At 46.0% G+C, this 71090-nt stretch overlaps 5 protein-coding genes and 1 long non-coding RNA gene across 7 annotated transcripts in view; 3 read left to right on the forward strand and 3 right to left on the reverse strand.

Moving 5' to 3' along the window:
- Positions 1 to 6913: 6913 nt before the first annotated feature.
- On the reverse strand, positions 6914 to 8720 carry acot13 (acyl-CoA thioesterase 13). Its single transcript, XM_083685171.1, has 3 exons — positions 8585 to 8720; positions 7797 to 7981; positions 6914 to 7474 (listed from the first exon to the last, which is right to left on the reverse strand). Exons 1-3 carry the CDS (start codon positions 8666 to 8668, stop codon positions 7318 to 7320), a joined length of 426 nt encoding a protein of 141 aa, XP_083541297.1. The 5' UTR covers positions 8669 to 8720; the 3' UTR covers positions 6914 to 7317.
- Positions 8721 to 8999: 279 nt separating this feature from the next.
- On the forward strand, positions 9000 to 14324 carry tdp2b (tyrosyl-DNA phosphodiesterase 2b). 2 transcript variants are annotated; one of them, XM_083685169.1, is made up of 8 exons: positions 9000 to 9221; positions 9480 to 9619; positions 9896 to 10114; positions 10698 to 10789; positions 11217 to 11335; positions 11604 to 11774; positions 13009 to 13321; positions 13406 to 14324. In XM_083685169.1, the coding sequence occupies exons 1-7, from the start codon at positions 9072 to 9074 to the stop codon at positions 13294 to 13296; spliced, it is 1179 nt and encodes a 392-aa protein (XP_083541295.1). In that variant the 5' UTR covers positions 9000 to 9071; the 3' UTR covers positions 13297 to 13321; positions 13406 to 14324. The 2 variants fall into 2 exon arrangements, with proteins under 2 accessions (XP_083541295.1, XP_083541294.1); XM_083685168.1 differs by having other exon boundaries at positions 13009 to 13309; positions 13394 to 14324.
- Positions 14325 to 14725: 401 nt separating this feature from the next.
- Positions 14726 to 18508, forward strand: LOC310815059. Its single transcript, XR_014554608.1, has 3 exons — positions 14726 to 15668; positions 16964 to 17227; positions 17910 to 18508. It is a non-coding gene; the product is annotated as an uncharacterized lncRNA (long non-coding RNA).
- Positions 18509 to 29831: 11323 nt separating this feature from the next.
- tmem64 (transmembrane protein 64) lies at positions 29832 to 42302 on the reverse strand. The gene is made up of 3 exons (XM_083684301.1): positions 41415 to 42302; positions 33099 to 33254; positions 29832 to 30802 (listed from the first exon to the last, which is right to left on the reverse strand). The coding sequence occupies exons 1-3, from the start codon at positions 42120 to 42122 to the stop codon at positions 30617 to 30619; spliced, it is 1050 nt and encodes a 349-aa protein (XP_083540427.1). The 5' UTR covers positions 42123 to 42302; the 3' UTR covers positions 29832 to 30616.
- A 24441-nt stretch (positions 42303 to 66743) lies between these two features.
- Positions 66744 to 71044, forward strand: LOC310815042 (proteasome subunit alpha type-2). Its single transcript, XM_083684652.1, has 8 exons — positions 66744 to 66818; positions 67212 to 67288; positions 67866 to 67998; positions 68420 to 68542; positions 69135 to 69216; positions 69810 to 69883; positions 70314 to 70371; positions 70633 to 71044. Exons 1-8 carry the CDS (start codon positions 66778 to 66780, stop codon positions 70747 to 70749), a joined length of 705 nt encoding a protein of 234 aa, XP_083540778.1. The 5' UTR covers positions 66744 to 66777; the 3' UTR covers positions 70750 to 71044.
- The window catches only part of ntaq1 (N-terminal glutamine amidase 1), a 2874-nt gene continuing 2625 nt past the window's right edge, over positions 70842 to 71090 (reverse strand). Inside the window, exon 6 of the mRNA XM_083684653.1 lies at positions 70842 to 71090. This exon is cut by the window's right edge and continues 329 nt beyond it. The gene's annotated coding sequence lies outside the window, so the exon portion shown is untranslated.

Here is a 71090-nt window from a genome sequence, read left to right on the forward strand (position 1 = left end):
AATGTGCTGACTCCGTCATGAGAACGGCTGTATGTGCAGACGGAGAGTGACCTCTAAAGGCTGAAGGAGGAATTGCAGGCTCAACTCCAGGGGGGTGATGGCCGCTCGTAGCGGATGCTATTATTATTCGCATAACTTCAACATCCATTTTCTTCTGCCAGTTCCTCAGCTGAAACAGGTTATACAAAAACATGTGTCTTTTTCACTGTAACTGCAATACAGTGGTGCAAGAGGACATGCTTACCTGGCTTTGAAGCTTTGACTTTGAATGCTTCTCCAGTGCTGCAATGAAAGCATGAAATGTTAATACAAAAAAAACAGATCTACCATTTACTGTATTCAACCAGGTAAGACCGGTGAGGTTTGAAGAAAAGGATACCCAGCTGAAAACATAAGCTGTTGACATGGACTTTGACAAGAACTAAATGATAATGGACGTCGAATAGAACAACTAGAAGAATAGCCATCTAGGAAGTATAGAGTGGGTGAAATGTTGAGGCCTGGGCCATAAACTACTGGATGACAGGAGAGGCTGGTGGAGGCAGAAATCGGAGGACGGGCTCATTGTCACGCATGGAACAGAATGCATGGAATGGAATCCACAGAATTCTAACTCCACCAGCCTCCACTGCCGGATGATGATGAAGTCACTGAATACTGCAATCATCCCCACACAGGTATGGAGTGCAGAGATTGGTCAAATCTCAAAAGTCTTTCCTTGATTCCTCGAGTCCTCTCCTCGCCTCCTTTGTAACATTGGAGGAGAAGGTCAGGAGTGAGGAACCTCAGACCTTCTGCCCCAATGAACATTGAGAAGGAAGCAAGGATAGAGGATGCAAGGAAGCAAGGATAGAGGACACAAGGAAGCAAGGATAGAGGACGCAAGGAAGCAAGGATAGAGGACGCAAGGAAGCAAGGATAGAGGACACAAGGAAGCAAGGATTGAGGACTCAAGGAAGCAAGGATAGAGGAAGCAAGGATAGAGGACACAAGGAAGCAAGGATAGAGGACGCAAGGAAGCAAGGATAGAGGACGCAAGGATAGAGGATGCAAGGAAGCAAGGATAGAGAATGCAAGGAAGCAAGGATAGAGGAAGCAAGAATAGAGGCCACAAAGAAGCAAGGATAGAGGACGCAAGGAAGCAAGGATAGAGGACGCAAGGAAGTAAGGATAGAGGATGCAAGGAAGCAAGGATAGAGGACGCAAGGAAGCAAGGAAAGACTTTTGAGATTTGGCCACACATGAGACAGCAAGTCAGAGAGACTTTCCCTTCAAACATGCCAAGTATATAGCATGTCATTAAGCGTCCAATCTACATAGTTATTACTGTCAATAAACATGTCCCAGGAATTCTTTGGATGTTTAATCAACGAGATCTTACATGTTAAGCGTTGAGAAGGGAGTTATTTCCACCAGAGGAGACACTAGTTTAACTCCACATTGACTCAGAGCAGCATGTACACATGGGCTGTATCACCAGTGGTTGAGGGTACATTCAGACAGCAGCACACCCACCAGCTCAACCACTCAGAGGTTGCAGTGCCAGTGAAACCCAGCTATTTCTGGAAAATGTGGAAAAACGCAGTCTCTCGGAAACCCTAACAATTTACAATTAAGGAGGAAAAAAAGAAGGCAAAAAAAGCTTTCCACTGCAGAAGCTTCCTCTTTCAGTTCTGTAAGTCGAGCTTGTACTCGAGTTGAGTTGGGAACCTCACTGCAGCGCAAACCAGGGGAGGCTAGTGGAGGTAGAAATCGGAGAGACGGGCTCATTCTAATGCATGGAATGGAATGACAATGAGCGGTCCTCCGATTTCTACCTCCGCCAGCCTCCCCTGGTGCAAACTCATGTTCAATTCTCCAGTGATGGCTTCCGGCGGACCATCACCTAGGTCGGTCAGGAGGGGGGGGGGGGCGGTCACTTGACTTACCTGTCAGGTATCTCTCCAGGTAGGGTGAGGAGCTGTGGGTCCGAGCGGTGCAGCAGAAAAACAAGGCCCAGACCAGGAGGGTGGCCGTCACCAGAACCAGGACCCAGAGGAACCGGGCCAGAGCTGGGTTGGAGAAGGCCCAGGCGATCAGGGCTTCCATGGCTGATGTCTCTCCCTCTCTCTCTCTCTCTCTCTCTCTCTCTCTCTCTCTCTCTCTCTCTCTCTCTCTCTCTCTCCCTCCCTCTGTATCCCTCTGTCTCTCTCTCTCTCTCTCTCTGTATCCCTCTGTCTGTGTGTATGTGTGTGTGCTGGTCTCTGGTCTCCAGCGGAGCTCCTGTAGCAGTTTCCTCAGTTCCTGTGGGCTGAGCCTGTCCGTCTGGGGAGGCGCTGGGTCTCCAGCAGTGACAGCAGCAGCAGCAGGAGCAGCAGCCACAGATGGGTAGCAGCTGTCTCAGACTGAGCCCTCCTCAGGCCCCAGCCCACGTCAGCTCTGCACACACGCACGTGAGTGTGCGTGACTGTGACTGTGACTGTGACTGTGTGTGTGTGTGTGTGTGTGTGTGTGTGTCAGTGGGCGATGACTCGTTGTACGAGAGAGTGTACATGAAGAAAACTGCACAGGGGAGTGGTGAGGAGAGAGAGAGAGAGAGAGAGAGAGAGAGAGAGAGAGAGGGAGAGAGAGAGAGAGAGGGAGAGAGAGAGGGAGAGGCTTCAGCCCTGCTTAGAATAATGCCACTCCCAAGGTGTACATTATAGCACGCGCGCACACACACACACACACACACACACATACATACACACACACACGCGTGTGCACACTCACACTCACACACACACACACACCCAAACCTGTTTGCTAATAGTAAGGGTTGACTCAGCAATGCACCCGGGGCCCTTTCCCCTCTTAGTACAGCTGTAAAAGAGGGGGGGATGCTCACTGACAGGTTACCTGGAGAAGAGTTACCTGGAGAAGAGTTACCTGGAGAAGAGTTACCTGGAGAAGAGTTACCTGGAGAAGAGTTACCTGGAGAAGGGTTACCTGGAGAAGAGTTACCTGGAGATGAGTTACCTGGAGAAGAGTTACCTGGAGAAGAGTTACTTGGAGAAGAGTTACCTGGAGAAGTGTTACCTGGAGAAGAGTTACCTGGAGATGAGTTACCTAGAGAAGAGTTACCTAGAGAAGAGTTACCTAGAGAAGAGTTACCTGGAGAAGAGTTACCTGGAGAAGTGTTACCTGGAGAAGAGTTACCTGGAGAAGAGTTACCTGGAGAAGAGTTACCTGGAGAAGAGTTACCTGGAGAAGAGTTACCTAGAGAAGAGTTACCTGGAGATGAGTTACCTAGAGAAGAGTTACCTGGAGAAGAGTTACCTGGAGAAGTGTTACCTGGAGAAGAGTTACCTGGAGAAGAGTTACCTGGAGAAGAGTTACCTGGAGAAGAGTTACCTAGAGAAGAGTTACCTAGAGATGAGTTACCTGGAGAAGAGTTACCTGGAGAAGAGTTACCTGGAGATGAGTTACCTGGAGAAGAGTTACCTGGAGAAGGGTTACCTGGAGAAGAGTTACCTGGAGATGAGTTACCTGGAGAAGAGTTACCTGGAGAAGGGTTACCTGGAGAAGAGTTACCTGGAGATGAGTTACCTGGAGAAGAGTTACCTGGAGAAATGTTACCTGGAGAAGAGTTACCTGGAGGAGGATTGAAGCTGCATCAGTCAGCTTTTTACCCTTCCCTGGGCTCAATCTCCCTTGATCCCCTTAATCTAAGTGATGGTATTTATGTTGTTATTATTAACTTATTTATTTATTAAAGTGATCGTTAAACGTATCCTAGGATGTTTCCCCGAGGTGTGTTTCTAATATGTAACTACTACTACTGACTCCTACTTTAAAGTTACACCGAAAGGTTTCTCCAGTGCTATTAACATAAATATTTACACAAAGGAACGGTAGGATCATGTATACAGAGCAGAACCAGGAACTGGGCGTGGTCCAAAATGCATCCAATACCACGTCAGTGAAAAAACAACAACTTTATAAATGTAAACAGGATGAAGTGAAAAGCAACCACTGGTCACTGAATGACTGGTTAAAGTGGATACATAGGTTTGCTTGCTCTTTGGTGTGGTTTAAAGTGAAGCATATCTGGGTCCTCCTCTCAAACACATGCAGCCTCTCTCTCTCTCTCTCTCTCTCTCTCTCTCTCTCTCTCTCTCTTTCTCTCTCTTTCTCTCTCTTTCTCTGTGTCACTTGTGAGTCACTGTCACAACAGCCAGAACTTTCCATCCCAGCTCGTTTCCATGACAACAGCAGCATGACATTTCCACTTTAGCCCCAAAATTAACGGATCCCGTCGGGCAGTCCAACTGCCAGCTCTTTCCCCAACTTTTTGAGTCTTCTATCGGTTTTAGGGTACGGTTTTCTACAGGTTTTAGGGTACGGTTTTCTACAGGTTTTAGGGTACGGTTTTCTACAGGTTTTAGGGTACGGTTTTCTACAGGTTTTACGGTTAGGTTTTCTACAGGTTTTAGGGTACGGTTTTCTACAGGTTTTACAGTTAGGTTTTCTACAGGTTTTAGGGTACGGTTTTCTACAGGTTTTACGGTTAGGTTTTCTACAGGTTTTACGGTTAGGTTTTCTACAGGTTTTAGGGTTAGGTTTTCTACAGGTTTTAGGGTACGGTTTTCTACAGGTTTTAGGGTACGGTTTTCTACAGGTTTTACGGTTAGGTTTTCTACATGTTTTAGGGTACGGTTTTCTACAGGTTTTAGGGTACGGTTTTCTACAGGTTTTACAGTTAGGTTTTCTACAGGTTTTACAGTTAGGTTTTCTACAGGTTTTAGGGTACGGTTTTCTACAGGTTTTACGGTACGGTTTTCTACAGGTTTTAGGGTACGGTTTTCTACAGGTTTTAGGGTACGGTTTTCTACAGGTTTTAGGGTACGGTTTTCTACAGGTTTTACGGTACGGTTTTCTACAGGTTTTAGGGTACGGTTTTCTACAGGTTTTAGGGTACGGTTTTCTACAGGTTTTACGGTACGGTTTTCTACAGGTTTTAGGGTACGGTTTTCTACAGGTTTTAGGGTACGGTTTTCTACAGGTTTTACGGTACGGTTTTCTACAGGTTTTAGGGTACGGTTTTCTACAGGTTTTAGGGTTAGGTTTTCTACAGGTTTTTGGACTAAAACCTGCACAATACTCCTCAACCTCAGAGTATTATTTTACAGCTTGCATTGTTGATCTTTCACTATGGTGGGCCTTTAAAGGGGCAATTTGGGATTGGTACCATGGGATCCATTTTTTTACTTTTGAATGAATGATAGCCATTGATTCCTGAAAAGTATAACTTATAAATGCCTCATGAGCTTAATTCAACTATCTTACCCCGTCCAAACCTAAAATATAAGCTTGTTTTACTCCATGTAATTGTAAACAAACACTGTATAGCTTCCAAACATGGATAAAACTATCATTTTGATCTCATTGATGGTCGTTTATATGGAGGTATACTGCCCTCTAGTGATCATAAATCGTAATGATCCCAGAGACCCCACTTCTAAAACATGTACAGTCTGGCTCTAATGTATACTACTGTACTGTATGAATGTGCCTCTCAATCATCCTCAGCCAATAATTAAAACCAGGTGACATGCTGTTTATTGTACGACAGGGTGTCCAAGCCCGCTGATGATATTAAACTAGCTGTAGTTTCTTAACTCAGCATTCCAAGAGTGCGTTAGTGTTTCATGTGGTGTTTACCTAGCAACAACACTTTCATTGGCTACAAAATGAAGCATCATCATTTATGGTGTATTTTTGGTGAATAAAGTCACGCCTTGGCACTCTGGAATGTTCAGCTCTTGGCCAACTCTTTGGGCACACACATAAATCCCCGTTCACACAAAACCTATTTACACAGAGTCATTTCCTGGTAATTTACCAGTATTTTACCGTTACTGTGTTGTCTGTGTAAACTGAGCTGGGACAGGGTATACCGCTAAACCTTGTACCTGTGGTATACCTAGTCATGCTACCGGTACTTTCCCGGTAAGGGGGCTGTGTCAATGGGGCAGAGGTAAAATGCAGGTAATACCCACCCCAACCACTTTACCTGCATTGCGCTGTTGTGTGTTAACAGTGCCTTACCTGCAAAAACCAGGTAAATCAAGGGCTGTCGGGGCCAGACGAGAAATGCAGGTGAAGATTTTGTAGAACTGTTTTTTATCGGCTTCTCTGTGTGAACCGAGTTACAGAGAAAAAGTAGCATTTCTAAACGGTAAACGCACATTTATAACAAACACAGCCCTTCTCTGCACTGTTGTCAACAATGATTTAACTATCTCTCTCTCTCTCACTATCTCTCTCTCTCTCTCTCACTATCTCTCTCTCTCTCTCTCTCTCTCTCTCTCTCTCTCTCTCACTATCACTATCTCTCTCTCTGACTCCAAAAACCAAGGCCACAGTTTTCAAGTTGTGCTGCCTCTGCCTGTTAACCTGCCCCAGGACCAGGGGGTCTGACCTGTTAACCTGCCCCAGGACCAGGGGGTCTGACCTGTTAACCTGCCCCAGGACCAGGGGGTGTGACCTGTTAACCTGCCCCAGGACCAGGGGGTCTGACCTGTTAACCTGCCCCAGGACCAGGGGGTCTGACCTGTTAACCTGCCCCAGGACCAGGGGGTCTGACCTGTTAACCTGCCCCAGGACCAGGGGGTGTGACCTGTTAACCTGCCCCAGGACCAGGGGGTCTGACCTGTTAACCTGCCCCAGGACCAGGGGGTCTGACCTGTTAACCTGCCCCAGGACCAGGGGGTCTGACCTGTTAAGAGACATTTGCTGTGGTGAAAATAAGGATCAGTACATTAGATTTGTCTCCTCGTGTATTTAATATGTTCAATTGAAGGGTTAATTCTGTGTGTATTCCTCGTTGTATAAATGAACCTGTAAAATCAACACTGCTGCAAACTTTGAAAGAATTCTCTTGGGTGTCCCTTTGTTTAGTAATGTATTTATTGTGTGTACATATTTACAGCTGAATTACAGGCACAAAGTTACATCCTCATCATCACCCCACAGATATGATAACAGTACTCTGACATGAACAAGTGGTCTCCCAGACCCAGAGTAAACGCCCAAGCCCCAACACTAAATCACATTTCCAATGTCTGTTGGAGAAGATACAATTTAGTCCAGGGTCAGTCTTAATATATGTCTAGGGTCTGGATTAATCTGGGTCTAGGGTATGGATTAATCTGGGTCTAGGGTCTGGATTAATCTGGGTCTAGGGTCTGGATTAATCTGGGTCCAGGGTCTAGATTAATCTGGGTCTGGATTAATCTGGGTCTGGGTGGGAAAATGCCCCTTGGTGATTTGCTGCCACAGCGCAGAGCAGACAGTCTAGCTGCCCAGGTGTTTGGTGTGTCTTCCTTGTGCAATGAGTTTCCCGGTGGCTTTGCTGGTGAGGTCTACAGTGGCGAACGCCAAGGTTCTCCCTTGCTTCAGGACCTGGGCAGTAATCAGCAGGTCCTCGCCAACCTTGGCAGCATTCATGTACCTGACAGTAGCAGAGAGAGATTTTCCATTAAGTGTTTTGACAGGTTACCGGTTTAATCTGTAACTGTTTCATCTGTAACTGTTTCATCTTCCACACAACTCCCTGTGGAATGAGCTATATGTAGCAGGGGAGGCTCTTGGAGGATGAAATAAGAGGACTGCAATGCCTCATTCCATTCCATGTATTACAATGAGCCCGTCCTCCGATTTCTACCTCCACCAGTCTCCACTGGTAGGCAGGATATAAGACAAGGTTAGCATAGTAGTAATCACATCAGAACCGAAATAATTCTGCCCATTCCACGCAGCGTTCGTTTACTGACGTGATGTTCATGTCGACACTGACTCCCGGCGCACCGCGCTCGCTGTACATGATGGCCGTGGTGGAGATGACGTCGACCAGCGTCGCCGTCAGGCCGCCGTGCAGCGTGCCTCCTCGGTTGGTGTGCTCCTCCTCCACCTTCATTTCACACACCACTTTCCCCGGAGAAGCTGACAAAACGTCCACCTGAGGAGCGATTCATAATTCAATGATGACTGATGGATAGATGATTCACTTACTTAAACAAATGTATTTGTTGTAAGTCTCTTTGGATAAAGGCGTCTGCTGAATGCCATGACTGTAAATGTGTGACAACTGTCCTGCCACTGAGAAGGTTCCCCGCGCTGCGCCTGCCTCCTGAGGCTGACTGTCACTGCTGCTTTATTTTGGTTAAAAAACAACAACAACAAAGTTTTGGCTAGTAATACATCTGAGTGGCATGTCCACCAGATAACCTTGGCTGGTAGACCAAAAAGTTAATTTCATGCCCTGCGTGTCATTGCTACCTGCAGGAGCAGCGGTGTGGGTGTGGGTGTGGGTGAGGGGAGCCGTGGGTGTGGGTGTAGGTGTGGGTGTGGGTGCGGGTGTGGGTGTGGGTGTGGGTGTGGGTGTAGGTGTGGGTGTGGGTGCGGGTGTGGGTGTGGGTGTGGGTGTGGGTGTAGGTGTGGGTGTGGGTCGGAGACACCTCGGTACTCAGGTTGACAGTCATGAGAAACACTCAGGGGTTGAGTGTCACAGGTAACAAGATCGAAAACTCGTGAAATACATACAAGTGTAGGGTAAACATACCTTACTCAAAACTCTGTCAAACCCCGGAGTATCCACTATTGCTCGCATAATTAGTTTTATTGAGTTTAAAGACAGAGAAACCATGATTAATGCTGTCTGTGGTCAATGTCAACGGCAACCGGAGTTTGGCACTAACCGGAAACTGGTCCGTTGGCTATGTCTACCGGATTAAGAAACTATTTACAAAGTTCAGCTGTTGTAGTGGAGTCCTCTGAATGGGATAGTTTGTTTCACATTACTTCAGCAAGTTATAATATAACATAATCATAATACATTTGAGTCATGTTTACAACGACGGGTTATGGTATTTGTTTTGAGATGATTTCTGCGAGTAGATTTATGTTTATATAATTGTGTTTCGACCCGGACTGTTTTTCGAGGTGCATCTCCACGTAACAGTCAGGGTTAGGGTTAACGAGCTGTTTAGCTTTTAAGATGTTGTGTTGACAGTCTAGCACATACTTAGCATATACAGTACATCTCAAACATGAGTAATAAGTCCGGGTCGGAAAAACAGTCCGTTTCGACTAGTTTGGAAGAAACGAGGACTCGTCTCTGTGAAGAGTTTGTGACAGTCACTGGCTCGGACAGCGCCGTAGCTCAATGCTACCTCGCTGAAAATGACTGGGAGATGGAGGTAGTTTACTAGCTCGCTAACCACAAGCCAGCTCGGTAGCTGGACCATAGACTAATTACGAGCTGGACAGACATATTCAATACATATTCAACTGAACTGCCTTCTGCCTGTGAAGAATTGTAGCGCAGATCTTTGCTATAATCTACTTGTTTTGATAGCGAGTCAAGCTAATAGGGTTGTCGAGGTGTTATTGTTACTGCTGGGAAAGACAGCCGGCAAACGTCTTCACAGATGAATCTTTTCCTCCCTCCGTTTTAGAGAGCCTTGGACTCGTTCTTCGATGCTGACCTGGAGGCTGTTTTCGAAGTAGAGGATTCTCCAGAGAGAGACAGCCCAGACAGCCCCAAAATGAAGAGACAGAAGTTGGACAAACCATCCAGCAAACCTAAGGCAGACTGGTAAAACACTATACTTATAATATAAATGCAACCCTAACATCACAATATGCTCCAAAATCACAATATTTAGATCATATCTTACATCGGCCCGACCCTACAACCGACTCCAATTGGATCAGCAGTCAGGATCAGAATCAGTCATCTCGTTGAAGACATTTTACATTTCAGTCGTGTGTGTGTGTGTGTGTGTGTGTGTGTGTGTGTGTGTGTGTGTGTGTGTGTGTGTGTGTGTGTGTGTGACTGTGACATACACTAATCTGCCCTTTGACCCCGCAGCATTGACCTGACTGAGGATGAGCCCGCCTGCTCCAGCAGCTCCAGCTCTGTGGAAGCCAAAGCCAAACACAAAGCCTCGGCTGAGGGCCAGCAGCGGCAGCAGCAGGAGGAGGAGGAGGAGGATGGCAGGAAGCTCTCACTGATCTCCTGGAACGTGGACGGGCTAGACACAGTCAACCTGGGAGAGCGTGCCAGAGGCCTGTGCTCTTACCTCGTCCTGTAAGTCAGGGTTTGTCAACTCCGTTAGAGGCTACGGGCTGCACATTGCTGTTCTAGCCCAGCGCTAACAGCTGATTCGGCTCATCACCGGCCTGTGCCACCCTGGGGTGTAATCAGCTTGCATTTACATTCATGGCATTTAGCAGACGCCTTTATCCAAAGAGACTTACAACAAATACATTTGTCTCTAAGTAAGTGAATCATCTATCCATCAGTCATCATAAGATACAGTAATCAAGGCTCCCACCAGGGGCCACTGGCAGTCACAATGCTAGAACGCTAGGAAAAATGATTATTATTATTATTTATTTATTTATTTTATTAACAGGAGAGAAACTTGTACAGGGGGGGTAGTGGGGATGAAGAGGTCTTTAGGGTGTAGCCTGAAGACATGGGTCTTCAATCTACGGCGGTTAGGACGGGCAGCTAGGACTGGAGATGAGACTCACACTGATATGGCCACTGCACAGTACAATACACTGTGTTACAATGCATTAGAAGAGATTCTGTCTGTTTTCCATTTAATTGGTCAGACGATTGGCTGGTGAAGTGCAGTATTTGAACAGCGATCTCTCCTCTGCAGATATACCCCAGACGTGGTGTTTCTACAGGAGCTCATCCCACAGTATGTTCAGTACCTGAAGAAACGGGCCGTCAGCTACACCATCATTGAGGGTGAATAGTCGTACTACGATCCCTAAATATTGGTTGTTCCAATACCCACACTAGCCTACCACAACACCCACACTAGCCTACCACAACACCCACACTAGCCTACCACAACACCCACACTAGCCTACCAGAGAGAATGAAGCTGTGTGTTGATTTGACTTGGCTATGCTTTTCTTAGTGTGTATAATTTGCGTGGACATTGAAAGAGAGGTTTCTTAGTTTCTTAGTTTCTTAGCTCCAGTACCTGGGGACCCACACCACAGGACAGCACATGGATGTTTTAGCCTGATGTTAATAATTAATTAATAATAATGTTAATAATGTAGGGGCATTTAAAGCAGGCCTTAAGACATATTTATATACTTACTCTCTCTCTCTCTCTCTCTCTCTCTGCCCTTATGACAACAACATTGTGTTTCCTTGATACCAGGAAGTGAGGATGGCTACTTCACTGGCATTATGCTGAAGAAGTCCAGAGTGAAGCTGGTGAAGAGTGAGATCGTCAGCTACCCAACCACCCAGATGATGAGGAATCTGCTTGTTGCTCAGGTTGGTCCACAGTCTCAATGAAGAGGTCAACGAGAGGAATTGGGTTATGAGGAATACTGACGGTTTCTCTTGATATAACATATAATGTTGTGGTTTTATATGATGTATTGATTTCTGTATTTTACTGTGTTGTGTTTTTTGTATTTATATTGTGGACAGGGTGCACCCGCAAAAGAGGCCTTGGTCTCAGTGTGCCTCTCCTGTATAAATAAAGGTTAGATGATCTAAATGTTCTCTCTCTCTCTCTCTCTCTCTCTCTCTGCCTCAGGTGAAGTTCAAGGGCCAGGAGCTGTGTCTGATGACATCACACTTTGAGAGCTGTAAAGGCCAATCAGAAGAGCGGATGAAGCAGCTGAAGGTGGTCCTGAAGAGGATGAGGGAGGCGCCTGACGATGTCACGGTGCTCTTCGCGGGGGACACCAACCTGAGAGACAGCGAGGTAAGCTGATGCTCCACCTCTGTCCCTCCTAAAGACCTCTTCACCCCCACTACCCCTCTGTACTAACCCTAACCCTAGAGACCTCTTCACCCCCACTACCCCTCTGTACTAACCCTAACCCTAGAGACCTCTTCACCCCTACTACCCCCTCTGTACTAACCCTAACCCTAACCCTAGAGACCTCTTCACTCCCACTACCCCTCTGTACTAACCCTAACCCTAGAGACCTCTTCACCCCCACTACCCCTCTGTACTAACCCTAACCCTAGAGACCTCTTCACCCCCACTACCCCCCTGTACTAACCCTAACCCTAGAGACCTCTTCACCCCCACTACCCCCCTGTACTAACCCTAACCCTAGAGACCTCTTCACCCCCACTACCCCCCTGTACTAACCCTAACCCTGGAGACGTCTTCACCCCCACTACCCCCCTGTACTAACCCTAACCCTAGAGACCTCTTCACCCCCACTACCCCACCTGTACTAATCCTAACCCTAACCCTAGAGACCTCTTCACCCCCACTACCCCCCTGTACTAACCCTAACCCTAACCCTAGAGACCTCTTCACCCCCACTACCCCCCCTGTACTAACCCTAACCCCAACCCTAGAGACCTCTTCACCCCCACTACCCCCCTGTACTAACCCTAACCCTAGAGACCTCTTCACCCCCACTACCCCCCTGTACTAACCCTAACCCTAGAGACCTCTTCACCCCCACTACCCCCCTGTACTAACCCTAACCCTAGAGACCTCTTCACCCCCACTACCCCCCTGTACTAACCCTAATCTCTAAATGCATCTGCTAAATGCCATAAATGTAAATGTAAAACTTTGGCTTCCTTTTGATGACTTGAGATGCACTTGATAAGCTTGGGAACCAAATGGATAAGGTCCCAAAAGAAGTCCAAGCTAAATCAAGCACACCCGAAGATGATGAATGAACACAGATGCCATTATGACTCATGCCTACATACTTGTTTTTCAAAAATTTGCATATTCTTGTAAACAAACTAAACATGAAATAGGTACCTAAAGGCCAGTGCTCGAACCTCGACACCAGATTTTAGAAAGCGCTTTGTTTGGACTAAAACCGCTCAACGGCGAACGTTCTTCATCATGTGATCTGGTTCCTCGTTCCCACGCATCTACCACGGCCGTTAAGCGCCATTTTAAAAGCTGAACCCCCCATCCTGGACCTTTTAACACTTGCTGTGTGTGTTGTGTGTTCCAGGTGACGAAGGTGGGCGGTCTGCCCGGCAGGGTGTGTGACGTGTGGGAGAGGCTGGGGAAGCAGGAGCACTGCAGGTACACCTGGGACACCAAGGCCAACAGCAACAAGAGCGTCCCGTACGTCAGCCGGTGCCGATTTGACCGCGTGTACCTCCGGCCGGCCGGGGGGGGCTCCGGCCCCCGTATGGCCCCAGACCACATGGCCTTGGTGGGCCTGGAGAAGCTGGACTGCGGCCGCTACACCAGCGACCACTGGGGCATCTACTGTAGCTTCACCACTGGGTCCTGAGGCCGAGGGTGAGGCCGAGGGTGAGGTCGAGAATGAGGCCGAGGGTGAGGTCGAGGGTGAGGTCGAGGGTGAGGTCGAGGGTGAGGGTGAGGCCGAGGGTGAGGCCGAGGAGCTGTCCAGAGACGAGCACTTGGCCCTACGCCCTAGACACAACTTGTTCCTGAGACCCATTATTACCACTGACTACTACCATCGGTAGATGCTAACCGGGATCCTTGGGACGGCCGGATTCTGACGCCACCGCATTGAAGTTGAGATTGAAACCGGTTAAGATGAGGGTCGGGTTAAGATGAGGGTCGGGTTAAGATGAGGGTCGAGTTAAGGGTTATGGTCAAGGTAAGGGTTAAGGGTAGGGTCGTCCCAAGGATCCCTTTTAGCATCTAGCCTTTACCATTGTGTCCCGAGACTGAGAATCGAATGCTTGTGTAATACTCCCAGGAAGAACATGGAAGCGGAGTGGCTTAACTTGTTAATGGAATGTTGTCACGGCTGTACAGGGTCATGTGGAGAACATTTTGAGTCCTCCCGAGAGTTCTGTTCTGTATAGGGAGCCATTGCACAGTCTGTGTGCTGACACTGACAGTATGTCTATGCTTTAAAGGGTTAAACCCTTGTTTCACTCTTCCTGTGCCCAGTGCCTTTAGCTCAGTATGTTCTGCTGTCATGGGTCAGGGGAGGTTTCTATGTGAGTATACAGAATTGTTTACAATGGTTCTTCAACCCCTTAAAGATGTGTCAAGTAAAGCATAAGCATCATAAGGAAGATGTATCTGTACCTTGTTGGAATTTGTGGTCTTGTTTGAGCAACAATGCTTTCTCTTTGAAAGCCAATGCAAAAGCCTTAAAATGAGGTATTGGCTGATGTCTTATTTTACAATGTGTGATTATAATTTACAAAACTACTGTATGTTTTGATTTTAGATTGGAAATGTGATCAGTGCTAAAGAAAGGAGAGGAGAGGATGGTTGTTTCACCAAAATTGTTTTTAAACTATCTTGAAAGCGCTTGAATAAAGTAGGAATGAATGATTTTCTGTGTTTTTCTTGAAAGTTTCAACACCTTTGTGGTCATCTGAATGTCATCCAATAGAAGACACATTCATACAGTGTAGTAGTATGTACACATACAGTTCCTGTTCCAGAAGTGGGGCCTATGGGATGTTTATCATTTCTATACCTGAATAAATCTTTAAAATGTTGACCTTTAAATCTGAGTTAAACAATAACAAATAGAGGTTTTGAGATCAGTTAGAGGATTTTAATTACTGACAATAAGACATAATGCATAAATGAAATAGAGAACACATGTTGACTATACTATTGCTATCGACTGAGGTCTTTGTGCATTGTTAGAAAATCAGATCTTAGACTTCTGTTAATAATAATACACTTTATTATAATACCTTTCAAAACGGTGTTACAAAGTGCTTTACAAATATGCAGGTGTGCAAATATGCAATTAAAAAACAAAATATCGTTCGTAAACACAACTCATTAAAAACAATAAGGGCAGCATCAGTTAAAGGCTTGTCTATAAATTCCTTTTTGGAAGAGATTTAAAAGAGAATCCTGATCTTGCTAGCCTGATATCCTCAGGCAGGTCGTTCCAGAGTCTAGGGGCCAGAATGGCAAAGGCACGGTCACCTTCTGTCCTCAGTCTGGACTCCGGAACGGCGTGCTCGTCTTCAAATTAGAGCAGTAACTTCATGAAAGGAAACGGGACGTACTCCAGATGGAATTGAAATCCATGAAAGAGAGAACAATTCAGCAACAAGAAAAAAAGTGACAGTACCACAGAGTAGTGCAACAATAAGTTTAAAAATAAATAGAATATAAGCAGCAGTATAAACAGCAGTGGAAGCAATGTACACAATGGAATGGAGAAAACACATAAAAGCTAAAAAACAAACTAAAAACAACGCACAGCCTCTGCGAAGCTCTCACAACGGCGGCGCCATTTTCCAACTTTATGTCCCACTGTTTCTCTGTCAGCCTGAGTCACGAGGATTCTCAAGTTCTCAAGACGGAAGTGAAAAGTTTTGTTCAGTGAAAAGTCCATCACACTCAACCAGCCTTTATAAAGACGACGGTGGATCTCTCACCTCACACACTCTGTAGCCTGTTCTGAGCAGCTCTGGAGGGAGAGAGGGCAGCTGAAGACTCAGACTTACGAAATGGACTGCAGATATGAAAGAGAAAACACAGAAGAATATGGGAGAGATCCAGAACTATATGAGAAGATAATGATGTTAACTGATAAAGAGTCTGAAGTCATGGAAGAAGAAGAAGGAGATGGAGAAGGAGATGGTGTAACCCAGCTGGAGGAGCTTGATGCAGAACAGGAGCCCACTAAGTCTAACCCTCCTTTAACTGGTAAGGAACTCTCTCAGACACAATATTGCATATGTGATATATTTTATTGCTATTCATCCATATGACTATACCTTAGAGAAGGACGACAAGCTAGCTGATATTGCTAAGGGTATACCTAAAATGCCAAGTACACCTTTAAGGACATTCAAAACGAGATAATTGAAACACTGGCAAACATGGTTATTGGAGAGGTCAGGAAACGGCATGCTAACGCTGACATTACAGGGTTGATTTGTTTCTCATTTAGAATAAATCCTCAATTACATACATTTACATTGAGCAGAAGTAGATGAGTTCCACTTTTGGAGCTCAGAGGATCTAATGTGTTGTCGACAACAAACTGAAAACATTCTGTTGCCGTTTGGGGCTTTTTAAAACTATTTTATCCCTAAAATACTAACGTACTAGTTAGTAACACCATCACTAACGTCGGGTATATTTTACCCGATATAATATACCCGATAAAAAATACTTCTCATCAAAATATATTAAAGTACAACAATACATGACAAATTGAAGTATTATTCTTTTAGTTCCCCCTATACAACGTCTCATGGGTGTTCATCATTCTGCCCTACCAACGCTATTGCGGCTGCAGCCTGAAAACTCCTCACTCTTGGTAGAGTCATTCCTCTAAATCCACAGTAGAGTCATCCCTCAGAGCAGCAGTTTTAAACACATCCCAGTTTGTTCTGTCAAAGCAGTCCTGCAACACCAGTTCAGTTTCCTCAGTCCACATTTGTACATGCAATACAGGGATCTAACTTAATTTAAACCAACAACACACTAGCAAGGTTGCACAGCATTTATTGTTTCTACGACTACATACTACTGCTGAGCTGAGGTTTTTTCGCCGTTTTCGCTGCTTGGATTATGCTTTGTTCCTCTCTCGCCTGTCCTCCTGCTACCTGCCGCTGGTCTCCGCCTCTCCAGTTCCCAGTATGCATTGGGGTTTAATCATCGCAGTACCCGCGCTGATGTTGTTTGTAGTTTAGTTGTAGTTCCCGTTTTGTAGAGCCCACTAGTTGAATGTTGAATCTCACGGCAAATGAGAATAAAGAAGGTTTATTATACCTACGCCCAGTTTGTTATACATTGAAGAACGAATATAACACGTCCGACATTTGTTTTGTCTTTGTACATACAATACAGAGATCTAAATTAATTTAAACCAACAACACACTAGCAAGGTTGCACAGCATTTATTGTTTCCATTAATTTGAGATGAATTGATCTTTTCTTTCAAATCAAATAGCATTGATAGAATAACCTAAAATCAACTTCATTCAAATCAGAGACATGCTGGGAAGGTTGGAACAATAAGAGGGGAGGTGTCCAGGAGACAGGCTCCCAGTCCCAACCTGACAGGCAGGAGAGCCGGGAGGGGTCGTCTGAGACGGGCGAAGGAGACACCCCTGTATTACATCCAGGTCTCATCCACAACTCTGACGATTTGGACGCCCACCATGACTGGAAAGAGAGAGAGAATCCACAGCATGGGGAAGGACCAATCAAGCGACAGCGAATAAGGAGCATGGATCCACCTGAAGACTTTAACAGTGAGTCAATAGTTAATAATGCACTCACAGAGCCCTGAGTAAGTAAAGGGGCAGTGAAGCATTTTTTTTTGTTCTTTTGGCTTTATACTCCAAAAGTATGGATTTGAAATCAAACAAGTCCTGAGGTTAAAGTAGAGATTCTCGCCTTTTATTTGATGATATTTGTATTTGGTATTTATATGAATCTGTCCCATTACTTTTGGTGCCCTCAAATAGGAGGATTATGTATACAAAGTGTTGTCATTTTTAAATAGTGAAACCAATATGTACACAATACCCTCAAATATAAGCTGAGAATCTCTAGTTTAACCACAGAGTAATTGTTTGATTTCAAATCCAAACTTTTGGAGTATAGAGCATTGGGGGAAAATGCTTCACTGTCCCATTACTTACGCAGGACACTATGTTCCAGTTAATGAGGTGTTTATGAGTTCACTGGATGAAGGTAAGTGGAACACTGGAGTTGAATATCATAATATCCTATTCTGCTCTGTTGTATTCTGAAGATGGACGTGTGTCTGGTAGTCACAGCTGTCCTTCTACATCCTCAGTGTTACAGGAGAGTCCTCGTCACCTTGTTTTGTATTTAGTATTAGAATCCAGAATTGTACCCACTTCAGTCTGTCACTGTTCTGATCATTATGTTCTTTCTTTCTCTCCTCCATGTCTCGTCCTCAACCAGCCGGCTGGCATCAGTCTCTCTGGGACACTGTTCATCATGTTGAACATATAGACTGTATGCTTTAAAGGGCTATTCATGAGGTGCTATATTACTATGGTATTTATAGTACTCACTGTAGTCCATTGCTGGTGAATGATGTCACACAATTGCCGTTTTGTGATGCCATAAGCTTGTTTCTCTCTGTTGTGGAATGATGAATGTCGTAATTTGTTGATTGTACTGTATGTATTTAAATATGTTATGACATCTGACCACGAGGGGGCAGTATAAGTGCGGGACCAGTGCTCTCCCAATTTACCATTATTCGTATCACCTGTGTGTTCTGTCCTGTGTTTGTTATATAGCCTGTGTGTTCTGTCCTGTGTTTGTTATATAGCCTGTGTATTCCCCATGTCTTTGTTGGAGATTCCCTCTGTCCGTCTGTGAGTACCCTGTCTGCATCCGGTTGTTACCCCGTTACCCTATACCGTTATTATTATTTCTTAGTCCACTTATTAAGTGTCTACCTTTGTTGATGGACCCTGGTTTTCTCCACCTTTATTTTACCTTTATTCCAGTGTATGTTTTTGTGTCTCATTAAAGACATTCTTAGTTTTCTACTGCGTCTTCCGTCTGAGTATTCATCCGCACCTGGGTTCACCTCACCACCAATCCTAGCAGAAGCTTTGAAAATCTAATTTAAGAAGCAACAGATAAGTACTTGTGTTGTTCTCAAGCCTGTGTTTCAACTAACACATGGTCTGAGCAGTACGTGTACCTTCTTCAACCTCTCCAGAGAGAGTTGGAAGCCGGATCAGCCCGTGTCTCTGTGCCCTCATCCCTCCATTCCCAAGACGGTAAACGTGTTCCCCCAAATGAGGCGAAAGTCGAAGAGTCAGGCTGCTCACGGTGGTGAAAGTTTGGTCATCATTTAAAACATAATTTGTCAAAGCTGTCTACAAAACCTGTGAACTGACAACTCAGCTCTTCAGCTGATTTTCTCTGGTCAAAAGTAAAATAAATAAATTACTTCAGCTGATTTAAAAAATCAGTTATCGGGAGTCGTGAAAGGGTAAGGGTACTTTTCCATTGGGTTAGTACTTCTCTCTTGGCACTAGTGATATATATATATATATATATATATATATATATATATATATATATTCTTTTTTTAAATATGTGGTCATCTGAATGTCATCCGATAGAAGACACGTTCATAGTAGTATATACACATACAGTTCCTGTTCCAGAAGTGCGGCCTCTGGGATGTTTATCATTTCTATACCTGAATAAATCTTTAAAATGTTGACCTTTAAATCTGAGTTAAACAATAACAAATAGAGGTTTTGAGATCAGTTAGAGGATTTTAATTACTGACAATAAGACATAATGCATAAATGAAATAGAACACATGTTGACTATACTATTGCTATCGACTATCGGTCTTTGTGCATTGTTAGAAAATCAGATCTTAGACTTCTGTTAATAATAATACACTTTATTATAATACCTTTCAAAACGGTGTTACAAAGTGCTTTACAAATATGCAGGTGTGCAAATATGCAATTAAAAAACAAAATATCGTTCGGAAAACACAACTCATTAAAAACAATAAGGGCAGCATCAGTTAAAGGCTTGTCTATAAATTCCTTTTTGGAAGAGATTTAAAAGAGAATCCTGATCTTGCTAGCCTGATATCCTCAGGCAGGTCGTTCCAGAGTCTAGGGGCCAGAATGGCAAAGGCACGGTCACCTTCTGTCCTCAGTCTGGACTCCGGAACGGCGTGCTCGTCTTCAAATTAGAGCAGTAACTTCATGAAAGGAAACGGGACGTACTCCAGATGGAATTGAAATCCATAAAAGAGAGAACAATTCACACGGCCACAGTCAAGGATTTGACATTAGTATATTCTGTCATTTTTTACCTGCCCCTATGGTCGAACGCAACCTGCACCGTCATCTGTTGACACGTTAAGGTTGAAGTCCATTACACTGGTGACGCATGTAACGATGAAATGAACCGCGCTGCGTTCTTGCATTCTTGCCACTATGAGTCGGTTCTGTAAGGATGCTTCACGTATTGTCATATTTCTGTTGTGATGCTCTTGATGGTAAGAATAGCAGGCCAAAGACAGGTACATAAAACACCCATAGCTTACAGTAGAGTTATAGCCCAACAGTCATTGGTTCGTCTCAACTCTGGGTGTCAAAGACCGTTATGACATCTGACCACTAGGGAGCAGTATTGGTGCACAAATTGCATATTGTCGCAGCTTGGTGAATATGTGAAGAAATGTCAGCGCTAAATGCATATTTCCATAGCAATATGCTCCCTGTTGGTCCCCAAATGAATAAGATATTACACTATTGGCCCTGAACGATGATTGTTATCACTGTTGAGAGCCGTGATAAAATCATAGCACAGCAATATTTTCTTTTTCTGCAAGATAGTCCCCAGAGGATTTGAAGGTTGACCTTACACTGACCTCAGTTCTCCCCCTTCGCAATGGAACTCAATAAAAACATTTCTCGGTCAAATTATCATAGTAACATAATATATAACTTTATCATCCACAGGCACTGGGAAGAGCGAACAGACACAAGCCAATTCATGTCTTATTCAAATAGTAGCCTAGTCCTCGCTAGCTGTTTACCTAGAGCAGTGGAAGTGTGAGATGGATCTGGATCTGTCTGTTGTTTGTATTATGAGTTTGCAGAGCTGTGCGATTCTTTCCTCCGAATCTAATATTAGACCTGTTTATGGTTGGTATATGAATTTGCTCCATGTGATTCTCTCCTGAAACCGCAATGCTGTAGAGACCCCTCAAGTGAAATGTATGGCTAAGCCCTCCGGCCTGGTTCTAGATGGTCTCTATCCATACTCTCTTAGCGATAAGCTACAGAAGGTTGATAACAGGCTGTACAAAGTCATTACGTCAGAGGAGAGACAGTATCTCATAGTTTGATCAAAGGCAACGCTACATAGTGACTCATCTCAGTAGTATATAGCTCATATATGTACAGTACCAGTCAAAAGTTTGGACACACCTTCTCATTCAATGGTTTTTCTTTATTTTTTATTATTTTCTACACTGTAGATTCATATTGAACACATCAAAACTATGAAGGAACACATATGGAATTATGTAGTAAGAAGTGCCTGCCACTTCTAAGCCCAGATGTCCTCTTGGTATAATGTTTTTTGTCTGTGGCATCCGTGCGAGAGGACCCCTGTTCGAACTCCGGCGCTTCCACAGGCCTTATTGTTTCTCCCCCTTCAACCTGCGCCCATTCCCTCCTGCTCTGTGGATCTGATAGGACAGGATAGGTGAAAGTAATACACGACTGCCAATGTCCCCTGGTGTCTAACCCCTAACTAACCCTAACCCTGGTGTGAGCATTGATTACTTTGTCTGATGATGACTGTTGGATAGATGACTCACTTACTTAAACAAATGTATTTGTTGTAAGTCGCTTTGGATAGAGGCGTCTGCTAAATGCCATAAATGTAAATAATGTAAATGTAGTACTTCCTCATTGGTTACTGCCCCAACCTTTCCCGTCCAATGAGATCCATGAGGAGGGGAGGCCGAATCCATCGGAAGGCCGAAGAGAAGAGAGACAGAGAGAAGAGAGAGGAGAGGAGAGAAGAGAAGAGAGTGACCTCCAGAGGAAGGACACAGCTGTGCCTTCCTCATCATCCCGCCCCCGCCCTCCTCGTCCCTGCCCCCCCCAGTTCTAGATTAAAGATAAGCAGAGAAGTTACCTAGGTGCCAAGGGTCGAGAGACGGGTCTCTAGATGGCCATGCTACAAAGGACACGGTGTGCTCCCAGCCGATCTCAGACTCTTGGATCAGGAACATGAGCTGTTTGTTCCTGTTGGTCAGGGTCAGGGTTAAGGTCAGGGTCAGGGTTAAGGTCAGGGTCAGGGTTAAGGTCAGGGTTAAGGTTGGAGTATTTAGTGTTTTGTTTAAAACATCCCATCAGAGTGTTATTATCGTTACATCTCTTCAGCAGGAATGAGTGACAGCAGGTATGACCAATCGAGAGGTCTACTACAAGCAAGTTGCATCATGGGAACAATATCCAGCATCAGAGCAGAGCAATTGTCCAATAGGAAGGGCACAGCTTCCAAGTCTGGTGACACAATGACGTGATGCGTTTGTTTGAGCATGTGACTGCGTCTGTATGTCAACTACTATCAACCCATTTAAGTGAGAACATACAGAAACATCAGTTTCCAGGTTTGGTGTTAGATCACGTTGTTTGTATTGTATTTATTGTTTATATTGTTTAGTATTGTTCTTGTTGTGAAGCACTTTGCGACATTTGTCTGTGTAAGAAGTGCTCTACAAATACATTTGATTGGTTGATTTCACCTCATCAGGCGCAATGGTGCCAGAGGGCTCAGTGTTGTCAAGGAAGTTGTGAAATCAGACGGTGGTGTACTTCCGTCCTCTGTGGCGGGGTCAGATAGTGATCAGAGGGGACGATGAAGTACTTCCGTCCTTTGGAGCGTGGTCAGTTAGTGATCAGAGGGGACGGTGGAGTACTTCCGCGCTCTGTAACATGGTCAGATAGTGATAGGCGGGTCATGAGATGGGCAGATGGATGGAACAGCTGTCCGGGGCAAGACAGCCACGTGACTCAGCCAACAGCCTTGAGTAACAGCCTGTTGGTGTGTGTGTGTGTGTGTGTGTGTGTGTGTGTGTGTGTGTGTGTGTGTGTGTGTGTGTGTGTGTGTGTGTGCGTGTGTGTGTGTGCGTGTGCATGTCCTTCTGCCAGGGTCTATCAACCTTTAACGCCTCCAAATCCGTAAACATGGTTTTCTCACTGGCATGAATGCCCTCCAAGACGAGCTTCCTGTTTCCCTTTCTCTCAGAGGAGCTCCCAGGCCCTCCCATGACAGAGGAGCTCCCCGGCCCCCCAGGCCCTCCCATGACAGAGGAGCTCCCCGGCCCCCCAGGCCCTCCCATGACAGAGGAGCTCCCCGGCCCCCCAGGCCCTCCCATGACAGGAATACATGGCTGCTCCCATACAGAAGCATAGCCATGAGGGCCGGCTAACACTTTCTCTCAATGCCCTCCCTCCATCCCTCCATCCCTCCATCCTTCCATCTATCCCTCTCTTACCCTGGTTCGTGTCTCCATCCCCCCCTCCCTCTTTTACCCTGGTTCATGCCTCCATCCCCCCCTCCCTCCCCCCTCCCTCTTTTACCCTGGTTCATGCCTCCATCCCCCCCTCCCTCCCCCCCTCCCCCCTCCCTCTTTTACCCTGGTTCATGCCTCCATCCCCCCCTCCCTCCCCCCCTCCCCCCTCCCTCTTTTACCCTGGTTCATGCCTCCCTCCCTCCCCCCCGCCCTCCCTCCCCCCTCCCTGATGGTCAGAATGTGACAGAGAAGGGTGAAGATGCCCCTAAAGACAGTGGACTTGAGGCCAGTTTGGTGTTTTTCTCACTAGTGGTTGAGGTCAGGATGTGTGTGTGTGTGTGTGCGTGCGTGCGTGCGTGTGTGTGTGTGTGTGTGTGTGTATGTGTGTGTGTGTGTGTGTGTGTGGAGAATAGGCAGATCCCCGGAGCTGTCCTAGTACAATATAGAAGAGCTACACATCGACAGGACATCTTTCCTCCGAAGCATAGCTAGCAGAACAGGCTAACGCTTCCTCCCAATGCCCCGTCCTCTGGCGTTCTGGGTGGTGTGTGGACATCCCACAACAACAACAACAATAATGATGAATTTTATTTGTAAAGCACTTTATATTTGTAAGACACAACTAAGGGAATGTCTGAGACTAAGATTATAGGACAGGCCTGAGACTAAGACTATAGGAAGGCCTGAGACTAAGATTATAGGACAGGCCTGAGACTAAGACTATAGGAAGGCCTGAGACTAAGATTGTAGGACAGGCCTGAGACTAAGATTATAGGATGGCCTAAGATTATAGGATGGCCTGAGACTAAGATTATAGGATGGCCTGAGACTAAGATTATAGGATGGCCTGAGACTAAGATTATAGGATGGCCTGTCTAAAGATACATGATATAACCAACACACCATGAGTGGATGACTGGACCTCTCGGTTCTTGTGTTGTTGATAGAGTCGTTGGAGTCCACGGCAGAGATGGGATGAAGACATGAACCAGGATAAGAGAGGGAGGGAGGGAGGGAGGGATGGAAGGATGGAAGGGAGGGAGGGAGGGATGGAGGGATGGAAGGGAGGGATGGAGGGATGGAAGGAGGGAGGGATGGGAGGGAGGGATGGATGGAAGGAGGGAGGGATGGATGGAAGGAGGGATGGAAGGGAGGGATGGAAGGATGGAGGGATGGAAGGATGGAGGGATGGAAGGACAGGCACAGATGGCTGGGAGGCAGTGGTCTCATGTGTGACAGGGGGCATACAGGGCTGCTCACAAGCAGCTGAAGACCAATTTGAGCAATGTCTGTCTCTGTCTGCTACCGTCACCACACACACACACACACACACACACACACACACTCAGAAGCACGCGCACACACATACTCAGAAGCTCACACACACACACTCAGAAGCACACATACACACACAGTCAGAAGCACACACACTACCCCCTGTGTGCTAGCTGTCAGTGACAGAGCAAGGGCAAGCAGCCTAAGTGTGCCTGCCCTGCTCCGCTGCTCTATATCACCACGGCAACGACATGACATCCATCACTTCTGGAGTCCGACATCACCGTGACAACACAGCCCAGGAGCCTGCATTATTTCTGTCTGTGGAGAGATGCTGTGGAGAGCTGCAGGGCCTCTTCATCGCCACCATCATCATCCTCATCATCTGTAGAGAGACTCTGTGGCGAGCTGCAGGGCTGGCCTCAGCAGCAGTGCTGCTAACACTGTCCTCTTCATCATCATCATCATCACCATCACTGTCGTCATCATCACCACCACCATCCTCATCATCACCACCACCATCCTCATCATCACCACCACCATCCTCACCATCAACATCACCACCATCATCATCACCACCACCATCCTCATCATCACCACCATCATTATCACCACCATCATCATCATCTGTAGAGAGACTCTGTGGCGAGCTGCAGGGCTGGCCTCAGCAGCAGTGCTGCTAACACTGTCCTCTTCATCATCATCATCATCACTGTCGTCATCATCACCACCACCATCCTCATCATCACCACCATCAACATCACCACCACCATCCTCATCATCACCACCATCATCATCACCATCAACATCACCATCCTCATCATCACCACCATCATTATCATCACCATCAACATCACCACCATCATCTGTAGAGAGACTCTGTGGCGAGCTGCAGGGCTGGCCTCAGCAGCAGTGCTGCTAACACTGTCCTCTTCATCATCATCATCATCACCATCATCATCACTGTCGTCATCATCACCACCACCATCCTCATCATCACCACCATCATCATCACCGTCAACATCACCACCATCATCTTCACCATCATCCTCACCCTCATTAACAGCTCCTGAGGAGAAGTCATCACAGGCACGGTGGGGGAGGCAACAACGTGTTTCCTGATGTTGCTGGTCTGCTGGAGCGGGTTAATGAGGTCCTATGGCAGGGAGACGCAGCTCCGGGTGTCAGACTTGTCAGGGTCTTTCTGTCAGGGCTGGGGTCAATTCCATTTCAATTCAGTCAATTCAGGAAGTAAACCGAAAGTCCAATTCCAATTGTCTTCTGTGCTTCTCAGTGAGGAACATTTAGAATTGGAATTGAAATCCAGTTAGCTTAAAATGGAATTGATCCCAACCTCTGCTTCCCTACAAGCAGGGAGGCTTCCTGTGCAAGGCAAGCAGCTAGCAGGTCAAACTGCAGGTTTCCAATAGATAACAGTTACCCAACAACCTTACTCCAACTGTCACTACTTTCCGTGTGAAAATGGCCACCCAACTAGATAATCAGTTAGTAAAGACAACACAGATCTTCTTGACGTAATCTCCCTCAGCCCTTGTTAATCATTAACTGCAGAGAACTCCTTTTAACAGAGAGTTCCTCTGCATCTCCTTTACAACATGGGCCGATGCAACAGCCCGGGGGTGACTTTGACAGGGGGCTGATGGGTAGGGCAGGGGGCTGATGGGTAGGACAAGGGGCTGATGGGTAGGACAAGGGGCTGATGGGTAGGGCAGGAGGCTGATGGGTAGGACAAGGGGCTGATGGGTAGGGCAGGGGGCTGATGGGTAGGATGATCACTGATGAAAAGACACAAGAAAACGCTAAACACGCATCTTTAAGAAACTGTGACAGTTTTTTATTTGTATTTATTTATCTCATAAATAACACTGAACAAGCATAGTACAGCGATAAATATCAATTCATACACTGTGTCTGTCTGTAAAATTCTCTGTATTACAAAATACAGTCTATGTTGTAATGCACTTGGTACAGGAGGGGAGTGTTTCATAGTACCTGATTTGCCCCTGTGATCCGACACTGCTTGCGTACCCTTGTCCAAATGTGCAGAGTGTCAGGTCAGAGATTCAGGGCTTGTGGGGGGTCTATAAACGACTTCCCAAAGAGAGATCCTTTGTTGCATAACTATGTATGTGTTACGTAGAGCCGATAATGACCAAACAAAGCTTAATGATGTAGAACTTCTCCAGTTTAATAAAGTTTTCCGTTTTCAAGTTTTCAAAACTTTGACACTTCTTCTGTTCTGAAGCGATGCCATAAACATTAGTCATGGTTTAAAGTCTAGAGATATATATATATATTTTTTGCATTAGACGTCCTCTGTCGTCCCCCCCTCGTTGTCTAGGCAACAGGAGTAGTTGCTGTGCTAGTCGAAGGTGGCGTCTCTCTGTCACGTCAAAGGCAGCATTGGGTTGGCTCCAAAATTCTAATTCCAATTCACTCAAAACTATTTATGTACGAAATTGAATTCAAGTTCACTGAATTGGCTTCGAATTCACTGAATTGGATTCAAATTCACTTGTGGCTGGTTGTGAATTAGGATTTGAATGGAGCCCAGCCCTGCCATCCACACCGCAGGCAGCAGGGGGCACAAGGCAGGGTGGCCACGTAGCACAAGCCTGGGAATGTATGGGAGTTCTGCCAGATCGGTCCGGAGGGAGGCCGAGTTTTCCCAAAACTTCGCAGCAGGGAGATCATCCTAAAACTCCATTGTAGGCAATGGACAACAGATGATCGTGGTGCTATAAAACCTTTTTTATACCCCCCCCCCCCCCCCCATATCTCAATATATCTCACATTTTAATTTTTGCACACTTTTCAAACATTATTGCTAAATTCAGACAGGGAAGGAATGGCCCTTTCAACATTATAAGTCGAGAAGACCTTTCAGGACACGCGTAGCATAAAAATACTCTACAGCTTTTGAGCGAACGTACAGAAGAAGGGAATGTGTTGGTTTTGCATTGTACATTGTCTGTTTTAAAACAACAGAGTTGAACAATGAGAGTGGATGTGGAGAAGAGGTATGGGAGAGATGTGCCCGGCTCCGTCCAATACGGGGGTGGAGTCCGAACTCGTGAACGGAACTCCAATCACAAATCTACGCGAACGTCGGACCTTAGGATTCCGCCTGAAGTGCTTGTCTCACCAACTGCCAAAGAGTTCCGGAACCCTCACCGCCTAGAGTGTTCCAAGTGTCCTGTGTGGTGTTCGCCTAGCAACAACACTCTGATTGGATTACAAAATGAAGCATCGTAATTTATTCACTTTTGGTGAATAAAGTCACCCGTGGCACTCTAGAATGTCGACCATTTCAGCGGCTTTATTCACCCTCGGCGCTGAATGAGTTAAATCTAACTCTTATGACTACCAGATATCGGCGTCTCACCGTGCTGTGGATAAGAGCTGGCTAATACAAAGCGAGACGACATTACACACTACAGGGCCGACCCGAACCAGGCCGTGCTGAACCAGGCCGACCCGAACCAGGCCGACCCGAACCAGGCCGTGCTGAACCAGGCCGACCCAAACCAGGCCGACCCAAACCAGGCCGTGCTGATCCGAACCAGGCCGTGCTGAACCAGGCCGACCCAAACCAGGCCGTGCCGACCCAAACCAGGCCGACCCAAACCAGGCCGTGCCGATCCGAACCAGGCCGTGCCGACCCGAACCAGGCCGTGCCGACCCGAACCAGGCCGTGCCGATCCGAACCAGGCTGTGCTGATCCGAACCACGCTGTGCCGGCCCGGACCAGGTTGTGCTGATCCGAACCAGGCTGTGCTGACCCGGATCGTCCTCCCCAAAACCGTTACAGCAACTATGCTGGATGTCATAACCAGTCAACCCTGGTACAGCTCAGCTCAGCTTGGCTCAGCTCAGACCCTACAGGGTGAATTAGGGTAATGGTAGCTAGTCATTGGAGTCAACTAATGCACATAACGTATGGAACCAGCTAAGGAGGTCGTACACCAGCGATGGAACAGTTAAGTAACAGGTCAGGCTTGGGAACGAAAACGGGGACAAATAAAAGAACAGTCAGAGATTATTCATAGGAGCCCTTGTCAACATTCCTCTCTATATTCCGAGGAGCAGCATCACCATCATAACAGAATAATATAAAGTATGCACGTAAAATGATCACATTCATTGATTACCGTCCAATATCGTGTTTGATTGATTGTCGGTCTTAAGATGATACACCAGTTACATACCTTACCAGAGGTACAGCACAGAGCAGGGGAGGGGAGGCTGGCGGAGGGGGAAATCGGAGGACGGGCTCATTGTAATGCATGGAATGGAATGAGGAACACACGTGTTTGATACCATTCCTCATTCCATTCATTACAATGAGCCCGTCCTCCGATTTCCACGTCCACCAGCCTCCCCTGGTATAGAGCCAGCCTGAACCCAAACTTGCATGTTTTTCTAGACACTTCACAATATGAAAATATGGTTGTCTATATTTTGGACTGTGCAAAATAACCTGTTAACTTGTATAGCCCAGTCGTATCCTTAAGAAATCCTCAAAAATCAAAAACATAACAGTTCAGTTCACGTCGTAATAAAAATAATAATACATAGCAATACCTAAGTAATTACATAGTTAAGGACTAAGTCATATAAGCCACATCTAATTAACTAAAATAGGGTTCTGACATTTGATGAGCTTTACTGTAAGCATTGGCACGTATAAAATAACAGCCGTCTCATTCGGTCTGGCTTGATAATGTAAAAGAGAAAGAAACTCAGCATATAGGAAAACCTAAGCTCAGAGACAACGTCCACATGCTTAGGCAGTGATCCCCTTGAGTGTGCGTGGAAAATAGGTTTAGTTTGGTTACAGCATTGAAAATGTGACAATCATGCCTCTTGTTGTGTATTGTAGTTGTATTGCACTGGACAAATCTATGGTTAAAGTTATTATAACAGCCCCCTGCCCCCAAAAAAAAAAAACAGCCCCCTGCCCAGCCAAAAATAATCGTAACCAAAACGTTAAAAACTGCCTCAATAAAATAAACAGCTGAAAATGACTTTGTAAAGACAAAAGGCCAGAGAGACTCACTGTAGGAATATTTGTCGACAGGGAGGAGAACTGTAGCTCCCCTGGGAGTTAATCATGTTGTCCTCAAGGTTCTTGGCAGAACATTCTAGAATTTCCTGCTGAGAATTCCGCTCCTCTATCCATCTGTTCCGATCAGAACCGCAGAACCTGGTCTCGGACAGGCCCAGGCCAAATCAGCTGATGTGTTCTTAGCCAGCATAACTCCAGGGCCAAAGCTTACTGGGAGCTTTCTCACCCTGTTTCTCCCCCCGCCCCTCCCTCTCCCTCTCCCCCTCTCCCTCTCCCCCTGTCCCTCTCCCTCTCCCTCTCCCCCTGTCTCTCCCCCTCTCCCGCTCCCCCCTCTCTCTCTAATGAAACAATCAAGACACTTTATAATATATATATATATATATTAAAAAAAAAAGCAAGAAAGTTCAACTACAGACTAAACCTGTCCAAATGAAACAATAATTATCTTCCAAATCAGCATTGAACACAGAAATAAAAAAAACACCCATAAAATAACCCCAAAAATAAAATAAATAAATAAAACAAATAATAAAAAAACTACAGCTGTAATATGCAACAAAGTGCATCGGTTGACATTGGTTTTAAACATGGAGACGACTTCCTTTAGAAAGTTCTCGGTTGCACATTCATAGTATAGGCAGACAGACGGGTCGCGCCAGCTTTGGTGACGACTGGCTCAACTTTACCTTTGTCTGCACACCCTCCAGCCAGAGCTGGAATTACACCATCAGAATTAATACAGCTTCTGAGATAAAACTACAAAAGAAATGAACAAATAAAAAAATAATAAAAAAAAGCATCATACTAAATGTACTGTACCGCAAAACCATCCCTCTAAACATGGTTGCATCGTCGGACACGAGTTCAACCATGGCCCCTGGTCCCAATGGTTCTCATCCAGAACACGGTCTGAATAGTGAGCAGGGCTGTGCTGGAGGGAGGGCTTAGCTTGATATCTAGGTCCATGATGGTTGACACAACACTAGCACCCCTCAGCTGTAAGACCCACAGACTCACAATCTCCTCCATCTTGGTAAGGTCGCCTTCACCGTGGCGACACACAATCCTACATCTTGGTAAGGTCACCTCCACTGCTGCGTTACACAATCCTCCATCTTGGTAAGGTCGTCTTCACAATGTCATCCAGTGAGAGCTGTTCCACTGGAGAATGAGCGGGAAAGGAGGAGGCTGGGGGGGTTCCGTGGGTGTGTCCTGTCAGACCACGTTGATCCCGCCTCCGGCCGACGCCCTCTTGCTACAGTAGGTGAAGCCGCTGTGATTGGTGGAGCTCCCGTTCATGTGGGAGGTCTTCAGTTCCATCTGGCAGGCAGCGATGGCGGCGTTGAGCTCCCACTGGGCGCGGTGGACCACGTAGAACATCAGCCCGATGCTGATGATGATCTAGAGGAGAGAAGACCATGTGGGAAGTAAACAGGAAGCAAGCTGCTGACCAGGAGACGAGGTGAAGGAGATGATTGTGACGGCTTCATGCACACAGTACGGACGTCATGTGACGGTGTTTTGTGTTTTTACTATGTTGATGTTGTTAATGTCCCATAGTGTTTTATGTACCTTTTATCTTGCCGGCAAAACTAATTTCCGCCCAAAGTATATCTAATCTAATCTAAGACAGGAGAACGTCAGTCAGACAGTGGTGTAGTAGCAGACCCCCTCCACAGCCTCTGACACGCAAGCGTGTGCATGTCTGTGTGTGTGTGTGTGTGTGTGTCTGTCTCTCTCTCTCTCTCTCTCTCTCTCTCTCTCTCTCTCTCTCACTCTCTCTCTCTCTCACTCACTCTCTCTCTCAAAGAGAGAAAGACTGACACTTGGAATTCACATCATGAAAGAAAAACAAAAAGACCTGTCCTCATTGTCATCGGTGGCGGTTCGAACGCCCTTTAGTCCAAAGGTGGGAGTGCGTCACTTCCTTCATGACAAGACAGAGTTGTTAATCTAATTACTTTATTACGTTATCCGGTGGTGATTACGTTATCAATTCAACACGTTTATTACATTACCCAGAAGTTATAGTTAGAAGTTAATGTTGTAGTTCTATCTGTTCCATTATGACACTGTTATGATATTACCCGGTGCTGTCTGGGAGGTTAGGGTTAGGGTGGTGTAAATACTGGAGGAGTCTGGGAGGTTAGGGTTAGGGTGGTGTAAATACTGGAGGAGTCTGGGAGGTTAGGGTTAGGGTGGTGTAAATACTGGAGGAGTCTGGGAGGTTAGGGTTAGGGTGGTGTAAATACTGGAGGAGTCTGGGAGGTTAGGGTTAGGGTGGTGTAAATACTGGAGGAGTCTGGGAGGTTAGGGTTAGGGTGGTGTAAATACTGGAGGAGTCTGGGAGGTTAGGGTTAGGGTGGTGTAAATACTGGAGGAGTCTGGGAGGTTAGGGTTAGGGTGGTGTAAATACTGGAAGAGTCTGGGAGGTTAGGGTTAGGGTGGTGTAAATACTGGAAGAGTCTGGGAGGTTAGGGTTAGGGTGGTGTAAATACTGGAGGAGTCTGGGAGGTTAGGGTTAGGGTGGTGTAAATACTGGAGGAGTCTGGGAGGTTAGGGTTAGGGTGGTGTAAATACTGGAGGAGTCTGGGAGGTTAGGGTTAGGGTGGTGTAAATACTGGAGGAGTCTGGGAGGTTAGGGTTAGGGTGGTGTAAATACTGGAGGAGTCTGGGAGGTTAGGGTTAGGGTGGTGTAAATACTGGAGGAGTCTGGGAGGTTAGGGTTAGGGTGGTGTAAATACTGGAAGAGTCTGGGAGGTTAGGGTTAGGGTGGTGTAAATACTGGAAGAGTCTGGGAGGTTAGGGTTAGGGTGGTGTAAATACTGGAAGAGTCTGGGAGGTTAGGGTTAGGGTGGTGTAAATACTGGAGGAGTCTGGGAGGTTAGGGTTAGGGTGGTGTAAATACTGGAGGAGTCTGGGAGGTTAGGGTTAGGGTGGTGTAAAAACTGGAGGAGTCTGGGAGGTGGTGGTGCTGTTACTCCATAACCCTTGGACCCCCTGGGAGTGGTGACGTACGTCTGTGTCAGTGAGACGGACTAACTGGACTGACGGACTGGACTGTCTGTCTGTCTGTCTTCTGCCAGGAGGGTCGATTTGCAGAAGTGGTTCTTCACATAATGTTCTTATGATAAGGACACATAGGGGCGTGTCTGAATAGTGTTTCCTTTCTGTGTGTCCTCCCCTGTGTGAGCCCTGCATGATTACTGATCTGGAGACAGAAGACAAGCGCCTAGCAACAAGGTGGAAACCAACCTATCCAGTCCTTTCCCATGCCTGGCTTTCCGTCCGTCTGTCCATCTGTCCGGCCCTCCCTCCCGGCATTGTTCCCACTGCCCACTCTGTTCCCAAAGACCACTTAGAACTGTTATCGCCAAAGATCACTGAACTCACCAACTGCCAAATCATTCTGGAAACATTTACCACCTGTGAGTGTTTAATGTGGTGTTTACCGAGCAACAACACTTTGATTGGCTACGAGATGAAGCATCCTAATTGATGCATTTCTGGTGAATAAAGTCACCCTTGGCGCTCTAGAATGTTGCCAATTTGGCCGACTTTATTCACCCTCGGCACACAAACTTGCCGTTGAGGTGGCCATCGGTGGAATGTTCCTTTAAGGAATGAGCTCACGGGAACAGGTAGAAGAAGAGGTGTGAATGAGGAGAGCAGAGTAGACGGAGGTCCTGTCTCTCACCTGCAGACTGAAGACAAAGTACCCACTGACGCTCTGCTCTGCGATGACGTCCTCCATGGTCCGGAGGGTGGTGCCCAGGTAAGAGTTGAGCAGCTGGGTGGGGAGGAGCCCCACGGACGACGCCACCAGGTAGTTTGGCAAGGACACGTCTGTGATCTGGGGGGATGGGAGGTTGAATAGTGAGAAGGAGCCACATTATTTAAACCCACCAACTGCCAAAGGATTCCGGAACCCTCACCACCTAGAGTGCCAAGTGTTCTATGTGGTGTTTACCTAGCAACAACACTCTGATTGGCTACAAAATTAAATCATCATTTATGCATTTCTGGTGAATACAGTCACCTGAAATGACTTTATTCACCCTCGGCACAAAATGAGTTAACAAACTCAGAGTCGGGTCACTGTCTCATCTACCACAATATGTGTCTGATTGTTCTCAACCTACGAGCATCTGTAAAAAAGTCGTTTATGAGTTCTTCCACACATACAAATGAACACTAAGAGGCCATAAGGGTCTCAACAACAAGAAACACCAGCAACAACAGGTCAGGCAGGTTAAACATTCCATGAACAGGTTAAAGGCCTCTCTTCTGCCTTCTCTAGCCCAGCTGAGCATGGCCCATCTACACCACGGCTACGAGCTCCGTGTCTGGTTTCAGATCTCTACATTTCCCAAAACACATCTGACTAAATATACTCTCTCTCTCTCTCTCTCTCAGATCCAGGGAGTGGTGACATAAGTCTATGAGTGAGTGAGACTGTGTGTGAGAGACTGTGTGTGTGTGTGTGTGTGACCTTGGCACTGCACAGAGGCTTGTCGTCATGACTACTGGGGCTGATACACTGGATTGGTGGCAAGTAGGGCCAGGGCTAGATACTACAGACAACGCAGATACAAAGATGTTGTCTGTGTGTGTGTGTGTGTGTGTGTGTGCGTGCTTGTATTTGTGTATTAGGGCGCACCTGTAAAAGACCCTGTGGTCTCAGTGTCCCTGGATAAATAAAGGTTAAAAAATAAATAAATAAATAAATAAATAAATAAATAAATAAATAAATAAATAAATATGTGTTGTGTTGTACAATATGTCTCCTGCGTATTGGCTGCCTGTCTTCACCTCGTCAGCCTGACTGCCAAACACACAGTTCCACTTCACAAAGATCCAATGGACTTAGAAAAACAAATCAATTGTTCTTATCTGATCTCAGCCTGTTATCAAGGCCTGTCCCGCACGTTGGTGCTGGATCTCTCTCTCCTTGAGAGGGCTGTTAGGATGGGCCCTCCTCACCGTGTATAAACAGGTTTTAGCAGCCTGAGCCTCTCCTTAAGACGGGGCTCGGCTGCCTCTTTCATCTCCACCGCGGAGAATGCCTCTCTGCAGCAGAAACTCAGTCATCTCACACCCCCACTTCACATGCTTGGTGGACTTCAACAGAGGCTTCTGGACAGAACAGTTGCAGCTGTCCCTTCCCGGACTGTGGCTAGGGGTTAGGGTAGGGCCTGGATATATATATAAAACTGCTCCTGAATTTCAGCCAGTCCTCTCTGTTTTTTCCTGACCAGCAGAAGAGTATATAACATAGGAATAGAAAACCACCACAGAGCTATTCAAATCAATCAAAATAGTCTAACCGGTTTTTTTGTTTGTTTTTCCCCCCCCAAAATAAAAATTCCATAAAAAGATTATTCTTTGTGCCTGGCAGAAATAGATATTTGTTTTCTAGTGAAATCAACAAAAGAATGTTTCCAATTTGGGAGAAAAATTATTCTTAACTGTGTATAAATATTCGCTAGCTACACAGAACGAATGTTAGGCCTATGTTTGTTCATCCTGGAGCCTCAGGCAGTGGCTGTGAGTGAATACAGAGTCCATAGTGTCATTACTTAAAGGGCCACTTATCTCCAACACCATACCAATGTTTACATATGGGATAACAGCAATTTCCTACGTTCTGTCGTCGCGAATCTAAAAAGAAAATAATGTAGAAGATCGCCGCTTTGGCAAATGTAGGCTCTGGTGATGCGGTGCTGAAGATAATGAATAGGAGTTGAAGAAAGTAGTGAAGTGCCCCTTTAAGCCTGAGCAAACGTGTTCCCTGGAGGTCAGGGGGCCGAGCCAATAACTCACATGATGAATTCACCGATCTCTTTATCGCCACGTTAAAACACAGAGAAATATGGAACAGGGTGGGCGGTGGGCCACTGCTGCACTAATGCATCGCCATGCAACACCACACTGAATATCTGCTTCACAGTCAATAATACCCCGCAAACATTTTCTCTCTTCTTTCCCTCCCCCCCCCCCGATTTTCTTTTGCTAGCCGTGCAGTCTCGACGTGGTTTTCGGTTACCAATACATAATGGTGTGCCCTCTACTTCAGCAGAAACACAAGAGAGAGAGAGAGAGAGAGCGAGCAGGGGTGGGGGGTGAGAGGTGTGTGTGTGTGTGTGTGTGTGTGGTGGGGGGTGGGGCGGTGGGGTCGAACTGTGAAATGTAGTCGGCGCCACGGAAAAGTGCTTACCAAGGGCAGTACAGACACCACTGCCGCCGCCATAATTCCACCGTGACCCACTAAAGCACCCAGGTGCACCCATCACAATAACCCCAGGATTCTCTGGCCTACCTTTTGTGTTGGGGGGGGGGGGATGATAAAGATACAATGTCAACCAGCCCAGTGTGCTGAGGAGGGCCGGCCCAGCCTGGATACGCCTGCAGGGAGGATTAATTGCCTGAGCCCAGGAAGAGAAAGCTGTCCTGGTTTAGAAAGCCCTGTGGGCGTGGGACAGGAGCTGTGGCAGAGGCAGCAGGAGGGAGGGAGGGAGGGAGGGAGGGAGGGAGGTATTCTGCTTATTAACCTGTTTCTGGCAGAGCCTAGCCAGGGGAGGAGGGAGGGAGGAAGAGGGGGATGGAGGAGGAGGAAGAAGGGAGGAAAGTGAAGGAGGGATCAAGCAGCGGGAGGAGAATGGGGATGGAGGGAAGAGGGAGGGAGAGGAAGAGAATGGGGATGGAGGGAAGAGGGAGGTTGAAGGAGGGAGGGAGGTGAAGGACGTAGCGGTAGGGATTCTGCTTATTAACCTGGTTCTGGCAGAGTCTCGCAGATCCCCAGTGGGACTCCTGCCTGCCTGCCTGCCTGCCTCCCTCTCATCTCTCTTGCTTGAATAAAAACTGCTTCACACACAGCTTGGGGTGTGTTCTAATTGTGCACCGTGCAGCAAGGATATGAGAGAGAGAGAGAAACAAATCACGGACGTGGAGCGGAGACACTGCAGCGAGTTATGATCAGGTGACACCAGGGGCACCAGGCACCACGCCCCAGAAGAGAAATCCACGTGGCCGACGGAATGAAGACCAGAGAAGCTGCCCTTCGACCCCTGAACTCTTGCACCACACCGCATTCGTTCAGCACCTGCTCAGCCAGAGGAGTCTGGTTCCTCTCAAGGTTTCTTCCTCCCAGGGTTTTTCTTTTTTTTTCTTTTTCTATTTTTCTCCCATCTGGGGAGTTTTTTTTTCCTTTGGCTTACTTTTGGGGGGGTCTAGATTAAACACTGGACTAGAAATCATGGACCTAGATTAAACCCAACACTGGACAAGAAAGCATGGACCTAGATTAAACCCAACACTGGACTAGAAAGCATGGACCTAGATTAAACCCAACACTGGACTAGAAAGCATGCTTAACAGAAAATTATATTCAACGACTTAATCTCCTTGTCTCCTCTCCTTCCTCTGCAGTGATCTGGAAGCTTCTGGATGCTACAGTACCTGATAGTCGAGGGCAATATGGTAGAGGGCCCTGAGGAGATGAGGCTGTCGCCTACAGATGAAGGGAAGGAGATGAGGAGAGGAAGCAAGTCCACACTATTGTTACACACCCCTAGACGACGGTGTCCTGGGGGGGACATTTTAACCTTTGAAACAGGGAAACAAACAAAAAAAAACCCTCTGACCTGCTGCTGAATGTAGGTTCATTAGGAGCTGTGGGCCTCCACAAACCACTCACCCGGGATGAAAGCATCTGCTACGCCGCGTACGAGAGGACCCGGCCTCATAACAACCGCAGAGAAACGCTCGAGGACATCCATGCCTGAACTGTGAGATAAATAAGTGATGATGCTAACAGTAGGGTGGCAGGGCCAGCAAAATAACCCAGCGCGCGCTCGACAACGTAGCCAAACCCAAACAGCCCGGTGAAGCCCTGGCTCCAGCCCCGTCAGAACCAGTTAACGGATTTGACTGTAGTTTTGCAGTGTTAGAATATCATATTCAGGAGCTCATTTTTAAAAAGGGGGTAAACTGTAAGTGTGTTGGAAATCTTCCATCTCTGGCCAACGTGGGGAAATACAGTTCAAAGTTCCAAACAACAACATCCTCCCTAATAATAACAATATGGATTAACCGTGGCGAAATGGACTTGCAGTGTCAGACATTAGCTGTTGTGTTTCTGCATGCGCGCATGATTCGAAGAGGCAGCCACAGGAGACAAAAAGGCGAAAATCGGTGACTCCACTCCCCTAGAACACCCGCGGGTCCCACCCCTAGAACACCCCTGGCCCCTCCCCTAGAACATCCCTGGCCCCTCCCTTGGCCCCTCCCCTAGAACACCCCTGGCCCCTCCCCTAGAACACCCTGGCTCCTCCCATAGAACACACCCTGGCTCCTCCCCTAAAACACCCTCGGGCCCCTCCCCTAGAACACGCCTGGCCCCTCCCCTAGAACACGCCTGGCCCCTCCCCTAGAACACCCCTGGCCCCTCCCCTAGAACACCCCTGGCCAGTAACAACATGTTTGTATACAAACCGAGTGTCAGGTAGGACTCTCCATTTTAGAAAGTGCTTTTCGGGACCAAAACAGTGTTCGTTAATTAAATATTTCTTTCAAGGGATCTCATTCCCTGATCACTTCCGATTAGAAATAGTCGGTCATAACTTTAACATATCAAGGTTCAACTGAAACTTCCCTGGCAGGCAACAGGAACAATCAAGACTGTATCATCAGCTCACCTGTAAACCACACCCAGTTATTACTCATGTTGTTACATCATGGAGTCAACTCTGATCAAATCTACCCAAACCTGCCTGACTATCCCACCATAACCATAGGAGTACCTAGAGCCACGGTAGATGCTAAATGGGATCCTTGGGACGACCCTACCCTAAAGCTAACCATGACCCTTACCAAACCTGCTAATGTTTATCATTAACCCTAACCATGTATCATTAACCCTAACCTTAACCATTTTAAAATCAGAGACAGCGTCGCTCTGTCTCGATCATGCCACTTAGCATTTACCCTCGAGCTACTTACCCCAGAGCTGTAGAACAACATAGCTGGTAATGTACATCACATACGAGAACATGAACAACATTCTAATCTAGTTACGTGGAACATGCCGGAAACAGGCTCTGCTGCCATGCTGGATTGTGACCTCACAGGTAAGGGCCTTGGGGTTTCACCGCAGGTATCGGTGGGAGACAGCCTGGAGTTCTGTACCCAGTGAGCAGGGTTGTTCATACCAGGGGAGGCTGGTGGAGGTAGAAATCGTGGGGGAGGTTCATTGTAATGCATGGAATGTAACGAGGAACGGTATCAAACACGCGTGTCTCATCCCGTCACATGCATTACAATGAGCTCGGCCTCCGATTTCTACCTCCACTAGCCTCCCCTGACGGAGTCGGGGAGTCTAGGGGTTTGCCTGCAGTTTTCTGCCAGTCTGTCCTCCCCAACGTGTCAAGAATAGATTGTGTTACACCTGAGTTCAAAGCAAGCAACGTCTGACATCGGCCTACGGGCTTGAGTATGGTGCCATAACATGAAATACAGCTTTTCAATCTGCAGTGTTACAGTAGCCCTCTGTCTCAACACGGAGGTGAAATCCAAGTACTAAATCAACACGATCTGATTCAGAACCCAATACGCTATGAAAGTCAAAACATCACAAACTGCGGAATGTAAATATAACTGGAGACATTCCTCAGTTTTGGGGACAGGCACCATCGTTATGATTGCTAGCAAAAGAGATATTTACAGTTTGTTAGCAACCGCTCAGATTTACTTTTGCTAGCAATCATAATGGTGACTTCTGTCTCCAAAAATGAGGAATGTCTCTCCAGTTATATTTACATTCTGAAGTTTGTGACTCACAGAATTTCAGTGTATATATATATATATATATATATATATATATATATATATATATATATATATATATATATATATATATATATATATATATATATATATATAACCATATATATAATATCTAAGGTTAACTAGTGCAGACACAGTATCAGAATCTGGCCCATTTCAATTTCAATTTGGTGTTAATGTTTAAGATAGGAATAGGGCGATTATGCCTACATATATTAAGCCTACCCTGAAATGAAGGAAGCACACAAAATCAAAACATCCTTTTGGGGAGATGAGTACCACCTATGCTAATAAGAAATCACTGCAATTTTCCACAAGTATGGCCACAATAGTGAGTCATTAGGAAATATGCATATTCATGTGCGTTTACAAATACAATACAAAACAGAACTTGGTACTATTCAACTCTGCTGAAATGGTGTGGTGAAGTCATAAGTTCAACAAAAAGAAAAATCACATAAAGTCTAATGTACTTGACTCTTGGGGTTGCAAAAACTTGGACTTGGACCTTGTGACGTGGGTATGTTAGTCTAGTCTTGTATGCCAGACTTGAAGGCTCTTACCCAACTTGTAATACATTGACGCCCCAAACCGACCCCTAACCCCTACCTCCTGTGCACTTGTGGAGATCTGAGAGGACTTTGACAGGTAAAAGCAAAAGGCAATAATAACTCCTCCTTACTTTATAAAAGGATACACCTATCCAATCCTTTCATGTCTCTACTACTGCATAAGGGACGGGGGCTGTGGGTGGATCAGGCCGTGGCCGTCCCCTGCTGTATAGCCTACTCACATAAGACAGCCCAACAACAACATCCAATCCTATTCCTTCAAGCTCATTGAGTGTAGGACTATACGGAAGGTGCCAGGTGATTGAGGAGGGTAATCAACGAAAATTAATTATGTAGGAGGTCTAAACGAGGTCAAGTGCTTCAGGTTCAACTGCAGGAGTGCAAAGGAGAGCAATATCCTGCCCTTGCTGTTTAGTAGGGGGAACTACCATGTTGACTGATAGGCACTAAGCCACTACTACAGAAAGACTAATAAAGAAATGACCTAGTCCTAGGCTATGCCAGCTTTATACCAGATTAGATTAGATTAGATTCAACTTTATTGTCATTGTGCAGAGTACAAGTACAGAGACAACGAAATGCAGTATTTCTAGGCTATGCCAGTTTTTTTACCAGGAAACCTAGGCTATGCCAGCTTTATACCAGGAAACCTAGGCTATGCCAGCTTTTTAACCAGGAAACCTAGGCTCTACTAGATGTTCACTAGCCACAAACATACTAGGCTCCACCAAGTAGCTCTATACCTGTATAGAAACACTACAGTACACAGCTATAGTAGTCAGGGGAGGCTGACGGAGGCCGGGCTCATTGTAATGCATGGAACGGAATGAGGAACGCCATCAGACACATGTGCCTCCCCTGATAGTAATGCTGTATCCAGTGTATATGATGAATACACTTTGATTCGATTTAGCCCAATAACTCCAGTAAATTCAGGCTAAGAAACAGCCCCACTCTAACAGAACTGCTCAACAACACAAAGTGTTATAACATGTTAATTCAATGCCGTTACTAGTTAATATAGTGTTAGAATACATGTATAACAACTTAATGTAAAGTGTGATACAAAAGGACCTATAGAAAGTTTCAAGGAGAGACTCCTCTGCCCAAAAACCAAGACACAGCCCCCGTTTTCCCCAAAAGAGATGTTCCTATAAATCATAACGAAAATATGACACATAAATTGATGAGATAGCATGTCCCTAACGTCCGTAGCCTTGGTTAGGTTGTGTCACAAAGCCCGTAGGCCAGGGCTACACTGTTCAAACAACCTGTCCTAGGGGGACCTGCCTCTCCTCCTGAACCATGTCCCCACGGCGAGGGTTTGGGACGGTAAGCGTGCATCCTAGACCCATTCCTTTGTGAGCCAATTCGCCCTGGGGCACAGGGACAGCCTAAACTGCGTCTAGCATACTGAGCGGGATACAGGGCCATATCCATGGAGGAGGCAGCACGCTATACAGATTGATACCCACAGCATGAGCTATGGATTGGTGTCCCCTCTGGTTCCTACCGTAACTGTACTCACACCCACAATCAACCAGAGACGACCACAGACCAACACGTTATGAATATTCCTACTTTATGATCATACTCACCGAAAATACTGCGTTTTGGAGGCCGAACGGTATCGGCGTAAGTCTCGCTAAGGCCACAACTTTGAGTCCACTTCCCCCCTCCACCACTCGTATGACAGCGCTAAGCTGTTCGCTGTTCCCCACTTTATTCAACACCCACTCTGTCAATAATCGCTTGCACACCAAGTGAGCCACGAAGGTCCCGATCAGTACCCCGACCATGACAAGGCCCATGCCCAGCACGAACCCGTAGAGGTAGCCCGCAGCCACGTTGAGGACGATATATCCCCAGCCGCAGGGAAAGGACACGATGATCAGTCCGACTATGAACAGCATAGCTCCGACTAGGCTGTCCAGACTTTCGACCCAGAGGAGCAGGTCCTTGAGGTACTGCCGTACGAGGGCCAGGGAGGAGAAGCAGACGGCTGTCAGGATACACGCCAGCACGGCGCTCTTGAAGCAACAAGTCGTGATACAACACGGGTGCCTGAAGTCCCCGCCGCCTCCGGTAAATGACACCCCGGTGTCGTTGATGCCCTCCGCGTCCGAGTCAGACTTCCCCGCGGCGCCTCTCTCGTCGAAGGCGTTGCATATCAAGATGTCGATTTTGTCACACTCGTCCGCGGTTGATCTCTGAAGCCAGCGGTTCAGCTGGATCTGTCCTTTGGCCGCGGCATGCTTCAGGACCTTGACAAAAACCGGGAGGGTCGTGGACCCCGAGTTCCACATGTTGGCCCCGAAAGGTGACAGGACAGTCTGTCTGTCCCCTGATGCAAATGGGAGGGTGTGTGGTAACTGAGTGATCTCTGGTGCTCTGCTCGGCTTGTCAGTTTTATAACTTAAACACGACCTTTACTTCAGAGACGACAAGGCTTGTAAATTGTTTTGTTTACATCAAGCTTCACACACAAATACTTTCGATCCCTGTTTCCATTGGAATAATTGTCCACTACTACTACTACGAGACCTATATTTATCTGGGGTACGCCAGTTGGGAGACGTGCCAGTTCAGCGACTTGTGGACAACGTTTTCACACTGCCTCTCGGAAACAAACGCCATACTCACAGCTGTCCTCGCCAATAGCCTACAACACTGCGTTGAAAAGCCTCGATCGATTGAAAGCAGGCAAGGGCAGGTAAGCCACAAAACTGATAATAAAGTCGCAGTACTAAATGCCAGACGAAGCCTTTAATTCGCAAGGTAACGGTCAACAGATTGACCCATGCAAGACTCCAACTTTTGCGACTCCTTGGTCCTATTTTGCATAAATCATTGCAGCAGGCAGGCAGGCTACTCTCCGTTTAGCTGCTAGTGCCGTCGCTGCCCGATCCAAAGTACGGGATTCAGTTCCAGCGACCGAGTCGGTGAAATCGACCATCCGCCTCCCTTCCCCGGGTAAAGCGACAACAGGACGCGCCGAAGTCGGTGAGATAGCCCGGCTGTTTGCGCTGCCAGCCGCGTCGCTTCGCGTCGCGTCGCCTCGCCGTGCTACAGTAGTAAACGCTGTTGACGCTAATGCTATTCATACCAGCCTCTGTTTGTTTCCCAGAATGCCCAGTACCCCCGTCCATGTGACTCCGGCTGCCTCGGTCCAATCACAGGCGATCCGATCCATCGCGAGAAAATAACGTTTCACTCCAGATGTTCTCCGCTGCTGCGTGGGTCCGAATATCATCAGATTGTGTGTCTATAATATCATCAGATTGTGTGTCTATAATGTCATCAGATTGTGTGTCTATAATGTCATCAGATTGTGCCACATAAGCAGGCAGCAACAATTATTTGTGAGAAACTGTCTATCTGTAGGAAGTAAGCTGTGTTCCCACTGGGACCATATATACTGAAATGTATGCACTCACTGCAATGTAAGTCGCTTTGGATATATACTGTGTGTGAGTGTGTGTATATCAGCTAAATGGCATATACTGTGTGTGTGTGTGTGTGTGTGTGTGTGTGTGTGTATATATGTGTATATATATCATAAAATACTTTTAGGATTACTAACATGAGAGCTTAATATATATATATATATTAAGCTCTCATGTTAGTAATCATATATATATATATATATATATATATATATATATATATATTAAGCTCTCATGTTAGTAATCATAAAAGTATTCCGTTAAACATATCCGTTTTAATTATTAATTTGGTTTAATTAAGTGATTTACTTGATTCATTATCATGCATGGCTCAATTTGCGTCATCGGATAGATAAATACATTTAATTAGGCAATTGGTGTTGATGTCATTGTTGAGAGAAGAACTCGTTTTGTTTGGGAAACAGTTTGTCCAAACGTTCAGGTTCATCCACTATCAAGTGCCCTGGGGCTCCTCAGATAAGTCCTAAGCAAACACGTCATGACAGTCTTCAGTGAATGCAACTTTTATTTGGTCTGTTGAGAAGGTCTGTTTTACAAGGGAGCCCTGCAAACAGGATTAACAACATGTTGGAGCCAGCGTGTTCCCATAACATCGAGTTGATAAGACAGAAGACATTGAGGGAGCCCGTTGAGAAGTTGATAGGGGTTTTACAACCCATAAAGAAATGCAAACAAGTTATAAATCACTCACTGTTTTACTGTACTTTGTATAAGTACGTATATGTAAGAGGATCCGCCATACGCTGAAAACAATAGTTTTTCTCCTTGTAAAAATAATCGGCAACATTTTAACAAATGTATCGACAGTAATAGGAGAATAACCTTTCATAGCTAAACTGAGATCGGTGAGTCTGGTGGTAAAACCTAGAGAGAACATATTTGTTTATGTCAGAGCAGCTGTTGTTCCAAGGAAAGAGATCTTTAGAGGGATTCCTTCTCTGGTCTACCGTTGATACTCCTGGACCCGGTATTTCAAAACGTTTAATCTGGACCAGAATGATCTGGATTCTATTGTTGCTATCCAGGATCGGATCTATGTGGCAGATTTTGAGTAGTAAAGGGGGAAATCAGCCAGCTGGATCCGATCCTGGATAGCAAAAAAGAATCCGGATCATTCTGATCCAGATTAAAAGTTTTGAAATACTGGGCCCTGAAGACTAAAGTTGGAATATCAGACTTTGTGTTGGTTGTGGTGGTGTTTGTTCTAGTAGGGACAGGCTTTTCCTACTATATGTAAAACATGTGTGAACATACTGTGTGCTGGGTAGAAATCGGAGGACGGCCTCATTGTAATGCATGGAACGAAATGAGGAATGGTATGAAACGCGTGCGACTATTGTCTCCATTTTCCGTTTATTTAGCTATGAATCATTGACATTTTGCACGCTGCAAACAAGGGATAAGAGTTGAAGGCTCTTGTGTTTATTTGAATATGTCAAATGCGATTGTTGATTGTTGACTTTTGTTTGTTCATTTATCAGATCAGTTGGTCCTTGACATTTTGTGCACAAAACATTCACAATAGATTATGATAATTGTCACTTCTTATCCACTGTCTGTAGAGTCCCAGTCACAACTGGGCGTTGACATGGCAACACATGGGTCCACACCGATGATGTCATACGGTCCACTCTACACACTCCCTGGAACAGAAAGTGTAGTCTACAGTTTAGTAACCTATGGCATTATTGGAGTTTGAATAGATTATTGGCCAGAATTGTCCCATATGTGTCTCTAAAATTTCTAAAAAGTGTCTTCAGATGATGAAATAAACCAACATTTTATCATATGTGTGTGTAATTACACAATAGGCCTAGCCTAATTAGATCCACAATCTGCCTTTAGCACATTAATTTAGGACATTAGTTGTTCATGACATTTGCAGGTTCATCATGTTAGGTCGGGGTCTTTTAGATGTAGTTGGCAGTTGATAGTTGATCCACACCAACAGATTACTGCAAATATGAAAGCCTATAAATGTATTTTTCCTTTTGATGCTATTCATTCTCTACCTCATTATAACGCCCTTCCTCATATATAACCGGTGCTAAGCGGAATCCTGGACCTTTGGACGACCCTACCCTTTGGACGACCCTACCCTTTGGACGACCCTACCCTTTTACGCATTTTGACATGAATAAACGCGTGCAGACGAACAGGGAAGGAGAGTCTGCAGGGACAGTGTCAGTGAGGCCATTAACCTGCAGGTGGAGCTGTCGAAGGTATGTCTGCTTCATGACAGGTATTGATTATCCAGGTCGGGTGCTGGTTCATTGTTTCTAGTGTATTGTTATTGTTTATATTGTTCTTGTTGTAAAGCACTTTGAGACAATTAGGTGATCATATGAATGCCTCTAGGAAATATTAGCCAATGGACAGACCACAGGAGGGGCTTAGAATTGTAATCCAGGCTCATATATGTAAGAGGACATATGTGGAGCCATTTAGGCCGTTTGAATATTCAGTGGCAGCAACATGGCGCCATCCTCTGGCCGATCTGGAGACAGCAGGGTCTCCTCACTCACCTGCTGACTCTGGTAAAAGAATCCCCTAAAGTTGGCCTTCATTTACTAAACAGGAGCGCTGTTATTCTCCCAACCAGTGCCACCCACAGAACACCTCTCTCTCTCCCTCTCCCTCTCTCTCCCTCTCCCTCTCTCTCCCTCTCCCTCTCTGTGCCTCTCCCTCTCTGTGCCTCTCCCTCTCCCTCTCTGTGCCTCTCCCTCTCTGTGCCTCTCCCTCTCCCTCTCTGTGCCTCTCCCTCTCCCTCTCTGTGCCTCTCCCTCTCTGTGCCTCTCCCTCTCCCTCTCTGTGCCTCACTGTGTCGGGCAGAGAAGGAGCTGGAGTGAGCTGACTTCAGAGCCGAAACCTAGCCTGTTCACCTCACATGAAGAGCAGCTACACACACACACACACACACACACACACACACACACACACACACACACTTTTGATACAATTCAAAGTCCATCTTTTTCTCTAGTATGCAGTTTCTCTGTCCCACACCTTTTTTAAAAGACTGTTTTAACTGTCGTCTCTGTTTTAACTTGTCTTATCTGAAGTTACACATTTTGCTGCTAAGATTTCACATTTAGGTATTTCATTTTGTCTGACGGCCTTTCTCTATGGCCAGGCTATGCTCACTGAGTCTCCCTCTCTACCCACACCCCCCCCCCTCTCTAGTTTAAAGCATTTCTCTTGTGGTCTTCTGAAAACAGCAAGAATTGCATTTAGCAATTGCCACTGCATTGCATTTTGCACTAATACACCCTTGTGCCCATATTTGCCTGATAAAATCCAGGCCATAGACTGATGATTCAGTGATTCTGTCTGTGGGGGTCTTCAAGGAACAACACAACCACAACCCCATGTACAAGAGATGCTGGATCATTCTGTCATCATACTTTAGTGCTGAAAGACACACGTCAATACATCACAACAAGTCAGTGGTGTTTGTTCATACATCATGTTTAATGGAAAGTTGTCAGAGGAACATTAGAACATTAGAAGCTCTTGGAACTCTCGACACTTTTCATCTGGATTCATCAGGACCGCTTCTCTTCACACAGGGAAGAGCAGGAAGCCACTGAAGTTGTTGTATTTACGATTACCATTAAATTCATAGAGGCTCCAGCCTGATAGGAGACGCATGTGGATCGTGTCCCCCTTCTCCAGCTGTAGAGTCAGCCCACTGGAGGCATACTGATACCCTGCATTACTGAAATGTTGTATATACATCATCACCTGGTCATTCTTATACATGTACAGAGGAACCCATGATGACTTGCTCTCTACCATGCCTGTGAATCTGAAGAAGTAGACTCCTCTCACTGGTGCTGTGAAGGCTCCTGAATCAGAGGAAAGCAGAGAGAGATCAACACTGTCTGTGTCTCCTAGAAACTAGAGCAACATTACTGTTAGTAATGTAGAACAGTCCCTGTAGCTGACCCCACCACTGATCTCATTGAGATCAACACAATGGAAATAATGTGTCTGTTTGTTGACTTTATTGTGTTCTTCCTCCATAATTGTCGCTGTAATGTTCCAACAGGAACCTTGGGATGGATTTCTTTCACATACATTCACTCATATATATCTGTGTACTGGTGTGTGTCAGCAGTACATTTACATTTACATTTATGGCATTTAGCAGACGCCTTTATCCAAAGCGACTTACAACAAATACATTTGTTTCAGTAAGTGAATCATCTATCCATCAGTCATCATAAGATAAAGTAATCAATGCTCACACCAGGGGCCATTGGCAGTCACAATGCTAGAAGAATCTTTTTTTTTTTTTTTTTTTCAGTACCTGTGATTGGGCTGTAGGCTTGGCCGATGTTGGTAACGACGTTCGTGTAGATCACTCTGGTATCACCAGAAACAGGTCCCATCGAAGCACTTAAAGCGGCAGAGAACGCCACCTTTGGTCTGTCTGGGAACCCAAGGGAATTACATATATGTCCTGTACACCTGTACTATTCACAATGATGATCTTGTTCAAGTACATATTTGGAACATTAGCTCATTGCTAAAGGAAACAATAACATCAGAATGTCAGAATGTCAGTGTTTGTCTCACTTGTGTTCACATTATTCAGCTCCTCCACTTCTCGCCTCAGTTCGGTCACCTGACCCTCGGTGGCCGACACCCTGTTCCGCAGGGCTGACAGCTCTGCTGCTTGGGCTGGAGTTATAGATACAAGAAAATACATTTGCTTTACCGATGTATCTAATAGTATACCACGTGTCTGTAGCACCACTTAGAGTAAGATAATACAATACAATACAATACAATACAATACAATACAATACAATACATATATACAGAACCAGTCAAAAGTTTGGACACACCTTGCCAAGAGTGTGCAAAGCTGTCATCAAAGCAAAAGGTGGCTACTTTGAAGAATCTAAAATATAAAACATATTCTGGTTTGTTTAACACTTTTTTGTTTACTACATAATTCCATATGTGTTCCTTCATAGTTTTGATGTCTTCAATATTAATCTACAATGTAGAAAATAATAAAAATAAAGAAAAACCATTGAATGAGAAGGTGTGTCCAAAATCTTTGACTGGTACTGTACACACTATGTATACATGTCGTATATATATATGTAGCTATGTACATGAAAAATAATTTGATTACAGGCTAAAATAGATCCTAGTAAACAAATAAACTCACACACACACACACACACACACACACACACACACACACACACACACACACACACACACACACACAAACACACACACACACACACACACACACAAACACACACACACACACAAACCTGCATTCTCTCTATTCAGGTCCTCCACCTGGCTCTCGATGGCTGTCACTCTGGCTGTCAATGCTTGAAAAGAAATAAAAAAGAAAATATAAGAAATTGTTCATGAATTCCACACAGAAATGTGTACATGAGGGAGTCAGAGACTGTTTTAAAACAACACATTCGAAAGAAAGTCCTTTAAAACCATATCTGTAGGTTTTCATCTGGTATGTACCACAACATGAGTCGTATCTACTAATATCCTACTAATATTACCTGCATTCTCTCTCTTCACCTCCTCCACGTCTCCTCTCAGTTCAGTCACCTGACCCTCGGTGGCCGTCACTCTGGCCCCCATGGCTGACAGTTCTGCAGCTTGGGCTGGAGACATTTCTCTAGCTGTTTATCTGTTAGGTACCACAAACTCAAACAAACCTGTTGAATGTTAGTATCTGTACATTACCTGCGTTCTCTCTCTTCAGAGCCTCCACCTGGATCTCACTGGCTGTCACTCTGGCTGCCAATGCTGGAATAGAATACAAAGAAAATAACTGATGATTAATTAAACACAAAAATGCTTTCTTGATTACAGGGAGACAGGGAAATGCACTGTCCCCGTCCTGCTGCAACTCTGAGTGACAGGGAGTTTGTGCATGAAGTGCAAAATACGCGAACCACTGGTATGGAGCCAGTACACACACACACACACACACACACACACACACACACACACACACACACACACATACACACACACACACACACACACACAAAATAATAAACACACACACACACACACACACACACACACACACACATATTACCTGAATTCTCACTCTTCAAGTCGTCCACATGGCTCTCAATGGTGGTCATTCTGAACTCCAACACTTGAATGAAGACAAATAAATCAACAGTTGATGACTTCTCGCCCAGTGACAGTGGAATGTAAAAAACACGCACAGTTGAGTTGCTGACTATTGGAACAGATATGTAGATCTTTTCAATGTACCCAAAAGTCATTTGAAATGAATGGCCTTTTTTCAAATACACACACACCTACACAAACCTACACACAGCTACACACACACACACACACACACACACACACACACACACACACACACACACACACACTCACACACACACACACACACACACACACACACACACACACACACACACACACACACACACACACACACACTGTAACATGCATTACCTGCATTCTTTCCAATCAGTTGGTCCACCTGGTTCTCACTGGTGGTCACTCTGGTCTCCAGGTTCGTCAGATCCACTCTCTGTTCCACCACCGTGTTTCTCAGGTTTCTCAGCTCCACTCTCTGTTCCACCACGATGGTTCCCAGGATGTTCACCGTGTCTCTCAGGTCCCTTAGCTCAGCCCAGATGTCAGATGTAGTGGTCAAACTCTCCCTGCTCTCTCCATCTTCCCCGTGACCCAGTTGAGGGATGTCATTCTCTCTGACCCCCCCACCCTCTCCCTGAGCCCAAGCCCCAGACAGACAGAACAGCAACACCAGCAGAGCTACAGTACCCCTCATTCTGAAACCACGTCTCTTCAGAACTAACGTAGCCTACTGGGCTGAGCCCCCTTCTTTATACACACTCTGGTCCTGGTGAACCAATGGGGACATGGGAACTTTAACAGGTGTCCTCAATGGGACATTTCAGGACACAGACAATGACAAAGAGTGACGTGTCAGAACACTGACAGATTATTTCATGCTGAGTCCTTCAAACTTGGGGTTGTTTAAGTCCATGGGAGCGTGACAGCTGCTCCTCAGACGTGGGGCTGTTTAAAGGTAGACTCAGAGGTAAAAAAAATAAAAAAAATAAAATTTGAATTTGAATTTGAATTTACAAACAGTACATGAACTGTTTTGAAGCATCCCAATACCAGTTAGTATTTACCCATGGCAATTCCTCTAAACAGAATTATGTTTATTAATAATTATTATTATTGAATGATCTTACTCTACCACTTTTATTGGTGTTAGAAGGAGAGTCTAGATGGGATTCTAAAGACATAGAAACACTTCTATCTTGATGAAACATAGTAACACAACATGTACAACTTCATACAGCAGTAAAATCTCAGGTGAGTCATCAGCCAAATGTAATTGTAACTGCTGAACAACTGAAACGTTCTGTATAGGAATCCAACACTAGGGGGCGCTCAAGCTACATGAGACAGGGGGTAGGGGACAGGGACTAGGTGCTAGGGGACAGGGACTAGGGGCTAGGGGACAAAGGATAGGGGACAGAGACTAGGTGCTAGGGGACAAAGGCTAGGTGCTAGGGGACAGGGACTAGGTGCTAGGGGACAGGGACTAGGTGCTAGGGGACAGGGACTAGGTGCTAGGGGAGAGGGGCTAGGGGACAGGGACTAGGTGCTAGGGGACAGTGGCTAGGTGACAGGGGACAGAGGCTTGGGGACAGGGACTAGGTGCTAGGGGACAGGGGACAGAGGCTAGGGGACAGGGGACAAAGGCTAGGGGACAGGGACTAGGGGACAGGGAATAGGTGCTAGGGGACAGGGACTAGGTGCTAGGGGACAGGGACTAGGTGCTAGGGGACAGGGACTAGGTGCTAGGGGACAGGGACTAGGTGCTAGGGGAGAGGGGCTAGGGGACAGGGACTAGGTGCTAGGGGACAGGGACTAGGTGCTAGGGGACAGGGACTAGGTGCTAGGGGACAGGGACTAGGTGCTAAGGGACAGGGACTAGGTGCTAGGGGACAGGGACTAGGTGCTAGGGGACAGGGACTAGGTGCTAGGGGACAGGGACTAGGTACTAGGGGACAGGGACTAGGTGCTACAGGACAGGGACTAGGGGACAGGGACTAGGGGACAGGGACTAACGTCCTCGTGTAACACTTCCTCCATCATCGTCATTGTAATGTTCCAACAGGAACCTTGGGATGGATTTTTCTTCACATTCATTTCATCATGTATATCTGAGTACTGGTGTGTGTCAGCAGTACCTGTGATTGGGCTGTAGGCTTGGCCGATGTTGGTGATGACGTTCGTGTAGATCACTATTCTACCAGCAGAAACAGGTCCCATGGAATCACCTAAAGCAGCAGAGAACGCCACCTTTGGTCTGTCTGGGAACCCAAGGGAATTACACGTATGTCCTGTACACCTGTACTATTCACAGTGATGATCTTGTCCAAGTACATATTTGGAACATTAGCTCATTGCTAAAGGAAACAATAACATCAGAATGTCAGAATGTCAGTGTTTGTCTCACTTGTGTTCACATTATTCAGCTCCTCCACTTCTCGCCTCAGTTCAGTCACCTGACCCTCGGTGGCCGACACCCTGTTCCTAACACTCTGTTCCTAACACTCTGTTTCTAACACCCTGTTCCTAACTCTCTGTTCCTGACACTCTGTTCCTAACACTCTGTTCCTGACACTCTGTTCCTGACACTCTGTTCCTGACACTCTGTTCCTGACACTCTGTTCCTAACACTCTGTTCCTACCACCCTGTTCCTAACACTCTGTTCCTGACACTCTGTTCCTGACACTCTGTTCCTGACACTCTGTTCCTGACACTCTGTTCCTAACACTCTGTTCCTACCACCCTGTTCCTAACACTCTGTTCCTGACACTCTGTTCCTGACACTCTGTTCCTGACACCCTGTTCCTAACACTCTGTTCCTAACACTCTGTTCCTGACACCCTGTTCCTAACACTCTGTTCCTAACACCCTGTTCCTAACACCCTGTTCCTGACACTCTGTTCCTAACACACTGTTCCTGACACTCTGTTCCTAACACTCTGTTCCTAACACTCTGTTCCTGACACTCTGTTCCTATGGTGACATGGTTCAAAAGGTCAGTGTGTGTCTCACCTGCGTTTCCTCTCTCCAGTTCATCAACCTTGACCCTGCAGGTCAGTCTGGGTGACGCCCAGCTCTTTACTTCATCTGTGTTTTGTAAAGTCTTACAGATCCTGATCCTTCGATTTGTTTATTCCATGTCACATATTTTACCATAACTAATAAGAAACAATGTGTGACGTGTCAGACCACTGAAGGAGGTCATGGGGGAATTCAATATTAACTCTTTAATTATGCATGTTTTCGGACACAAAACTGATTACACTTGTAAACATAACCTGTCTGAAGTTCAAAATCCACCACTGTGCACTCATTTTCATTGAGATCTCTGTCAAATCGGGTTCATTGATCGAAAAATGAACATTTATTGTGAAACATTTCCTCCTCCTCCTCCTCCCCCTCCTCAGTGTGTGTGTGTGTGTGTGTGTGTGTGTGTGTGTGTGTGTGTGTGTGTGTGTGTGTGTGTGTTTTACGTACAGTATTTGTGATCATTATTTTCCCCTCGCCTCCACCTGCCATTGAAATGCTCTGTCGGTGTCAGCGTGACGGTGCGTTTTTGATTGACAGTTCGTCTTCTGAGTCAGTCTATCATTGATATGTGAGTCAGTCCTGAGTTCAATGTAAACCAACTCTTACACTCTTATGTGGATGCATTATGCAGCATGTCTGTTTGCAGTTGGATGCTTCTGCATGTTGGGTTTGAGTCAATACATCACAACAAGTCAGTGGTGTTTGTTCATACATCACGTTTAATGGAAAGTTTTCAGAGGAACATTAGAACATTAAAAGCTCTTGGAACTCGTAACACTTTTCATCTGGATTCATCAGGACCGCTTCTCTTCACACAGGGAAGAGCAGGAAGCCACTGAAGTTGTTGTGATTATTTCCATCATCATAGAGGCTGTAGCCTGAGTGGAGGCGCATGTAGACCAAGTCCCCCTCCTCCAGCTGTAGAGTCAGCCCACTGGACACATACTGATTCCCTGCATTAGTCCTCTGTACTACATACATCATCTGCTGGTCATTCTTAAACAAGAACACAGGAACAAGTGATGAGCTGTTGTCTTCAAAGGCGGTGAATCTGAAGTAGTAGACTCCTCTCACTGGTGCTGTGAAGGCTCCTGTATCAGAGGAAAGCAGAGAGAGATCAACACTGTCTGTGTCTCCTAGAAACTAGAGCAACATTACTGTTAGTAATGTAGAACACAGTCCCTGTAGCTGACCCCACCACTGATCTCATTGAGATCAACACAATGGAAATAATGTGTGACTTTATTGTGTTCATCCTCCATAATTGTTGATGTAATGTTGTTTCCAACAGGGTCACATTTGTATGTCATTTTTGGATTCACACATGTGAATATTCACTCATTCATTCATTCATTCATTCATTCATCTATTCATTCACTCATTTTTCTACGTGTATATTGGTTGGTGTCAGCAGTACCAGTGATTGGGCTGTAGGCTTGGCCGATGTTGGTGATGACGTTTTTGTAGACCACTGTGGTGTGACCAGAGACAGGTCCCATCGAAGCACTTAAGGCAGCAGAGAACGCCACCTTTGGTCTCTCTGTGAACACAAGGGAATAACACATGTATATTTCCTTTAAAGCACTGTACAGGGCCAAACTATTCATAATGATGATATTGTTTAAACATATATGCTACTTTGGAGAAGATATATTCTGAACATTACCTCATGGAAACAGTAAAGCATCACATGATTTTAATAACACGGTTCTGAATGTCAGTGTTCGTCTCACCTTCATTCTCTCTCTTCAGCTCCTCCACCTGACCCTCGCTGGCTGTCAATCTGGTCCCTATGGCTGACAGTTCTGCTGCTTGAGCTACAATCATGAATACAAGAAAATAACTGTCTTGTAGCTAGTTATCTAATCGTATACCACGTGCAAAAAAAAGAATTTTACAAGATATTACGTCCTCTCGATTCCTTTGTATGTCTTGACATGTGATGAATTGACAATAAAGCCACTTTGACTTTGACTTGACTTTGACCTATTAGTTTAAGTTTAGATACATTACCTTCATTCTCTTTCTTCACCTCCTCCACCTGACCCTCGCTGGCTGTCACTCTGGTCCCCATGGCTGACAGTTCTGCTGCTTGGGCTGGAATCATAAACACAGGAACATAAATGTACTATTGCTATTTATCATGAATCATGAATGCAGGAACATAACTGTCTTGTAGCTAGTTATCTAATCATATTCCACGTGCTAAAAAAAGGATTTTACAAGATATTAGTTTAAGTTTTGATACATTACCTTGATTCTCTCTCTTCACCTCCTCCACCTGACCCTCGCTGGCTGTCACTCTGGTCCCCATGGCTGGAATAGAATACAAAGAAATAAAAAGATTAACTGTTGTTGAATTCAACACACAACTACTACAACTACACAGTAATTGTAATGCATGGAATTGAATGAGGAGTGGTATCACACACTTGTTTGATAGCATTCCTCATTCCGTTCCATACATTCCAGCCCGTCCTCTGATTTCTACCTCCATCAGCCTCCCCTGAATTGCTAAACAAACATTTTACAGGACACATTAACATCCCTACATTACCTGTAATCTCTCTCTTCACCTCCTCCACCTGACTCTCACTGGCTGTCACTCTGGTCACCAACGCTGGAATAGAATACAAAGAATACAAAGAAATCTGTGATCCTCTGTGGCTCAGTTGGTAGAGCATGGCGCTTAGGTTGTGGGTTCCTGCTGGGACCATATATACTGAAATGTAAGTCGCTTTGGATAAAAGTATCAGCCAAATGGCATATATTATTATTATTATTATTATTATTATAAATAAAAAGATTAACTGTTGTTGACTACAACACACAACAACTTTCCTGTTTCCAGTTATCCTCTGAGATGTTCTGCAGCTGTCTGTCTTTACCAGCATTCTCTCTCTCCAGTTCCTCAACCTTGTTCTTGGTGACACTGAGCTCTACTCTCTGATCCTCCACCTCTCCTCTCAGTTCAGTCACCTGACCCTCGGTGGCTGACACTCTGACCTCCATGACTGACAGTTCTGCTGCTTGAGCTGGGATTAAAGGAAGCATAATTACAATCATACACGAAGCGTTTGAATGATACATTTCTTTCTATACCACAACAATCAATTCTGATTGGTCAAGAGGGTGTTAATGTGGTAATGAACACGACTCGTAGCCAGTTGTGTAACTCACCAACACACACACACACACACACACACACACCACACACACACACACACACACACAGGTAAAGATATAGACACACAAACACACACACACACACACACACACACACACACACACACACACACACACACACACACACACTAGCATGCACACACACAAACTGCAATAAACGTACCTGCATTCTCTTTCTTCAGTTGGTCCACCTGGCTCTCACTGGTGGTCACTCTGGTCTCCATGTTCCTCAGCTCCACTCTTTGTTCCACCACGATGGTTCCCAGCCTGTGCACCTTGTCTCTCAGGTCCCTCAGCTCAGCCCAGATGTCAGGTGTAGTGGTCCAACTCTCCCTGCTCTCTCCATCTTCCCCGTGACCCAGTTGAGGGATGTCATTCTCTCTGACCCCCCCACCCTCTCCCTGAGCCCAAGCCCCAGACAGACAGAACAGCAACACCAGCAGAGCTACAGTACCCCTCATTCTGAAACCACGTCTCTTCAGAACTAACGTAGCCTACTGGGCTGAGCCCCCTTCTTTATACACACTCTGGTCCTGGTGAACCAATGGGAACATGGGAACTTTAACAGGTGTCCTCAATGGGACATTTCAGGACACAGACAACGACTAAGAGTGACGTGTCAGAACACTGACAGATTATTTCATGCTGAGTCCTTCAAACTTGGGGTTGTTTAAGGCCATGGGAGCGTGACAGCTGCTCCTCAGACGTGGGGCTGTTTAAAGGTAGACTCAGAGGTAAAACAAATTAAAAAAATAAATAAATACAATTTGAATTTGAATTTGAATTTACAAACAGTACATAAACTGTTTTGAAGCATCCCAATACCAGTTAGTATTTACCCATGGCAATTCCTCTAAACAGAATTATGTTAATTAATAATAATAATTATTGAATGATCTTACTCTACCACTTTCATTGATGTAAGAAGGAGAGTCTAGATGGGATTCTAAAGACATAGAAACACTTCTATCTTGATGAAACATAGTAACACAACATGTACAACTTCATACAGCAGTAAAATCTCAGGTGAGTCATCAGCCAAATGTAATTGTAACTGCTGAACAACTGAAACGTTCTGTATAGGAACCCAACACTAGGGGGCGCTCAAGCTACATGAGACAGGGGGTAGGGGACAGGGACTAGGTGCTAAGGGACAGGGACTAGGTGCTAAGGGACAGGGACTAGGTGCTAAGGGACAGGGACTAGGTGCTAGGGGACAGAGGCTAGGGGACAGGGACTAGGTGCTAAGGGACAGGGACTAGGTGCTAAGGGACAGGGACTAGGGGACAGGGACTAGGTGCTAGGGGACAGGGACTAGGGGACAGGGACTAGGTGCTAGGGGACAGGGGACAGAGGCTAGGGGACAGGGACTAGGTGCTAGGGGACAGAGGCTAGGGGACAAGGACTAGGTGCTTGGGGACAGGGACTAGGTGCTAGGGGACAGAGGCTAGGGGACAGGGACTAGGTGCTAGGGGACAGAGGCTAGGGAACAGGGACTAGGTGCTAGGGGACAGGGACTAGGTGCTAGGGGACAGGGGCTAGGAGACAGGGACTAGGTGCTAGGGGACAGGGACTAGGGGACAGGGACTAGGTGCTAGGGGACAGGGACTAGGTGCTAGGGGACAGGGACTAGGTGCTAGGGGACAGGGACTAGGTGCTAGGGGACAAAGGCTAGGGGACAGGGACTAGGTGCTAGGGGACAGGGACTAGGTGCTAAGGGACAGAGGCTAGGGGACAGGGACTAGGTGCTAGGGGACAGGGGACAGAGGCTAGGGGACAGGGACTAGGTGCTCGGGGACAAGGACTAGGTGCTAGGGGACAGGGGACAGAGGCTAGGGGACAGGGACTAGGTGCTAGGGGACAGGGGACAGAGGCTAGGGGACAGGGACTAGGTGCTAGGGGACAGGGACTAGGTGCTAGGGGACAGGGACTAGGGGACAGGGACTAGGTGCTAGGGGACAGGGACTAGGGGACAGGGACTAGGTGCTAGGGGACAGAGGCTAGGGGACAGGGACTAGGTGCTAGGGGACAGGGGACAGGGACTAGGGGACAGGGACTAGGTGCTAGGGGACAGGGACTAGGGGACAGGGACTAGGGGACAGAGGCTAGGGGACAGGGACTAGGTGCTAGGGGACAGGGACTAGGGGACAGGGACTAACGTCCTCGTGTAACATTTCCTCCATCATCGTCATTGTAATGTTCCAACAGGAACCTTGGGATGGATTTTTCTTCACATTCATTTCATCATGTATATCTGAGTACTGGTGTGTGTCAGCAGTACCTGTGATTGGGCTGTAGGCTTGGCCGATGTTGATGATGACGTTCGTGTAGATCACTATTCTATCAGCAGAAACAGGTCCCATGGAATCACCTAAAGCGGCAGAGAACGCCACCTTTGGTCTGCCTGGGAACCCAAGGGAATTACACGTATGTCCGGTACACCTGTACTATTCACAATGATGATCTTGTCCAAGTACATATTTGGAACATTAGCTCATTGCTAAAGGAAACAATAACATCAGAATGTCAGAATGTCAGTGTTTGTCTCACTTGTGTTCACATTATTCAGCTCCTCCACTTCTCGCCTCAGTTCAGTCACCTGACCCTCGGTGGCCGACACCCTGTTCCTGACACTCTGTTCCTAACACACTGTTCCTAACACTCTGTTCCTGACACTCTGTTCCTAACACCCTGTTCCTAACACTCTGTTCCTGACACTCTGTTCCTAACACTCTGTTCCTAACACTCTGCTCCTAACACTCTGTTCCTGACACCCTGTTCCTAACACTCTGTTCCTAACACTCTGTTCCTAACACTCTGCTCCTAACACTCTGTTCCTGACACCCTGTTCCTAACACTCTGTTCCTAACACCCTGTTCCTAACACCCTGTTCCTAACACTCTGTTCCTAACACTCTGTTCCTAACACCTTGTTCCTAACACCCTGTTCCTAACACCCTGGTCCTAACACTCTGTTCCTAACACCCTGTTCCTAACACTCTGTTCCTAACACTCTGTGCCTAACACCCTGTTCCTAACACCCTGTTCCTAACACTCTGTTCCTGACACTCTGTTCCTAACACTCTGTTCCTGACACTCTGTTCCGGACACCCTGTTCCTGACACTCTGTTCCTGACACCCTGTTCCTAACACTCTGTTCCTAACACTCTGTTCCTATGGTGACATGGTTCAAAAGGTCAGTGTGTGTCTCACCTGTGTTTCCTCTCTCCAGTTCATCAACCTTGACCCTGCAGGTCAGTCTGGGTGACGCCCAGCTCTTTACTTCATCTGTGTTTTGTAAACTCTTACAGATCCTGATCCTTCGATTTGTTTATTCCATGTCACATATTTTACCATAACTAATAAGAAACAATGTGTGACGTGTCAGACCACTGAAGGAGGTCATGGAGGAATTCAATATTAACTCTTTAATTATGCATGTTGTCGTACGCAAAACTCACAACTGATTACACTTGTAAACATAACCTGTCTGAAGTTCAAAATCCACCACTGTGCACTCATTTTCATTGAGGTCTCTGTCAAATCGGGTTCATTGATCGAAAAATGAACATTTATTGTGAAACATTTCCTCCTCCTCCTCCTCCTCCTCCTCCTCCCTCTCCTCTGTGTGTGTGTGTGTGTGTGTGTGTGTGTGTGTGTGTGTGTTTTACGTACAGTGTTTGTGATTATTATTTTCCCCTCGCCTCCACCTGCCATTGAAATGCTCTGTCGGTTTCAGCGTGACGGTGCGTTTTTGATTGACAGTTGGTCTTCTGAGTCAGTCTATCATTGATATGTGAGTCAGTCCTGAGTTCAATGTAAACCAACTCTTTGACTCTTATGTGGATGCATTATGCAGCATGTCTGTTTGCAGTTGGATGCTTCTGCATGTTGGGTTTGAGTCAATACTTCACAACAAGTCAGTGGTGTTTGTTCATACATCACGTTTAATGGAAAGTTGTCAGAGGAACATTAGAACATTAGAAGCTCTTGGAACTCTTAACACTTTTCATCTGGATTCATCAGGACCGCTTCTCTTCACACAGAGAAGAGCAGGAAGCCACTGAAGTTGTTGTAATTACGTGTATCATCAGAGAGGCTGTAGCCTGAGTGGAGGCGCATGTAGACCAAGTCCCCCTCCTCCAGCTGTAGAGTCAGCCCACTGGACACATACTGACTCCCTGCATTAGTATGCTGTACTACATACAACATCTGCTGGTCATTCTTAAACAAGAACACAGGAACAAGTGATGAGCTGTGGTCTTCAAAAGCGGTGAATCTGAAGTAGTAGACTCCTCTCACTGGTGCTGTGAAGGCTCCTGTATCAGAGGAAAGCAGAGAGAGATCAACACTGTCTGTGTCTCCTAGAAACTAGAGCAACATTACTGTTAGTAATGTAGAACACAGTCCCTGTAGCTGACCCCACCACTGATCTCATTGAGATCAACACAATGGAAATAATGTGTGACTTTATTGTGTTCATCCTCCATAATTGTTGATGTAATGTTGTTTCCAACAGGGTCACATTTGTATGTCATTTTTGGATTCACACATGTGAATATTCACTCATTCATTCATTCATTCATTCATCTATTCATTCACTCATTTTTCTATTTGTATATTGGTGTGTGTCAGCAGTACCTGTGATTGGGCTGTAGGCTTGGCCGATGTTGGTGATGACGTTTTTGTAGACCACTGTGGTATGACCAGAGTCAGGTCCCATCGGAGCACCTAACCCAGCAGAGAACGCCACCTTTGGTCTCTCTGTGAACACAAGGGAATAACACATGTATATTTCCTTTAAAGCACTGTACAGGTCCAAACTATTCATAATGATGATATTGTTTAAACATATATGCTACTTTGGAGAAGATATATTCCGAACATTACCTCATGGAAACAGTAAAGCATCACATGATTTTAATAACACGGTTCTGAATGTCAGTGTTCGTCTCACCTTCATTCTCTCTCTTCAGCTCCTCCACCTGACCCTCGCTGGCTGTCAATCTGGTCCCCATGGCTGACAGTTCTGCTGCTTGAGCTACAATCATGAATACAAGAAAATAACTGTCTTGTAGCTAGTTATCTAATCGTATACCACGTGCAAAAAAAAGAATTTTACAAGATATTACGTCCTCTCGATTCCTTTGTATGTCTTGACATGTGAAGAATTGACAATAAAGCCACTTTGACTTTGACTTGACTTTGACCTATTAGTTTAAGTTTAGATACATTACCTTCATTCTCTTTCTTCACCTCCTCCACCTGACCCTCGCTGGCTGTCACTCTGGTCCCCATGGCTGACAGTTCTGCTGCTTGGGCTGGAATCATAAACACAGGAACATAAATGTACTATTGCTATTTATCATGAATCATGAATGCAGGAACATAACTGTCTTGTAGCTAGTTATCTAATCATATTCCACGTGCTAAAAAAAGGATTTTACAAGATATTAGTTTAAGTTTTGATACATTACCTTGATTCTCTCTCTTCACCTCCTCCACCTGACCCTCGCTGGCTGTCACTCTGGTCCCCATGGCTGGAATAGAATACAAAGAAATAAAAAGATTAACTGTTGTTGAATTCAACACACAACTACTACAACTACACAGTAATTGTAATGCATGGAATTGAATGAGGAGTGGTATCACTTGTTTGATAGCATTCCTCATTCCGTTCCATACATTCCAGCCCGTCCTCTGATTTCTACCTCCACCAGCCTCCCCTGAATTGCTAACCAAACATTTTACAGGACACATTAACATCCCTACATTACCTGTAATCTCTCTCTTCACCTCCTCCACCTGACTCTCACTGGCTGTCACTCTGGTCACCAACGCTGGAATAGAATACAAAGAATACAAAGAAATCTGTGGTCCTCTGTGGCTCAGTTGGTAGAGCATGGAGCTTAGGTTGTGGGTTCCTGCTGGGACCATATATACTGAAATGTAAGTCGCTTTGGATAAAAGTATCAGCTAAATGGCATATATTATTATTATTATTATAAATAAAAAGATTAACTGTTGTTGACTTCAACACACAACAACTTTCCTGTTTCCAGTTATCCTGTGAGATGTTCTGCAGCTGTCTGTCTTTACCAGCATTCTCTCTCTCCAGTTCCTCAACCTTGTTCTTGTGGAACTGCACTTCAGTCTTGGTGACACTGAGCTCTACTCTCTGATCCATCATTCCTTTCTTCATGTCCTCCACCTCTCCTCTCAGTTCAGTCACCTGACCCACTATGACCTCCATGGCTGACAGCTCTACTCTCTGATCCTCCACCTCTCCTCTCAGTTCAGTCACCTGACCCTCGTTGGCTGTCACTCTGGCCTCCATGGCTGACAGTTCTGCTGCTTGAGCTGGAATTAAAGGAAGCATAATTACAATCATACACAAAGCGTTTGAATGATACATTTCTTTCTATACCACAACAATAAATTCTGATTGGTCAAGACGGTGTTAACTCACACACACACACACACACACACACACACACACACACACACACACACACACACACACACACACACACACCACACACGCCACGCCACGCTACACACCACACCACACACACACACACACACACACACACACACACACACACACACACACACACACACACACACACACACACACACACACACACACACACACACACACACTGCAATACAACGTACCTGCATTCTCTTTCTTCAGTTGGTCCACCTGGCTCTCACTGGTGGTCACTCTGGTCTCCATGTTCCTCAGCTCCACTCTCTGTTCCACCACCATGTCTCTCAGGTCCCTCAGCTCAGCCCAGATGTCAGGTGTAGTTGTCAAACTCTCCCTGCTCTCTCCATCTTCCCCGTGACCCAGTTGAGGGATGTCATTCTCTCTGACCCCCCCACCCTCTCCCTGAGCCCAAGCCCCAGACAGACAGAACAGCAACACCAGCAGAGCTACAGTACCCCTCATTCTGAAACCACGTCTCTTCAGAACTAACGTAGCCTACTGGGCTGAGCCCCCTTCTTTATACACACTCTGGTCCTGGTGAACCAATGGGGACATGGGAACTTTAACAGGTGTCCTCAATGGGACATTTCAGGACACAGCCAACGACTAAGAGTGACGTGTCAGAACACTGACAGATTATTTCATGCTGAATCCTTCAAACTTGGGATTGTTTAAGTCCATGGGAGCGTGACAGCTGCTCCTCAGACGTGGGGCTGTTTAAAGGTAGACTCAGAGGTAAAAAAAATAAAAAAAATAAAATTTGAATTTTTGTGGTCTACAAAAACGTCATCACCAACATCGGCCAAGCCTACAGCCCAATCACTGGTACTGCTGACACCAACCAATATACACGTAGAAAAATGAGTGAATGAATAGATGAATGAATGAATGAATGAATGAATGAGTGAATATTCACATGTGTGAATCCAAAAATGACATACAAATGTGACCCTGATGGAAACAACATTACATCAACAATTATGGAGGATGAACACAATAAAGTCACACATTATTTCCATTGTGTTGATCTCAATGAGATCAGTGGTGGGGTCAGCTACAGGGACTGTGTTCTACATTACTAACAGTAATGTTGCTCTAGTTTCTAGGAGACACAGACAGTGTTGATCTCTCTCTGCTTTCCTCTGATACAGGAGCCTTCACAGCACCAGTGAGAGGAGTCTACTACTTCAGATTCACCGCCTTTGAAGACAACAGCTCATCACTTGTTCCTGTGTTCTTGTTTAAGAATGACCAGCAGATGTTGTATGTAGTACAGCATACTAATGCAGGGAATCAGTATGTGTCCAGTGGGCTGACTCTACAGCTGGAGGAGGGGGACTTGGTCTACATGCGCCTCTTCTCAAGCTACAGCCTCTATGATGATGGAAATAATCACAACAACTTCAGTGGCTTCCTGCTCTTCCCTGTGTGAAGAGAAGCGGTCCTGATGAATCCAGATGAAAAGTGTTACGAGTTCCAAGAGCTTTTAATGTTCTAATGTTCCTCTGAAAACTTTCCATTAAACGTGATGTATGAACAAACACCACTGACTTGTTGTGATGTATTGACTCAAACCCAACATGCAGAAGCATCCAACTGCAAACAGACATGCTGCATAATGCATCCACATAAGAGTCAAAGAGTTGGTTTACATTGAACTCAGGACTGACTCACATATCAATGATAGACTGACTCAGAAGACCAACTGTCAATCAAAAACGCACCGTCACGCTGACACCGACAGAGCATTTCAATGGCAGGTGGAGGCGAGTGGAAAATAATGATCACAAATACTGTACGTAAAACACACACACACACACACACACACACACACACACACACACACACACACACATTTATTGGTTTTTAGGATACAGTGCCAGTCAAAAGTTTGGACACACCTTCTCATTCAATGGTTTTTCTTTATTTTTTATTAGTTTCTACATTGTAGATTAATATTGAAGACATCAAAACTATGAAGGAACACATATGGAATTATGTAGTAAACAAAAAAGTGTTAAACAAACCAGAATATGTTTTATATTTTAGATTCTTCAAAGTAAACTTTTGCTTTGATGACAGCTTTGCACACTCTTGACAAGGTGTGTCCAAACCTTTGACTGGTACTGTACGCACACACACACACACACACACACACACACACACACACACACACAGACACAGATGAGGGGGAGGAGGAGGAGGAAGAGGATGAGGAAGAGGAGGAGAGGAGAGGAGAGGAGAGAAGAGGAGAGGAGAGGAGAGGAGAGGAGAGGAGAGGAGAGGAGAGGAGGATGGAGGGGAGGAGAGGAGAGGAGAGGAGAGGAGAGGAGAGGAGAGGAGAGGAGAGGAGAGGAGAGGAGAGGAGAGGAGAGGAGCCATGTTACCCCCTCCTCCTCATCTTCCTCCTCCTCCTCATCTTCCTCCTCCTCCTCATCTTCCTTCTTTCCTCCTTCTCCTCTTCTCTCCTCTACTCTCCTCTCCTCCTCCTCCCCCCCTCTTCCTCCTCTCCTCTCCTCCTCTTCCCCCTCCTCTCTTCTCTTCTCTCCTCTCTTCTCCTCTCCTTCCCCTCTTCCTCCTCCCTCCCTCCTCCTCCTCTCCTCTCCTCCTCTTCTTCCTCCTCCCCCTCCTCTTCCTCTCCTCTCCTCTTCCCTCCTCTCCTCTCCCCCCCTCCTCCCCCTCCTCTCCTCTCCCCCCCTCCTCTCCTCTCCTCTCCTCTCCTCATCCTCCTCCCCCCCCTCTTCCTCCTCTCCTCTATGCTCATATCCAACTGTTGTTGATATTTGTCTATTACTTCTGGTTTGTCTGAGTTAAATTATGGGATGCATACGATGGAAGTTGATTGAAAGTGAATGAAGATTGTTTCCATGGCGACCACAGCCTGATGCAGAAGCAGTTCTGAGACACCGTGCGATGGTGAAATAAAAAATAAAAATAAAAAATAAAAATAACTAAGAAACAACAAACAGTACATGAACTGTTTTGAAGCATCCCAATACCAGTTAGTATTTACCCATGGCAATTCCTCTAAACAGAATTATGTTTATTTATAATAATTATTATTGAATGATCTTACTCTACCACTTTCATTGATGGAAGAAGGAGAGTCTAGATGGGATTCTAAAGACATAGAAACACTTCTATCTTGATGAAACATAGTAACACAACATGTACAACTTCATACAGCAGTAAAATCTCAGGTGAGTCATCAGCCAAATGTAATTGTAACTGCTGAACAACTGAAACGTTCTGTATAGGAATCCAACACTAAGGGGCGCTCAAGCTACATGAGACAGGGGGTAGGGGACAGGGACTAGGTGCTAGGGGACAGGGACTAGGTGCTAGGGGACAGGGACTAGGTGCTAGGGGACAGGGACTATGTGCTAGGGGACAGGGACTAGGTGCTAGGGGACAGGGACTAGGTGCTAGAGGACAGGGACTAGGTGCTAGGGGACAGGGACTAGGTGCTAGGGGACAGGGACTAGGTGCTAGGGGATAGGGACTATGTGCTAGGGGACAGGGACTAGGTGCTAGGGGACAGGGGACAGAGGCTAGGGGACAGGGACTAGGTGCTAGGGGACAGGGACTAGGTGCTAGGGGACAGGGACTAGGTGCTAGGGGACAGGGGACAGAGGCTAGGGGACAGGGACTAGGTGCTAGGGGACAGGGACTAGGGGACAGGGACTAGGTGCTAGGGGACAGGGACTAGGTGCTAGAGGACAGGGACTAGGGGACAGGGACTAGGTGCTAGGGGACAGGGACTAGGGGACAGGGACTAATGTCCTCGTGTAACACTTCCTCCATCATGGTCATTGTAACGTTCCAACAGGAACCTTGGGATGGATTTTTTTCACATTCATTTCATCATGTATATCTGTGTACTGGTGTGTGTCAGCAGTACCTGTGATTGGGCTGTAGGCTTGGCCGATGTTGGTGATGACGTTTGTATAGATCACTCTTTAATTATGCATGTTGTCGTACACAAAACTCACAACTGATTACACTTGTAAATATAACCTGTCTGAAGTTCAAAATCCACCACTGTGCACTCATTTTCATTGAGATCTCTATCAAATCGGGTTCATTGATCGAAAAATGAACATTTATTGTGAAACATTTCCTTTAATAATTAACACAATCGTAGCCATTCCTTACTGGCCTTTTATTCCTTTTAACTCTCGGGACGTCGCGTCTACGGAGAGGAGCAGACCTGCAACACGGACAGACCAGCGCTGTGAAATGTACCTTGACCTTTGCTTGCTTGAATAAAACTGATTTAATAAAAGCACATATGCGTGTTATTATTATGTCTTTGATAAGTGTTGGAAAAGTTCATTTGTGACCTTCTATCTTGTTTTATTATGTAGCCCGGTTATCATTTATGATGGGAGAGACGAGAGGCAGCAGGGGGAGTCAGTGAAGGTCTCCGTCTCTGCTGCACACTCCACTAACCCTAACCCTAACCCTAACCCTAACCCTAACCCTAACCCTAACCCTAACCCTCCCCTAGGTGGCGGCAGCGCAGCACTGACGTTGGTTGCCAACAGCCGTTCAACTCCACAGAAGAAGAAGAATCCGTTGTTTCGTGTGTTCTTTGGTTCCGCTGTCGTTGTCCGTCGCACTAAAGCTTCCCCGGAACGATCAACAATGGCGGAACGAGGATACAGTTTCTCTCTTACAACATTTAGGTAAAGTAGAAAATCAGCGGGTGAAACTTTGAGGAATGAAACACATTTCATTGCCAGTTTGCTGCTGTAGTACAATGTTCTTTGTAAGCTCTCTGTTTTTTGTATCGCTGTTCTATGCGATGGGTGAATAAGCGTAGCAGGAGATGCCGTGTCACGCCGGTGCTAGCCTAGCTTAGCTGCCTGCTACCGCTTACAAGGCAGCCGACCTGCCAGCGAGCAGATTTAGATGAACTCTGTCAAGTAGGGAGAGATCCAACTGATAGGAAATGATGGGACGACATAGATCCCTGTTTTGCACGATAAGTGAATGCTTAGTTGTAACTGAACGTTTATTATCAGATAGCTAGCTAGCTAACATGACATCTCTGTCCCTCTCTCCCCGGGTCCGGACAGCCCGTCGGGCAAGCTGGTGCAGATCGAGTACGCCCTGGCAGCGGTGGCGGCTGGTGCCCCTTCGGTTGGCATCAAAGGTGAGATGGATGTCATGGAGCCCCATCAGTTCCCGACCTGTTATTCAGATGAATTGTCAGATACCTTGGACACCGTAGCTGTGTGAACGCAGTGTCAGTGAAGAACACGACGGGAACGGATGGGACTCGATGTTTTCTAGGCGCTCCTGGATCTTCATGTTATCCTGTAGTTACAGTGTAGTAGTATGTTTAGTATCATGTTTATTGAGACTATCCCGTTAGGAATAAATGTACGTAAGTTATATATACAGGACCAGTCAAAAGTTTGGACACAAACTTGCCAAGAGTGTGCAAAGCAAAACGTGGCTACTTTGAAGAATCTAAAATATAAAACATATTCTGGTTTGTTTAACACTTTTTTGTTTACTACATAATTCCATATGTGTTCCTTCATAGTTTTGATGTCTTCAATATTAATCTACAATGTAGAAAATAATGAAATAAAGAAAAACCATTGAATGAGAAGGTGTGTCCAAACTTTTGACTGGTACTGTATATATATAAATAAATAAATAAGCTTTTGCCCCTGTAAGCTGATGACAGGCTAATGATTGAATGTTTGTGACCCCCTCTCCAGCCTCCAACGGCGTTGTCCTGGCGACAGAGAAGAAGCAGAAGTCCATCCTGTATGACGAGCAGAGCGTCCACAAGGTGGAGCCAATCACCAAGCACATTGGGATGGTCTACAGTGGCATGGGGCCAGACTACAGGTAAACAGCCAAGGAGAGGGAGGGCAATGGGGATGGATGAACTATTGGATGGATGGATGGATGAGAACTCCCTGCAGGAAATGTACATTTAACCTATAAACATCATGTCTGCTATAATACTGACCACTGACAACTCTTTGTGTAGTGTATGTGTATGCCTAGATGTATTGGACCAGGCTGACATGCTAGTCCAGTGACTCCTGGTCCTGCAGTGCTGCAGGCTTTTTGCTCCAGCTCAGGACTGACACACCTGATTCAGCTTATCCAGGTGTTTGAAGATCAGTTGATTAGTTCACTCAGGTGTGACACTAGGTTGGGACGAAAACCTGGACCCACTGCAGCTCCCCCCCTCCCTCTCTCCAGGTCCTGTCCGACCCTCTAGGTGGCGCTGTTCTTAGAGCTGTGTGTGTTGTTCTGACAGGGTGCTACTGCGGAGAGCCAGGAAGTTGGCCCAACAGTACTTCCTGGTGTACCAGGAGCCAATCCCCACAGCCCAGCTGGTCCAGAGGGTGGCCTCCGTCATGCAGGAGTATACACAGTCTGGGTAAATACACAGTCGTCAACAACAACAACAACAACAACAGCAACAACAACACAGTCTGGGTAAATACAGTACCAGTCAAAAGTTTGGAGGCTGTCATCAAAGCAAAAGGAGGCTACTTTGAAGAATCTAAAATATAAAACATATTCTGGTTTGTTTAACACTTTTTTGTTTACTACATAATTCCATATGTGTTCCTTCAGAGTTTTGATGTCTTCAATATTAATCTACAATGAAGAAAATAATAAAAATAAAGAAAAACCATTGAATGAGAAGGTGTGTCCAAACCTTTGACTGGTACTGTATACACTCATGAACATGCAAATTGGAGCCCTCATCCTGGGTAACTCTGGCTTTCATACAGTCAACAATACACAGTCTGGGTAACTCTGGTCATGGTCATAACTCATGGGTCATGGGCTTCCCACTGCTAACAGTCAGCAGCGTCCTGTCCAGTAGACTGGATTCCAGTGCACCCTAACATGACATCGTCTGACTAACATGTTAGAAATCAACATCTCTCTCTACTGTCCAAATCCAGTTGGATTGCTAGACTGTTGCTGTGGTGTTTGTAACAATGTGATGTGTGTTTCAGCGGTGTGCGTCCCTTCGGAGTGTCCCTGCTGATCGCAGGCTGGGATGAGGACAGACCGTACCTGTTCCAGTCTGATCCATCTGTAAGCAGCTTGTTATCAGGGGAGGCAGACTAGGGGAGGCTGGTGGAGGCAGACTAGGGGAGGCTGGTGGAGGCAGAGCAGGGGAGGCTGGTGGAGGAGGCAGAAATCGGAGGACGAGCTCATTGTAATGCATGGAATGAGGAACGGTTCCAATGGAATCGTTCCTGGTTCCATTCCATGCATTACAATGAGCCCGTCCTCCGATTTCTGCGTCCTCCACCAGCCTCCTACCGCAGTGATCCTCACCCCTGGTCCTGGAGAGCTGCAGGCTTTTGCTCCAGCTCAGCCCTGACACACCTGATTCAGCTAATCAAGCTCCTGAAGATCAGTTGATTAGTTCAATCAGGTCTGACGGCACTAGGCTGGGACGGAAACCTGGACCCAGTGCGACTCTTCAGGCCCAGGATTGAGGATCACTGACTGACCTTTGGACCCAGATTAAGTTTACAACTGGACTAAAATGCATTTTGAATGGAGATGTGATGTCCCAGGAGTAGGTTTAATCTCGGTCCGGGAAACCTCCCCTTTTTTAATCAGTTTTTCCATTTGTTGATTGAGATGATGATGATATCCATGTTTTGATCTTATCCCAGGGAGCGTACTTCGCATGGAAAGCAACAGCCATGGGGAAGAACTACGTCAACGGAAAGACATTCCTTGAGAAAAGGTAGCGTTCATATCGGGGACTCTAATACAACACAATCTACTCACACACTCTCACGCAGGGGAGGCTGGCGAGGGTAGAGATCGGAGGACGGTTGGGGCTTATTGTAACGAATGGAATGAGGAATAGTATCAACCGTGTATCACATGACCCGTGCTGAGTGTCACATGTCTGCACCCTCCAGAGGACTGCTGTGTCCCCAGTGTCTTAGCCTCCGGGGTGGACGGAGGAGAGGAGACGGGGGAGAATATTTGGTCTAATAATGTATTCCTTTTTGGTACTACTACAACCGTGTGATAACAATTCCTCATTCCATTCCGTGCGTCACAATGAGCCCGGCCGTCCTCAGATCTCCACCTCCGCCAGCCTCCCCTGATCTCCACCTCCGCCAGCCTCCCCTGATCTGAAACTAACCTGCTTTTCTTCACTTTAGGTACAACGAGGACCTGGAGCTGGAAGACGCCATCCACACGGCCATCCTGACACTGAAGGTGAGTTAGGCCGTAGAGTGTGTTCCTGTCCCTACCTCTGACTGTTGCCGGGCAGACGATTCTGACCGACGAGAGTCTCGTACCGCGAGACGAATTCAGCTTTTTGCGGGCGAAGCGAGTGGAGGACGGGAGGAAGGACGCGAGGAGTTGAGAAAAGGCTCATCAACAGTCCAGTTAATCTTAGTTAATCTGTGTCCAGTTAATGCAGCCCTAGGAGAGTCCTGAACGCCCTGTGTGTGTGTGTGTGTCTGTGATTCCCAGGAGAGCTTTGAGGGCCAAATGACGGAGGACAACATCGAAGTGGGAATCTGCAACGAGGCTGGCTTCAGGAGACTCACGCCCGCGGAGGTCAAAGACTATCTGGCAGCCATCGCTTGAAGCCCCCCCCCCCCCGTGTCCCGTTTAATAGAGTCTTCTGAATGTTCCTCGTTTGGTTTTTGCAGAAATAACTTGAAACACAAACTGCACTGTATTTTCCTCAACATTAACAGCATTTTTATTGTTTGTATTCCCTTACAGCTCTGTCCCCCACGGGTTTTTCTTTTCTTTCAATAAATGCCATAACGTTAAAAAAAAAAGATCCTCCCATGTCCCGCTTTCTCACTGGACATCGACTGTGTTTCTCTTGTGCTTGTTTCTTTTTTTTCTTTTTTTTACGCCAACATTTCACACCGTAAACAACAATTACATTCATCGCTTGAAGTTAAATTACGTTTAGA

The sequence above is a fragment of the Argentina silus genome, assembly GCF_951799395.1.
Source record: "Argentina silus genome assembly, chromosome: 14".
Classification (NCBI taxonomy): Eukaryota; Metazoa; Chordata; class Actinopteri; order Argentiniformes; family Argentinidae; genus Argentina; species Argentina silus.

Excerpts from the sequence above, each read along its gene's own strand:
- acot13 (XM_083685171.1), bottom strand. The coding sequence starts at position 8,668 with ATGGTTTCTCTGTCTTTAAACTCAATAAAACTAATTATGCGAGCAATA. Across the intron at positions 7,982-8,584 it reads TTGACAGAGTTTTGAGTAAG|GTGGACGTTTTGTCAGCTTC; the intron begins GTATGTTTACCC and ends ATCGCTCCTCAG. Across the intron at positions 7,475-7,796 it reads AGTGTCGACATGAACATCAC|GTACATGAATGCTGCCAAGG; the intron begins GTCAGTAAACGA and ends TGCTACTGTCAG.
- tdp2b (XM_083685169.1), top strand. The coding sequence starts at position 9,072 with ATGAGTAATAAGTCCGGGTCGGAAAAACAGTCCGTTTCGACTAGTTTG. Across the intron at positions 11,336-11,603 it reads GGAATCTGCTTGTTGCTCAG|GTGAAGTTCAAGGGCCAGGA; the intron begins GTTGGTCCACAG and ends TCTCTGCCTCAG. Across the intron at positions 11,775-13,008 it reads CCAACCTGAGAGACAGCGAG|GTGACGAAGGTGGGCGGTCT; the intron begins GTAAGCTGATGC and ends TGTGTGTTCCAG.
- tmem64 (XM_083684301.1), bottom strand. The coding sequence starts at position 42,122 with ATGTGGAACTCGGGGTCCACGACCCTCCCGGTTTTTGTCAAGGTCCTG. Across the intron at positions 33,255-41,414 it reads TCCAAAACGCAGTATTTTCG|ATCACAGACGTGTCCTTGCC; the intron begins GTGAGTATGATC and ends CCATCCCCCCAG. Across the intron at positions 30,803-33,098 it reads ACTTTGTCTTCAGTCTGCAG|ATCATCATCAGCATCGGGCT; the intron begins GTGAGAGACAGG and ends TCTCTCCTCTAG.
- LOC310815042 (XM_083684652.1), top strand. The coding sequence starts at position 66,778 with ATGGCGGAACGAGGATACAGTTTCTCTCTTACAACATTTAG. Across the intron at positions 66,819-67,211 it reads TTCTCTCTTACAACATTTAG|CCCGTCGGGCAAGCTGGTGC; the intron begins GTAAAGTAGAAA and ends GGGTCCGGACAG. Across the intron at positions 67,289-67,865 it reads CCCTTCGGTTGGCATCAAAG|CCTCCAACGGCGTTGTCCTG; the intron begins GTGAGATGGATG and ends CCCCCTCTCCAG.